The sequence below is a fragment of the Gymnoscopelus braueri genome (genome assembly GCF_963280865.1).
Source record: "Gymnoscopelus braueri genome assembly, chromosome: 19".
NCBI classification, from domain to species: Eukaryota; Metazoa; Chordata; class Actinopteri; order Myctophiformes; family Myctophidae; genus Gymnoscopelus; species Gymnoscopelus braueri.
In genome coordinates this window covers 19,648,617-19,720,705 of record NC_137621.1, presented here as the reverse complement: position 1 = coordinate 19,720,705, position 72,089 = coordinate 19,648,617, and the positions used below count along the sequence as shown (strand labels likewise).

The 72,089-nt window shown below is 39.9% G+C and overlaps 5 protein-coding genes across 11 annotated transcripts in view; 2 read left to right on the top strand and 3 right to left on the bottom strand.

The window, feature by feature from the left end:
- atxn3 (ataxin 3) overlaps positions 1-1,223 on the bottom strand; it is a 7,000-nt gene extending 5,777 nt beyond the window's left edge. For both annotated transcript variants that reach the window (XM_080413623.1, XM_080413622.1), the window contains exon 1: positions 1,193-1,223. In XM_080413623.1, coding sequence (XP_080269749.1) covers positions 1,193-1,216 — 24 coding nt within the window. In that variant the 5' untranslated portion in view covers positions 1,217-1,223. The remainder of the gene's footprint in view (positions 1-1,192) is intronic.
- Positions 1,224-1,850: 627 nt separating this feature from the next.
- ubr1 (ubiquitin protein ligase E3 component n-recognin 1) lies at positions 1,851-37,865 on the top strand. Of its 2 annotated transcripts, none has more exons than XM_080415046.1 (47): positions 1,851-1,923; positions 11,339-11,598; positions 12,738-12,816; positions 13,026-13,136; positions 14,933-15,060; positions 16,129-16,267; positions 16,364-16,426; positions 16,892-17,015; positions 17,265-17,372; positions 17,479-17,567; positions 17,698-17,796; positions 18,855-19,012; positions 19,113-19,212; positions 19,911-20,039; positions 20,208-20,388; positions 21,133-21,194; positions 21,388-21,498; positions 21,593-21,658; positions 21,759-21,860; positions 21,957-22,020; positions 22,135-22,259; positions 22,346-22,398; positions 22,482-22,584; positions 22,672-22,720; positions 22,860-23,014; positions 23,303-23,402; positions 24,843-24,946; positions 25,585-25,665; positions 25,929-26,113; positions 26,485-26,693; positions 27,730-27,829; positions 27,962-28,114; positions 28,581-28,681; positions 29,437-29,524; positions 29,632-29,780; positions 30,609-30,664; positions 30,810-30,906; positions 30,991-31,058; positions 31,389-31,536; positions 32,117-32,204; positions 33,730-33,866; positions 33,954-34,062; positions 34,222-34,278; positions 34,807-34,884; positions 34,982-35,152; positions 35,491-35,592; positions 35,970-37,865. In XM_080415046.1, the coding sequence occupies exons 1-47, from the start codon at positions 1,879-1,881 to the stop codon at positions 36,109-36,111; spliced, it is 5,226 nt and encodes a 1,741-aa protein (XP_080271172.1). In that variant the 5' UTR covers positions 1,851-1,878; the 3' UTR covers positions 36,112-37,865. The 2 variants fall into 2 exon arrangements, with proteins under 2 accessions (XP_080271172.1, XP_080271171.1); XM_080415045.1 differs by having other exon boundaries at positions 21,590-21,658.
- A 4,259-nt stretch (positions 37,866-42,124) lies between these two features.
- On the top strand, positions 42,125-45,470 carry LOC308074699 (uncharacterized protein; the record flags this gene model as incomplete). Its single annotated transcript, XM_080414204.1, has 7 exons — positions 42,125-42,134; positions 42,336-42,482; positions 42,797-42,984; positions 43,553-43,755; positions 43,835-44,062; positions 44,621-44,718; positions 45,343-45,470. 7 exons carry the CDS (start codon positions 42,125-42,127, stop codon positions 45,468-45,470), a joined length of 1,002 nt encoding a protein of 333 aa, XP_080270330.1.
- A 1,447-nt stretch (positions 45,471-46,917) lies between these two features.
- gstz1 (glutathione S-transferase zeta 1) lies at positions 46,918-51,621 on the bottom strand. 5 transcript variants are annotated; one of them, XM_080414517.1, is made up of 10 exons: positions 51,505-51,605; positions 50,753-50,829; positions 50,613-50,664; positions 50,436-50,503; positions 50,060-50,140; positions 49,773-49,898; positions 49,183-49,258; positions 49,016-49,068; positions 47,637-47,686; positions 46,918-47,387 (listed from the first exon to the last, which is right to left on the bottom strand). In XM_080414517.1, the coding sequence occupies exons 2-10, from the start codon at positions 50,768-50,770 to the stop codon at positions 47,267-47,269; spliced, it is 645 nt and encodes a 214-aa protein (XP_080270643.1). In that variant the 5' UTR covers positions 50,771-50,829; positions 51,505-51,605; the 3' UTR covers positions 46,918-47,266. The 5 variants fall into 5 exon arrangements, with proteins under 5 accessions (XP_080270643.1, XP_080270641.1, XP_080270644.1 ...); XM_080414515.1 differs by lacking the exon at positions 50,753-50,829 and having other exon boundaries at positions 51,505-51,621; XM_080414518.1 differs by lacking the exon at positions 50,753-50,829 and having other exon boundaries at positions 50,436-50,488; positions 51,505-51,621.
- A 3,710-nt stretch (positions 51,622-55,331) lies between these two features.
- LOC308074475 (photoreceptor outer segment membrane glycoprotein 2-like) lies at positions 55,332-57,225 on the bottom strand (the record flags this gene model as incomplete). Its single annotated transcript, XM_080413921.1, has 3 exons — positions 55,332-55,604; positions 56,009-56,255; positions 56,645-57,225. 3 exons carry the CDS (start codon positions 57,223-57,225, stop codon positions 55,332-55,334), a joined length of 1,101 nt encoding a protein of 366 aa, XP_080270047.1.
- Between the last annotated feature and the right edge of the window lie 14,864 nt (positions 57,226-72,089).

The following is a 72,089-nucleotide window of genomic DNA, read 5'->3' as shown; positions in this document are numbered from 1 at the left end:
AGGGGGAAATTGAAATGTAATCTTAAAGTACACTATAGGCGCACGACCGGAAAACTTTTTTGTATTTCCAATTCTGGGGTGAGTCTATGGAATGATTGTACTGTGGAGTTAAAGTGCGGAACATGAAACAGTTTAAAAAGAAGCATAAAGAAATGATACTCATGAGGTACAGGGATGAAGAAGGTTCTGGATATCACTAGGTGTAGGGGTACAGTTTTTTTTGTTATTCTTTTAAGGTTTCTTTTCTTTCTTTCTTTTATTGTAGAAATTGTATTGAATGTACTTGTGTTGGTATAAATATATGTATGGTGTGCGTATGAATGGATATATGCATGTACATGTATGTATGTATGTATGTATGTATGTATGTATATATATAGTAAGTGTATGTGTAGGTATATAATATATGTATAAATATCACAGATTGATAAGTATTTATTAGGTAGAAATGAACCAGCACGGAAGCTTGTTGTGATATTTATTATTGATGGAGAAGGGGTGGGAGCAATAAGTTATGCTTCTTCTCACTGCTTTTCGGATACGCATTTTTTAAGTGTTACTGTTATTCTGAATGATTTGCTTTCATTTGTTATATTGTTTTAAAAATTGCCTTATCCGAAATAAACTTTTCAATTCAAATAACAAGCCCCATGCCCACCTACAACTAGGCAATTGTTACTTAAAGGAGTAATCTTATAATTTTATCTGATTTTTATTTCATATATATATAAAATATAAAATATAAAATACACACACACACACAACTGGAAAATGTAATTCCACTACGTGCCAACTGCAACATCTTGCAAGATGTTAGACTTTTTTTTCTCGTTACCTGTCATATTCCAATTCCAGTACCATAACATTCCCTTATTTAATATTATAATAACCTGCACAGCACCGTCTTTGGCATATTGTTACATCGTAAAATTACATCGTAGAAGCCTTTGTGCGGGACGTGTATATGATAAGTTTCCATATTTTACGGAATAACAGGTGCATTTAGCATTAGCCATGTGGCTAACAACAACATTAGCAGAATGCCACGGCCAGACTTCCCTCGACATTGACTGGAAGAAGACCGACTGAAGTGCATCTAAACGCTCTGCCGGCACGAGCCGTAAAGCTGCCACGATACGCGATAAACCGTCTCGTAACGGTTGAAATCTGTCAAATAACCACATCAACTTACTTTCTCGTGAAATATGGACTCCATGTTTAATTTGTGTCAAGACGTTTCACCCCTGAACTTCAACCCCGCCGGGTTCATCTACGAAAATAGCAGATCCACAAGCTCACAACGCGTCGCTCCGCGACGCCTTGTGAGCTTGTAGATCTGCTATTTTCGTGACGCGACGCCGTCGTACGGACGGAGTATAAAGCGAAGCCTATCAGCAGCGCGCAGATGTTTGTTGTTGTTTACAAAGCGTTTGGAGACACAGCGCCGTGGGAAGCTAAAACGGTTGACATTATTCCATTAATGTAAAACATTTCATAATTGTAAAAAAAAATACAAAAATAGTGTTATTCCAATACAGGTATGAAAAAAAAACTCAGATTTTAAACATTACTAACTCCAATCCATTGATCACCACCACGACAACACTATCTTTTCCCCCTTTTTTATTGACAAAATATCAACATTACAATTACAAATAACAGGACAAAATGCAGTTACTATACTGGAAAAATAAAATTAAGAAATAAAAAATAAAATAAATAAGCTCGAGGTTACAGACTTTAGTCAATATATTAATCACAGATTCTTCTGTTTTTTTTTTTTTACAGCTTTAGTACAATGTTTTAAGGTGTCTAAGTATGACAAACCACGACAACACTCCTGGCGACAGTGCGACACTTCTTTACGGCAGATGGAATATGGCGGAAGGTGAAAAACCGTTTAACGGGCTGGAGCTCAGCAAGGTATGTTTTTTTGTGCTATAATAAACGTGGCAGTATGTTGTTATTTAATACGGACACATACGGATGAATAATATGCGTTTGTACAAGCGATACGACGTAGTTTGACGTTACGCAGGGAACACGACTGGTACTTGCTACTTGCTAAGCTAGCAACGGCAGCTAGTTTTGTATGCCCAGTGGTTTAGAATGTCCAGTGTACACAAGGCAGGCTACAGTTTTATCTAATGCGTGTGCGACAACATAGTCATGGTCGGTGTGATAAAGGCCATGGAATCGGCAAGATGTTCTGCCAACAATGTTCGCTGCAAGATTGTCAATCAAAAATCAATGTGCTTCGGTGTATTTTTATTTGTATTACATCACACGCGCTCGCATACACGTATACATCTTATTTTTTTGGTGCCAATAAGGACCCTCATCTGTGAATATTTTGTGCCAGGGACCCCCTGAATAGAGGATTTGTGTTAAATGCAAAATTATTTGAAATTATTCATACACTTTCAGGTTTTTTTTAAAATGTTAAAAAATATCAGATGTTTCGTGCCGTGCTGCGAGCTTGTAGATCTGCTATTTTTAAATATCCAACACATAAAATATGGATAAAGGGCTTAAAATGTATTAACTCATTTAGCTGGGGACTCCCTGGAACTCCCTCAAGGACCCCTGGGGATCCCCGGACCCCACTTTGAGAACCAATGCATTATATGACTCAATTATGCTGGGCTATTGGGGACAGACAATAGGACAGAAACAGTTTGCCAGACCTTTTTAAAACCCATTTTACCCGTGGATGGTATACTGTTATAAGATACTCTAGTCCAGTTTAAGGGATGAGTTGTCACACACGTAAGAAAATGTGCCAAACACACATGACCATAATTGTTAGACAGTTTGGTATATCCTTAAAGCGGATGGGTCTCAATTACACATGAGGCAAGTTTGATGGCCTAATCCTGGGTAGGCTTAGGCCATATTCTGGAAGTCTACATTTTGGATGAATGAAGTCTGTGGAGCACTTTAAATTCCAACAGTACATGTCTGATGCACATCGATGACATGTAATTAGTGCTGACTGGCAAGCTGTTTAGTACATATTGAATCCGCATTCCACCACCTCTAGTCTTTATGTGCTCATGAGAGGGGGAAGCTGGCTGCTCTTTGAACATTTCACATATATAATGGACTACTGGACTACTGATCCTGTGATATCAAACGTTGTCTAGCTACTCAATAAAGTGATCCTTGAAGACGGTGTGCGGGCTACCTCTCTTAACAGAGATAACCTACAAACAGACAACATATCTTAGAAAAATGGTCTATGTTAGCATTCACCAATCCAAATTAGACTATTCTGTGGAGGGTTCAAGGATGGTGAGAACTGACCCTATAACCAACAGCTCACCCAACTTGTTTGGCTTTGTGCCAAGTCTGTGACTTCCACAACAGGAACAGTCAATGTAGCAAGGGTGGTGATATCTGATATGATTGATGGCAAAACAAAACTACATCCATTTGTAACTCTGAGAGTTAAATGAACACTGGTAAATTAACCCCAGGGGAGTCCCTGTCCACATTTTCTGCCTGTTTTATGTGCCTGCAAACAAAACAAACCCCTGAGTTGCTATTTAGTCAACAATCTGCTTTCTGTTTACTCCTGACGCCACGTCTCACCAATCCAGTAGCCGGAGCTCTACAATCAGTTGTCCGAGGCAGGAGAGCTGTCAGTGGGGGGAGAAAAACAAACATTCGGCAGGCGTCTTTGACAGCTTCACTGTAAACGTTTTTAATCAAGAAATGGCTGTGTTATTAGTATTCTGTACAGTGTCCATAATAGTACAGTGATTGACACCGGCGAACAAGCAAATTAACACATTTGTCCCAGAGGCCAAAATCATGCAAATGAAACAATGCGAAAAATATCCTTTGTGAAGGAAAAGGGCAAAAATTGGGACTGTAAGAAGGGCTTGTTTGCTGTTGAAATGTATTGTGAGGCCATATCTTAAAATGAGACACTAATAACTGGGTTGTTTGTTGTCAAATAGCATTTACTCCTCATAGTTCGGTGGATTGAGACGAAAATCGTTCACTTTTTCATAAAAGCGTGAAACTGGGTAGACTTGTACAGTTTGGGCCCTGAACATTTTCAGATATGGAGCCATTGCAAATTTTTGCCATTGCCATGAGCCATTTTACTTTCCACCATTACCAAATAATGTATTTTGCATTATAACTCCTGAACCAAACATGATAATACAGAATTGGTGATGTCTACACCTATATTTTGATGGTCAATGCTTACAATGATATCATGTACAATATCATAAACTATTAAGGTGAATATGTAATGGTCAATTCAGTGATGTTGTGAGGTAGTCCGGTGGTTTTGTCAGAAAATAGTTAACTTTTTCATGGAAGTATGAAACTTCAGGTGAATAAGTAATGGTCAATTCAATGACGTTGTTTATGTCCAGGTAGCTCAGTTAGTAGAGCACTCGCCTTAGGAGTCCTAGGACCACAAGGTTCTGGGTTCGATCCCAAGGAACCTCTGTGTATGAGTAGCATGGCTTGGGTAACTAAGACGTGCATTAAGTACTGAGAGATGATGGCAGGTGTTGCACTCCACATCAGCAATCCAGGGGTCTAGCGCATTGAATTGGGAATAGACACCCTCATTCTCAGCCAAAATCGATACTCTTACTTAGTCAGTGAGGTTGAAAAAAGGAAATCACAATATCTGAGAAGGGTCATTCCTATGTTCCCGGAGTCCTACTGTATGTTCCACGGCTTTCTATTCTGTTAACTCTCCAAGGGCCCTGTGTTCAACTGCGTGCTATGTTCCTGGAACATTCCCAAACATATAAACATCCTTTCTTATTTTCTGAAGTTAATATTATGTACAATTATGTTTGGACAGAATTTGGTTGAAATTACATGTGCTTGTTAACATACATTAATTATCTGGTGCGCTATATCATAGAGGGGTGGCTCTGACCCTGGACAGAGCCCAGGCAGAGGGGGGGGATTGGTGGGGTAGGTGAGTGAGGTGTGGTGTGATAGAGGTGCACTGCATTGGTACCCCAGGAGCAGGGATGTGTGAGTGGGGGGTGGAGGTACTGTATGGAGTTTAGTACAGTAGAAGTCTAGAGGTTCCCGCTTTTGGAATGAATGGAGGGCAATTTCTGAGAGACATTGAGAAAAACCCTTTAACAAGTTACCACAATAGCCCGTGTCATATGAGAGCTCGGTAACATATTTCTCATGTGCTACTGTATATAGAGCTGGGCATAGCAGCCAGGAAACATAGAACTTGGGAAACATAGGGAACAGATGGGCTGTATCTTTGTCCCATCTTGGGCCCATCTGCCTTACCTCTTATCCCTAAACTTTTTTTCCCTTTTTTTACTATGTGCCGATCGGCTAGTTGAACTATTTGAAAATGTTTTTCAAAATGGTAAAATATGGCTAATTCGTTTAGGCATAATAAGGGGTAAGGCAAGATAGGGCCCAGAGCATGCATGACACAACTGGTCCCTTATGTTTCAAGGCAGCCAAATATCTCTAAAACACTGAATGTCCCGGTTTTCAACATTCACTACCAAATTGTCCCATTAAAATAATACTTGCTTGTTCTAATCTATTCTGTTGAAAGGTGCAGTCACACTAAGTGCTAAAATAATTGTCCCCCATCCTGATGAAACACCAGGTATAAAAAAAGTCAAAGAAATTGTCATTGTAGTGAAAACAGCCGATCTGCAAGCTCACGGGTCACATCAAGATACATTGTGAACTTATAGATCACTGTAGAATTATCCAGGGCCTTCCAGCGCCTGAAGTTTGTGGTTATTATTGTGATTATTATTATGTGTGTATTTCCTGCTTATTTAGGATCTTATACCGGAGTGATAGGCCGAGTTATTATTCTAGGAGTTGATACATGCTTATTTGAAGGTTAATACTGCTTATTTGGAGTTATAAACTGAAGTTGTAATCTGAAGGTACAAATATATACAAATTCTAAAAGCCACAGCACAGCAGTGGACTTTACACATGTCGACCTGAGTGTCACATGAGAGCATGTTGATTGTTTAGGTCAGATGAGGAGCTGGCATACAGTGGCTACTGTTTAGAACAGTACTAAAGCCTGTGTTTCCACATTTAAGTCAATACATAAGTCACATGATTAATCAACAGAAGGTTACACCCACATGGGTTGACCAAACTGATATAAATGGAGTGGATGCTCACTATCAGGACGAAGTGTTCTTCTACACATGCACCAGTGTTACTAGTTAGTTACCAGGGTGTTATTGCTGCATTCATAATTTTCCATTGCAAGCTTCGAGAGACTGATGGTAAGAAGAATTGAGAGTGTGTTTACACGACAATAAATATATATATTTCTGATATGGTTTACAGTTTTGTGTGTGACTCTACTGGCCTACTGGCTTACTGGCCTACTGTCCTAAAAGTGTTAGAGTGTGTTTGTATTGTGTGTTAAAACCATCAAAGACAGGTCTGAGTTGTGTCCGCTAACTCGGTTGCTCAAATACCCTTTACAAGGGGAGATCTAATTAGTTGCATTGCTTGTGTGACTGGCTAGATAATTGTACAATCACAATGTATTCATTTTTGTGTTATTGTCTCCGCCAGGCCGAAAGGCATGGCGAGAGAGTATGTTTTGCCCCCTGTCCGTCCGTCCGTGTGTGTGTCCGTCCGTCATTCTGTCTGTGGACAGCTAGCCTGAGGCTACGAGCTCAATCCATGGTCTTGAAGGGCGGACCCAAACACAGCCGCCTGGATTTGTGCGTGGCTTCCTATTGCTTCACCAATCTATGTCCCCGCCTCCCCTCCACTCCCCCCCTCGGCCTGTGCACGTAGCACGCTGACGTCACCAAATTTAGAGCGACGCCCCTCTGCACTCTGATTGGTTAGGAGATAACAAGGTCCAAGACCATCGTTCCTGCATCGCTCCCCCAGGCTTTTTTTCTTTTGTAACAAAAAAAAAGCCTGGGTTTCCGAGGCTAGTGGACAGCTAATCTCCGGCACCGTTGGCTTGCTCGCAGTGAAACTGTGCACACACACTCCCTGGATGCCACAGCAGAACCTCTGCCCCAAATTTTTCACATGGGCCTTTTATAGCGCCACCAGGAGGCCGATTTGTTCTAAACATATTTTTTGACAGTACTCCTACAGATTTTGTCCAAAAATCCCGTAAATCGGTACACAGTATCTCTATAGTCATTAAACGAAACGGGTCTTTCAGATTTTTCATATACCATCCTGATTGGCTAAAAATGGCTGCCTCCGTTTTGAACAAAATGCCTCAAATCATGAACACAGCATGCAATTTCCTTGAAATTTTGCATGCATATTCCCACTATGCCGGGGAAGAAATGCCACTTGAAAATGTTCAAATCAGCCTCATGGTGGCGCTATAACAGGCCCATTCGTGTTTTTACCTATAACTGCACCGATCTGTGTAAAACTTTGTAAGCGCACTCCCTAGAGGTCAAGGAAAAACCCTTGCCCTGCATTTTTCACATCTGCCTTTTAGAGCGCCACCAGGAGGCCGACTTATGTAAAACACATTTTTGTATATTACTTTGATCCAAATGTCACGCAAATCGGTACACATGATCTCTATAGTCATGTGATCAAGACGGATGTGTTTGATTTTTCACATTCCATCCTGATTGGCTAAGATTGACATCTAAAGTTTGCAGTAATGGCTTGTTTTGAACAAAATGCCGCAAATCATGAATGCAGCATCCGATTGCGGTCAAACGTGTGTGTTCACACTATTCACACTATGTTGAGGAGCAAATGCCACCCTTTTAACATTGGCCTGTTATAGCGCCACCAGCAGGTCTAATTTAGCAAAACAAATGTTTTGAACAAAATGCCTCAAATCATGAATGCAGTGTCCAATTGCCGTGCAAGGCCTAAGAAGAAATGGCACCCTTTTCACATTGGCCTATTATAGCGCCACCAGGAGGCCACAATAACCTACCTGACCTGGCGGAGACCTCTAGTTCCATTGTAATTTTGGTGTTGATACATTATTTTATATACTGATTTTATATTCTAGACATCACCTATTCTGTATTATCATGTTTGGTTCAGGAGTTATGAACCAAACATTACGCAAAATACATGATTTGGTAATGGCGGAAAGTAAAATGGCCACCATGGCCACCAGGGGGCGTTTTTGCAATGGCTCCATATCTGAAAATGTTCAGGGCCCCAAACTATACAAGTGTACCAAATTTCTTGCTTTTATAAAAAAGTGAACGATTCACCTACAATTTCGTACCAATCCACAGGACTATCAGAAGTAGTGGAGCACATACTAGAGAGAGTGCAGTGAAACTAGATTACTACAGTGTAATCTTCATCAGGCACATCCAAAATCCAGAATGTCAGTTTGTTTATATTGGCTGCCCAACAATACTAGTGTATAATCCTGCAGTTTGCAAAGCTAGCCCTCCAAGCTCTTTTTGGCTTTCCAAATATTCAATGTGAGTTGAATTGTGGTCTGTTTGTTGGAGAGCATGCCAATTTTCAATGCCAACATGACTATTGTGAAATGTTAAGCACTCTCTCAAACACCCTTTACAACACACTCAAGCTAATTGTTAATATTACTTTCTAAAAGTCAGAATGCAGTAGCTAGAATATTATGTCTATGTTTTGGCTTGTTGTCCAGCCCTGTAGGTGTGCAGTGATTTCTTTGTTCTCTGTCTGTAAATCTATGCATGCATGTAACAATCAATGTCTATAAATTGTCTTCAAAAACTCAGTTATGAAAGAGCATTTCAAATACTGCTTTAGTATTTTGTTACTAATATATATATATATATATATATATATATATATAGATATATATATATATATATATATATATATATATATATATATATATCTCGACATAGTGTTGCCAATGCCATTGTCTCACTCCATTTCATACATTTACATGTTTAACAGAATTTCACCATTCACCGCTATTTGTCATACAATGGAAGTATAAAGCGCTTAAGTGGTTAAATGCACATACTCACAGGCGCGCACCTGTGAAATTTATTACAGTTGTATCCCTATGCTAAAATAAGAGATCACGGGACTCATACATGCCAGTAAAGGAAGCAAAGCGATGTTTATTCACTTTCAATCTGCACAGTCATGTTGGACAGGGGTGGACTGGCACATCAATCAGCGGATCAGTTAGTCTCTCAAATAAATACAAACTAACGTGCCCCAGCATTATAGTCTTACTCCTACGGTCTGATTTGTAAACCACAATAGTATTGGACTGCACAAGCTTTAATCTCATATTTTTTAGACTTTGAGTATTTTGATTGGGTAAAAAAAGTCTATTAACTGAAATGTCTGAAGTTCACATTGATAAGTGGTAAAATAATCATTCAAAGTAATACAAAAAATGTAACTAAAGTGCATAATAACTTAATGTGTGCAATAATTCAAGTGCTGCTTGTTATTGTAAATGGAAACCTTAAAAAGTCATTAGATTTATTAACAAGACAAAATAATTCATGTCATGATTTAGAATGACATGAAACAAACGCAAAAGTGTAATCTCATAATAACATCTTTGAGCTTTTATTTGATTCCTGTGATAGCTAGTGTTACGCCAACATTGGTGACCTATCCTTGACTCCAGCGGTTGCTGTTTCACGTTTCTATTTAATTTGATTATCCCAGACGGGTAGCCGGAACGGCTGAAGGCAAGGGACTATGTTTTCGCTCCTGTGAGTCCGTTCGTCAGCTAATTTCTGGCACCGTTTGACCGATTGGCATGAAACTTTGCACACACACTTCCAGTAGGCCATGGAAGCCCCAACATTTTCAAATTGGCCTCATGGTTGCATTATAACATGCCAATTCAAGTTAACATTTGTATTAAAAAAACTAACGGTACTGGGTTTTGTGATGATCTATATGGTCTCAAGCAACTTTGTTTGCTTTCGTTTACGTGCGAAAAGAGTGACTTTGAGAGCTGTTTCACCATATAATGTAAGTCAATGCGGAGCATATCTTGAATCTTCAATTTCTAATCAATGGAGCAATTATTTTTGATTTCTTGTCCACCTTTAGAGTTACATCATGCCAAGGTAACTAGACAACCCAAAAATCTACCAAAGTGTTCTTGCCCTTTAAGTAGGTCACCAATTTCGGCTCAACTAAAAACCAATACAGCACTGGAAAATTGTAACTTTCGTTACATAGGTGTTACCTCACTATGCTAGGATAGTTCAGTTAGGGAGGGGGGGGGTCATGTCACATTGTGTGAGTCTCTGTGTGAGAGAGATGCACCATATATAATTCAATGTTGGCAGCAGAAAAACAAACAAACAAAGGAGACAGCCCGTCTTTTTTGTTTTTGTTTATTTGTTTTTGTGTCAGCCAGAATAATCCAGAACTTTCCGATGGCCAGTCCAGGCCTGATGTTGGATATTTTAAAGCTCTTGATGAACGTCCAGAGGGACCAAAACGTTAGTGTGTGAATACAATTATTGCTGCTGTGCAATAGCAGTGTGCAAGATTTCTTCATAAATGGTCATTCCTTTGCAAAGCTGCAATCAAAACTTTTATGTCCTATTCCAGGAGAGATATAAGCTTATAAGCTTAAGACAGGCAGTACTACTTGTTATAAGTTGTCAAACAGTAGGTGTCTTTAAAGCTTTTCTTGTCTTTATTTATAGTCCACAGTGTAGAGAGACAGGAAACGGGTAGAGAGAGTTGGGGAGTGACATACGATTCAGATATACCGGCAAAGAAAGGTCTACCGGGCCTGGGAATTTAACCCTGGACTCGCTGTCCAGGCATTAGAGCCTATGGGCCCTATCTTGCGCGCCGCCTTACACCTTATGTCTAGACGTTTCATAAATGTTTTACTATTTGAAAAACATTTTGGCTATTTGAACTATTTTAAAATGTTCAAAATAGTATAAAATGCCAAAAGGTTTAGGCATATGGGCCCTAAATGTGGTACATGTACATAGGGGCCCCTGCAGGTGTGATAGTTACATTGTATTAACACACTCTACCATACAGATTTTTTTTGTTATTATTAAAATAATTTCATAATTTGAAAAGTGAGGTTATTCTAAATTGAATTAACCCATTAAGACCTGAGGCGATTCTTTAAAATGTTTTCTAAATCCTAACAGTTTTTTGAAAAAAATCAAAAAAGAAATGTTCAAGATTTTTCAAAAATAGCAGATCTACAAGCTCGGTGCCGCGCTATGAGCTTGTATATCTGCTATTTTTGAATAGCCAAAGAAATCTAAAGTGACACAGATGCGTTCCAGGTCTTAATGGGTTAAGAGATGGCACATCTTCATATTACAGTACTTGCTTATTAGTTCGGCTTTGACTTTCCTTTTCTTCCCCATAGGGGTGGCAGGATGCTGCAGACAGTGGGGCAGAGCTGCTCCGCTACCTCAAGGAGCAGGTGCCACGTATCTACTGTCTGGATACAGAGCCCAACCCAGGAGATGAAGAAGCGATGGTACAGAGTCGTCTCCTCCACCCATTGGAGTGTTTCCTGTTTGGAGAGAATCCTCAGGACGGCCTAGAGAAGCTCAAGCAGGACAGCACCTCCTCCCAGCTCTGTGGTCGTGTCTTCAAGGAAGGGGAGACGGTCTACTCCTGCAGGTCAGAACAGGCTCTGTGCATAACTGTAGTCCTGGTTTGCCAGAGGTGCCATACTCGTTTCCGGTTCGGGGTTAGTTCCCCACAGCTTCGCTTCATTCGTGCAGAAGCAGATTTAAAAGAATTGCCATCCCTTCTAGGTGATGACTTGAAGTACGGTCATAGCCTTAGTCGTCATAATCTTCCCGCAAACCAAGATAACCAAGTAACCTTGGGTTACTAGGTGAGATAAAAAAAATACCATAGTAATTAGATCATGTAAGGAGGCACAGTACGTCAGCTTTTTGACATGTTGACCGTAAGTGGGAACAGTTTGGCCTCTGAAAGGTTTTCTTCTGACTATGACCTCACCTCATCACACTATAACAACAACACAGTATTTAGGCTAAGTGATAAAAATGAATAGTTAATGAGTAGAATGTGTGAGGTTTCAGTGTGTGTTGTACTAGGATGGAGGTTCACTGTGAGCAGAGCTGAGGGAAGCATCTACGAGGTTGTGTACATGCTCCTCTTCATCAGTTCTATCCTTCACCTTCATTCATGTGACAATTAATGGCCTGCCCTATTCTTTTTGCTCCAACGTGTGTTACTTTTTGTATTTGAGAAGATATTTGCTGCTTAGTGACTTTGATGTTATAACCACCATCTTATTTAGGCATAGAAAACACTATTAAAAACAATATTCTACATAATTAATAAAATTGTGTGCACAACATTGTTAACTCAAAATTAATTTAAAAGCCTAATCATCATACTATGTTCAGCACAAAAGGATAAGTGACTGCAAATGCATTCCTTGTCCAGTCATGTTTGCTTGCATAATCCACTTAACTTATGGGAAGTGGGCAGTTTTCACTTCAAGTACAGGATTTAGGAGAGTATTGAGATCCATGCAAAATTCTGTCCAGCCACAGTAAAAATCTGATTAACCTTTACAGATATCAGATTGTGCTCAGGAAGGGATGTGTATGTAAGCACAGTGACTTTGACAGTTTCTGTCAAACTAAAATTATTACCTAGCCAAATGTTATGCCCTAAATTTGTATTCAGTGGTAGGGACTGGCAGAGGGTGCATGAAGTGCTTGGGCCAGCTGATATACTGTATGTGTGATCAAATAACAAACCTTTTTTATGGATTACAGGGACTGTGCAATAGATCCAACATGTGTGCTGTGCATGGACTGCTTCCAGGACAGTGTCCACAAAGGCCATCGTTACAAGGTGGCTAGAGTTAAAACTTGATTTGTGATTGATTTGAAATAATATTGACACATTAGGCTACATGATGTTGATTATGAATAAATATCTAATTTTCATATAGACTAATTGTGAGTTTGCTATCGCTTAATTAACTCTAATGCTATTATGTATCATTGCTATTTATGTTTGTTTGATTCTTATCTTTAATGACATGTATGCCTTTTTCCCAGATGCATGCATCATCAGGCGGGGGGTTCTGTGATTGTGGGGATGTTGAGGCCTGGAAGATTGGCCCCTGTTGCTCTAAACACGACCCAGGGTTAGCCACTGCCATGGTAACGGTGAGTTACATAATAGCCGGAAAGAAGGAGTTGGGAGGGGCATATTTTTTCCATTCTTGTGTCAATGAACCCCAGAATACTTATTTTCCTTTCTTAAGCTGTATGCTGCTCTGGTGGCCATTGCTTTGGCTCCGGAAACAAGAAAGTGTCTGGGAAAGTGACACTTAGTTGACCTGGTTGCACCACTGAGAACATTCTAGAATTGGTTTTGAGAGACTGTTAGGCTGCTTGAGTGTGAAACACGCAGCCTTTCTGTTGTGGCCTACAGTAAAATCTCAGCAAATTGTGCTTAAGCTGTAGATTTTCTCACTAATGTCTACAGTTTGCCGTAAATCTTGCTGATAATTATGTAACTGTTAGCCGTGCCATATTGGTGCTGTGACTAGGGTACAGTTTTGTAGCATATCTCCTCTGATAACATCATACCCAGGGGCCCCAAACAAACACATGCAGCTTGATGCCTCTGCCACCTGTTTCCATAAACAGCAGGTGCCTCTATTGAAACTGCTGGCCCCTGCCTGGTGGCCTGCTTTGTGTCATCTGATCTAGACATCAATGTGTCTTTAACAAGCAATTACACACCAACAAACGCACACACACACACACATGACAGCACCCTGTCAGGACTGAACGTCAAATCTGTTAGATCGGCCATAGTACAGACTTTGTTTTTACACTTGGTGATAGATTCCATCCCTTCCTCCCACATATGTGTGACATGGTGTCCGGTGTAATTACTCAGATTTACTCCATGTGTTGTTGGTTTGGCTCATGTGTTAAATGTCAGATGTTCGTATGAAATGCTTTGTTGCTGTGGTTGATGTGTTCTGCTCACAAGGGATTCAATATTAACTTAACCAGGGCAGCTGCTTGTTTTGGTCTTATAAGGTAAAGTATTTAGTCCGGTTCCCTTTAACAGTGAGGCTGTTAGTGAAAAATAGACCATACAGTCCACAGATGATCTTGTTTGGATAGATTAAACTTTCTGAGAATGGAGGAAATAGGGAATGTTGATAAGCTTATTGCAACAAATTTGTTTGTGTCAGATCATCTTGAGTGTATGCCAAATTAAGCATGTTATATGTGGGGTGATGTTTCTTTTTCTCTGTGCTTCATTATTGTCAGGAAGTTAGATGTTAGAATAGTTTTGATTGATTGAACTTTTCAATCAATTTCGAATAAAGCTATAATACAGCATAGCATAAAAGCTTAATAAACACAATCCAATAAATGATACCAAGCTTCAGTGCTGGTCTATACCTATCTATTACACTAATATCAAATATCTTTTGTCAAACAATTTCATTACTGACATGTAACAAACATAAATAAAATGTTTACACTGTACATGTATTATGTACATAGTATATACATAATATAGTAACATATGATCCGTATTGCTCTTTTTTGAAGGATAGTTAGTGGACATAATGAGGATTTGTAGTTGTTGCCCCAAACCACAGCACAGTACTGCAAATAAGGTAAGACTAGGGAACAATATAGTGTGGAGTGATTTCATTTATTACTGCAATGTTTCATGTGATATACAATTCTGCCATCGACGTATGGTTACCCCCAGACATTTTATTTAATCTATTTTTATATTAGTAATGGTACAATGATTTGAATAAACTGGATTTACCAAAAAGAGGAGATCAATATTTTGATACATTTTTATGTGTGTGCGTGTGTGTGTGAGAGAGAGAGAGAAAAAGGCACAGAGAGAGAGGGAGGAGGGGTGGTATAGTACAGTATATACAGCTATGATTCATGTGTGACTTCCACTTCCTTTGCAGGATGAGTGTGTTTTGGAGCCAGGCCTGAGTGACTGTGCTGAGAAACTGTTCCGGGTGCTTCTGCGCTATGCAACCAATCTCTTAGTTTGGGAAGAGAACTTTGAACTATCAGCTGAACTCCAGCCAAGGTACCGTACCGCAAGTGGTCTACACACTCATGCGCGCACGCGCACACACACACGCACACGCACACACACAGGACATTTTTAACCCGAAACATAACCCGTAAATGTCTAACCCTCATGGCGGCCTCAGAAAATGTCCCCAAAAAGTCAGGTTTGTCTGCTTTTACTATCCTTGTGGAAATGTTTGGTCCCCATGCCATGGATAGTTAAGGCCCATTTATCTTCTTGTTCAGAACAGATGCGTATGTGCCCATATGTTCTGAGCGCAAGTTTTCAATTTCTATCTGTGGAAACTGCACCTGTGAAAAAGATGGTGGTGACTGCTATGCATTTCATCCACCAGAGGGCAGGGTGGGCTAAATATGATTGAGTAATTTCTCACAACTAAATATACCACACAAAAAACTTCACTGTTATCTCAGACTTGTTATAACTACTAAGATATATGCAGGGGAAAAAATTCACAGATTTAGCTACTATGTCAGCAGATTTTACATGCAAAGCTGCTGCGCTAGCCTAGCCACTAGCGCAGAGCCATCGAGAGATCATGATTTCTCAAAAGTGAATAAATGCCACACATAGAAAAACAAATCTTTACTGTTAACTCATTCTTGTGATAACTAAGATATCTGCTGAAAGTTTTTTGTCAGATTTGGACAGATTTATCTAATACGTCTACAAACGTCACATGCATTTTTATACTGGTAGTGCCGAGTGCTGTTATCTCCCTTCTATCTTCTTTATTCTACGGTGTGTACTGTTCAAAGTGTCCGTTTTACAGAGGAACACAAGTGTCACGTACAGTTTCCTCCTGTATTGCTCTGCGTACATTTTGATCTGTCGGCCAATCAGTCTGGAAGCTTACGTACGAAGCTTCCAGACGTTGTGCGGCCGACAGATCAAAATGTACATGTACACACGGAGAGGCCCCATCGGTATCTGTACTTAACATTGAGTATAAATGGGCCTTTAACAATCAAACAAAGAAGCTAACACACACACACAGCATATCAAAATCAGATAGACCAGGCTGGCGATGTGTTTAAAAATATATTTTATCCCACTATCAAGGGTGAAAGACAACACATACTACTGTGTGCTCTACAATGATGAGCACCACTCGTATGAGCATGTGATCTACACCCTGCAGCGCGCCGTCCACTGTGACCCTGCCGAGGCACAGACACACACTGCACTCATTGACAAAGAGGTATTGTTCGGCTTCATTCACTGATGTCTCTTAAGATACTAAATGATTTTAACAATCCCCACAATAACAGCTCTTTCATATGTGACATTGAAACAGGGTCGGCGGGCAGTAAAGAGAGGAACTCTTCGTTCCTGCCAACAAGCGAAAGATCTCATCCGGGTAAATTCTATTCTCTATTTATGTACTGTATACAGACAAGTATGTTGTTAAATACAGTATACAATATAATGTACAAAAACAAAACATATTATATATATTAGAGAGAGGCCAAAATGTATATTGAACAGTGCTGTCTTAATGAGCTCTAACTAAACCTGAGTCCATGATTCAGTGCTCTGTCTATTTGAGCTCTAAATAAACCTCAGAACATCATGATTGTATCTTATTGAGATCTTAACCACTTAAATCCTTTAGACTTAGTAAACTGGACCTGAGTTGTCTGTGTACTTTTTTTCCATTGACACAAACCTCTTTGCCAAAAATAACTGTGAGCTTGAAGATCTGCTATTTTTGGCCAATGTTCCCCCCCAGAATATGGATGCTGGGGTTCAAGTGGTTAACTAAACCGGGGACAATCATGATCTAGTGTTCTGGCTCTAACTAAACCTCTGCCATGTGTTGCAGTCCAACTCGGAGCACATTTCCCTGCAGCCACTGCGTGTGGAGATCCTCCACTCTGCAGTAATGGCTCATCAGAGCTTTGCCATGCGTCTAGGCTCCTGGTTCCAGCAGATCATCGGCTACTCGGGTACTGTACAGCAACCACCGCCACCCCGATGCTGGCAGCAATATGCTAGATATTCAATTCAATCAATGAACTTGAACATTAGATTTCTTAGAAGTGCTTTAGAAAGCTATACCATTTTGTTTTGTCACCAATCCACAATTTACACCAGGAAATCTGTGGAGACTTCACAAAGTGTTACATAGCATTCCTAGTTTTGAAAAAGGCAGCTGTACGAATTTGATGCATGTTGTCTGATGTGCGTTTGTTTAGTGGGGTTCAGGCAGATCTTCTGCCAGGTGGCTCTGGAGACTGTCGCAGAGAGTGAACAGCCCTGCCTCATCAGCAAACTGATGCTTCATGACGCCAGGATGTACAAAGGCAAGTACATCTGGGATTTGTCAAGACAGACTATTGGCTTGATCTTGCCAACTCTGTCGCGTGGACTGACACCAGACTGTTTTTATTTTTTCTGAACTTGCTATAGGTGCTCGCAAGATAGTGCATGAATTAATTTTCTGTAGCTTGCTGATGGAGACGGAGTACAAGAGGCTGTTTGCAATTGAGTTCACTAAGGTAAAAAATTACAAAAGGAAAAGTGATTCTAATTTATTATTATGATATTATTTATATTATTTTCATTTCTTATCAAACTATCTGTGCTTTGGTCTACATACATGAGTATGACACGCTTCTCATCTTGCAGCACTATAAGCAGCTGCAGAAGGATTTCATCAGTGACGATCATGAGAGGAGTATATCCATCACTGCTCTGTCTGTTCAGATCTTCACTGTACCCACATTGGTGAGCACCACTCATTATAGTACAATTTACATATCACCTCTGTCAGGCAGAAACCTATCTCTATAGGGCATAGCAGTGGAGGCCATTTTGTGGTGCCACAGATCAAAAGACCATTAACTTTTCTCATAGAGATTTCCGAAAATGATTTTAAGCCTGGAACCAAGCCATCCAGGCTCCTGGTGAATCACCATAAAACATTTGATTCTGTGTCAAAAAATATTTGAAAACCGCAAACAAGGGTATTTATTAATTATAGTATGTAATGTAATTAAATATCAAATGTCTTTTTGCCAGAGTTGCATCTGTCCATCCAGATAGATTCAGTGTTATTTGCAGAGGTTTGCAATGAAATTCATTGGCATTTTGTTTGCGGCACTCAATAACAAAGTATTTTTCTAGAAATCATGACATGGTTACTCAGTGTAATGGATCCTCTATGGAGATATACCGTACGTGCAGTTGGTGGGCGTTCTTGGGTAGAAAATAGTTCTCCATTAACACATTGAATGCCAATCGCGTAGATCTACGCAAACCGCCGGTTCGCGTAGATCCCCCCCCAGGTGCACTTTCGGAATTTTTTGATCAATTTCCGGTTCCGGTTTGAAGACCGGAAACAGAATTATTTGGGATCCGGTTTTGCCGATCACGTCGGCCCTCGTTCTAATGACGAAACTGAAACTCAATTCTCTTCCTGTAGTTTTTTCTCCTCGCATATCACTGTTTAACGTAATCCGCTCTAACTACAACCATGGAGCTCCGTTTGACACGTGGTTTTCACTGGTAGATTCAGTGAGAAGTCGCCGATGTAAACAGACAGTGCACAGCTCTATCTTTTCTCTTTGTTTTGAGCACCATAAACCAAATGCCTGCAAATCACATCGGCACTATCTGAATGTATATAGCACTCCGGTTAAGTGGAAAATGTTTTTTTGAGTACATTTCTGAGGCTATATATAAATCCTGTACATGGTCATATTGTGCCTCAGTGTGAAGACAACATGTGGTCATGGTTTCACTCATCAGCTGTGATCATTCTCATGTCCTTCTCCCGCCGCCAGGCCAGGCAGTTAATCGAGGAGGGCAATGTGATTAAAGTGATAGTTGACACCGTCATGGAGTTGCTGCGTGAACATCTGGACAACAATAATCGCTTCCACTTCCAGGGCTACAACTCGGACAAGTTCTTCCGCATCCAGGTCATCTTCCATGACCTCAGGTGATTTGGACGGGCTCCTGCTTTTTTCTTATCCTACGAAGGTTTCATGCCATGAACCCTCACGGTACTCATGCAAGATGTAACGTTTTCTCTTGTTCAGGTACATTCTGATCAGTAAGCCCTCTGTGTGGACTGACAAGCTGAGGAGACAGTTCCTGCAAGGTGTCATAGTGTTTCTAGGGCTCCTGAACTGCATGCAGGTACATGTGATAAAACGTCTCATCTGTTTTGTAATTGCTTGTGATAGCAGAACAATCACACTAATTGGCCTGTCACAGTTATTACTGTACATAATCGTCTAATCGCAATTATTTGAGATAATGGCAATTATTTCATAATAATAATAGTTATGATCGTTTCCATGTTCAAGAAATTTTCATACACATTTCTGAGGCTATATGTAAATCCTGTACATGGTCATACAACGTACAACGCATCACGTAGATCAGCTATTTTTGCTATTTTATGTATGAAAATGAATAAATGTCAGTAATTTCTTTGTATATTTCTGCCCTGTGCACTTTTTTGATTACGAGGCAAACAGAAATGTATCTTTTATTCATATGTTCCAATGTTCAATGCCAAAAACACAATTAAATAGTTTATTATTATGCATATGCAATAATTAGTGTGACCATTAATCGTCAACTTAAATTTGTAATGGTGACAGCCCTACACACTATGGTCTTTGGTAACTTGCCACATACGTGACGACGAGTCTTGAATTGTCCGTATTCTTATATATTCTATGCTCTGTTGATGAATTGAATACATAGGACCACCATGGAAACACATCCCCATGCAGGACTTTTTCGTGTTATCCCTTTTTAGCTTGAATATTTTCCTGTACCTCCGTGCCGTTTGCATTTTGTGACTAATAAAGTGTTCAATCAATCAGGGTATGGAGGAAGTGAAGCGCCAGTTTGGTCAACACGTTGAGTTGGAGCCCGAGTGGGAAGCTGGCTTCTCCATCCAGATCCAGCTCCGCCACATCCTCGCCATGTTTCAGGACTGGTGCTCATCTGATGTGAGTCCTTATGTAAAGCCGTCAGACACATGCAAAGACTGGCACCAAGATATTCTTGAACCCTTGCCCCAGTAAAATGGAAACGTTCCTGCTTGGCTGCAAAAGAAAGCCTCCATAATTTACATATGTACGTACATAAATGTATGCTTTTGTACCTGACTTTCACAGGACAAGGTGTTGCTGCTAGCGTTCAAGGAGTGCCACAAGGCATTAATGCGCTGCAATAACCAGCAGTTCCACAGTGAGCCCTCTGACTACTATATGTGTAAGCACATCCTCCACGTCCGACCGTACAAAGTGTCTCAGGAGCCTGTCAGCATACATTTGCCCATCTCCAGGTTGCTTGCTGGTAAGCGAAATCTGATGTGGGATTATTTTGTTACACAATAACATCCACAGTGTTAATTTAACTCTTGAGAGTGTACAAAATTGACTGAGGATTGTTACATGTGGCTCTTGCACACAGAGTCTGCATTTTTCCTAGCCATTTATTTTAATCCGTCATCTGATCAAAATTGTTACACAGAGAACCTTGCACACTGAGTCCAATGCGTTTTATTCTATTATTCTATGATATTGTGTTCCTCTCACTTATTGAAATCAGAAAAATAAAAAGGAAATATTGGGTCCATCCAATCCTGAGATTGCGTAAAGTTTAAGAGCAAGGAGAGTTTCACCTGCTGATCAAGGAGCTGCGGAATTACCCTGATCGTTTATTTCAGTGGCCCAGTTTGAGGCTTTGCTAGCAGCACTGGAGCCACATTAAAAATAAAACCAATCTCTGTGACCCAAATTAGTAGTAGGGACACACACGCACACACACACACACACACACACTCAAAGAGTTTAATTGGAATTCCAAATTGTATCATCGCAGTAGAAAAGTGCGTGCTAGGCAATGTGCCCTTTCCTGAATCCACAGATAGGCTATTCAGGGTACAGCCTCAAAACACTGCAAAAAAAAAAAAAAGTGCTCGGTGTGCAAGAGCTTTTTGAGATTTTTACTGTGTACTCAACACTGGAAATGTGTCAACTTTTCATATTCTCTGTGTTAACTGTGTATTTTAAATACCCTGTTCCTTCTCATCACTAGGGTTGTATGTACACTTGTGTAGAACCGGATCAATTGAACAGCTACACGAATATGTTGATCCTGTAAGTGACACTTATAATTATCACTTTTTCCATTGTCATTCGGTAATCTCCAGTAAGAAAGTGTGCGCTTGCAAAAAGTGAAAGCTTGCATTTGCCAGTAAGTTGGCGAGATAGTTGGCATGTGCTGTGTTTTGTAGAAACCATTTTCCTGTCACTGCTAGCACTAAAGAACAGGGGTTTGTCCTTGTTCCAGGAGACCTGTGACTTCACCCAGTTTGCAGAGCATCCTCTTCGCTGTGTGGTGCTGGCTGCCCAAGTATCAGCTGAAATGTGGCGCAGGAATGGCCTCTCGCTGGTCAGCCAGGTGTGGGACTATACTGATTACTAGTGCTATTCTCAGTTCAGTGTCTGTAATTATTATAATGATAACGATTCCGTTTTTTGTTTCTCACAAGCAGGTGTACTACTACCAAGATGTGAAATGCAGGGACGAGATGTACGATAAGGACATTCTCATGTTGCAGGTTAGTGTTCCCTCAGTTACTGCATTTGTAATGCTCACATTTATTTTATTTATTTATTTTTAGTACGTGGCCGTAATATGTCCCTCCAATCTGTTAATAGATAGCTGCTTCCAAAATGGACCCCAACCACTTTGTCATGCTGATCTTGTTGAGATTTGAGCTCTTTGATATCTTTAATGGAAGTGGCTTGAGCAAAGACCTAGTAAGGAAAACTTTGATTCTCTTTCAGAAAAACAATCACTGCAGTACATACTTTATATTTTATATTCCATGAAATGCAACTTATTTTTTCGTGCAGGAACTCTTGAAACAATGGAACCGACTGACGGAAGAGATGTTGTACCTTTTAATCGTCATCATCGGTAAACTCCTCTCTTATTTCCAAAGTGGGGTGTTATAGTCCGTTTTGTGTAGTTGACAGGTCAAATATGGATAATGGACAAAACAAATTTGACTGATCTTTCTTGTGTGTCCAGGGGAACGCTATGTCCCTGGGATCAGTTACGTGTCCAAAGAGGACGTGACGATGAGGGAGGTTATCCACCTGCTGTGCATTGAGCCCATGGCACACAGTAGCCTGGTCAAGGGCCTTCCAGAAAATGTGAGAAAACAACCCTGGCACACACTCGTCTCCACACACGCTCCCATGACACCATTTACAATGTGAGAATTGTGCTTTCTTTGTAGGAAAGCCATGAAACAGGCCTGGAGGCTGTCATTCCTAAGGTTTCCACCTTTAAGTAAGTAAAGTCTGAAGGCATAGCTCTAGAGGTTAATCTTGAGAATGATTTGTGAACTGATTTAATCTCACCTCCCATTTTAGGAAACCAGGCATATCAGGTCATGGATTATATGAGGTGAAGAAAGAGTTTATGGTTGAATTCAACCCTTTCTTCTATCATTATTCCAAATCCCAGCATAGCAAGGTATGCCAAATGCCGAACGCAACTATAGATCGCATCATACGCATGTCTGCTTGCTTATTCATGGCTTACACTTGAACCTCGTTCCAGGCTGAAGACTCTCAGAAGAAGAGGCGAGTTCAGGAGAGCAATGATAAAGGTGAGTGTTAACACTTCCTTCTGCTCAGAGCTCTGTCTTGTTCCAGGATATAACCATCTTGTTTTTGCTGTTTTCTAATGACTGTGTGTGTGTGTGTGTGTGTGCGCGCTCGCTCGCGCCTGTCTGTCTCTCTCTTTAGCTCTGCGTCCTCCGGTGCCGCCAGCCTTCTGCCCAGCCTTCTCCAGCCTAGTGCACCTTCTCTGCTGCGATGTCTTCATCCACATCCTGAGACGGGTCCTGCAGAGAGCCGTGGAAGACCAGGCCACTCAGTGGACAGAGGCCATGATTCAGAGGGTGGGTATATACATTATATAAATATGTTTGCATAATTTAGGCTAATAGAGAGTCAGGAAACTGAGGGTAGAGCAAGGGAAGGACATGCCACACAGGTCTGAAGGCGTAATCAAACCGGGGACGTGGCAGTTAAGTGATTGACGCACCATCTATTCAGCCATCAGTATGACTTTACTTTTTCTGCAACTACAGTAGTTTCCCGGTTAATTTGTGGTCTTCATCGCTGCCCTCCTTTGGGCCTGCATTTTCTCACTCCCCAATAAGTGAAATTGTGCTTTCCTTCAACAGGCCCTGCACCTGATAGGCCAGGCACTGCTGGAGGAGAAGATGCAGCTTGAGGCCAGCACAGTGGAGGAGGTGACCTTTGACTTCAGCCTCAAGGCTCGCAGTGAGTGGGAACCAGGTTTCTCCATATTTGTAATTCAATTTTTTGTTTTCTCGTATCAGCTGGTCACCTCATCATTAGCCTCGATCTCCAGGCTTTTATTGTTTAGTTTTGCTAAAAAATAAAAGCCTGGACCAGCGCGTCGGTGTACCCGGTATCAAGGAAATTAGAAAAGAAGGAAGGGACGGCCTAGGGGGCGGGCCGACGCCATTGCTTGCATGGCAGACGCCATTGATGCTGATGATGATCAATTCGGATTTTTTTAGCACACTGTATGATTTTATTGAGGCATCTAAACAGCGGCATGTATCGTCCATAGACTGTATAATAATCGTCTCTGGCAGTGTTGCCAGATTGTGTGAGAGAAATAAGCAACCAGGTCTAGGAAAACAAGCCCAAAAGAAGCACCAAAAGCACCAAAAGAAGCAGGGGTCTTCAACGTTTTCCCAAACTGATGGGGAGATGGAGGGGGGGGGGGAAACATATATTGTATAATTATGTATACAATTGTGTTTCATAAACATACATATTATTGTGCATCAATACTAAGCTATTAAAAATAATAGACAGATTAATATATTCATGCTTTTATTTTAAACATACATGTACAGGGTACAGTGAGTAGGGTGGCCGCACTGCCATTTATAAACATACCTTATTAACTGAGAACAACAATCTGTCAATTGCACAATAATCATGTATACAAGCTATTCAAAATGGACAGAATCATTTATAGATATCATTTATTTAATACCGTACATAAATGTGGAAAATGTTTTCAAAATATATGAAGACAAATGGACATTTAAAAAAATATATATATAAAAAATATTTGTATATATATATATATATATAGATATAGATATAGATATAGATATAGATATAGATAGATAGATAGATAGATAGATATTTTTTATTGTCTAATCAAGCAACAACCCTACAAGCTCACAATGCGTTGTGAGCTTGTAGATCTGCTATTTTAAAAAAATTCTTGAAGTAAAATGTGAAATATTGAGGATTTTATTAGAAAATATATTTTGTTCATGAGCTGATCCACCGGGCTCTCATTAACTCCAATGCATTCCACTGAACTCACGGCTGCAGTCTGTCTCCCATGGTGCGACGAATCTGCCGGCTGGAATTGCATGATAGCGAAAATGACGTAGATGACCCTACCTTCTTTAAATATATCTTGCCCGGTATGAGGAAGTGTTCATTTCCCCAACCAACCAGAGTGCAGTGGGCGTCGCTCGTAATGTTGTGTTAACGGGCGGGGGTTGACGGACAGATCGGTGAACCAATGGGATCAGGCGCAGTCTCTCTGCGCCTCTATACACCCGCCCCTCTATACACGAAATCAGGAGCGTTGGTGCAGCCTACCTCATCATTAGCCAGGGGTTCTCTGTGTGTGACACGGCTGGGTCTTTTATTTTGTTCTTTTAGGAATCGGCTCTGAACATGGAAAATCTGTGTTCCACTTGTTATCCAAGGTCAAGACACTTCCTTCCCTTGAAACCCAGAAAGACATGATCAAGTGGATTCAGCAGGTGCACTGGATCAACTATTAGTATACATTTCAATCTAAATGCTGTGTATTTTATGATTTAATATTTTTCTTATTGTCTGCATAACCTACAAAAGTTGAAGAAAATGCATCTCACTTACTTGCAAGTGTGGTCCTTCTTGCCAGAACAAATGTAGCTCATATCCCAGAATTCAAAGAACTACATTGTTGTCCAAAAACCTGCTTAAAGTCCCAGCTGTATTGCTGCTTTGGTCAGCATAATTAATCATTGCGATGAATTTGGACATTGTAATTTTTCCTGCAACAACTATATGAAGCGTCAGCAAGAGCTTTCAGAATGTAAACACGGCAGTGCATGTGAGGTCGAAAAAGCATGTGCCGTCACTTGATAAAGTTGTGCCAGGAAAAATAACAACGCCCAGAGTCATTGCAAGGATGAATTATGCTGACCAGTGTAGCATTACAGCTCTGAGACTTGTTTTAACACATTTTTGAATAACAATGGAGTTCTGTGTCTTCCGGGGTATGAGATATTTTTGCTTTGACAAGACTGACCATACTTACAGATATGGGAAATGTATTTTCTTCGTAGGCTCTATTGACAATAAGACGAAACAAAAATCAAACCAGCCTTATCCTTTAATATCTTTAATTTGACAGATGTTTGAGATGGTGAAGTGCCATAGGGAGAAGTCAAGTCCAACAGCCTCCATGAGCATGGATACCAGCAAACCAGAGGAGGTAAAACACCAAAGATTATGACTTTTAAATGTTTTTACAGCGTGGCTCTGCAGGAGGCTAGCTGTCTATACAAGGGTCAGTGTGTGTGTGTGTGTGTGTGTGTGTGTGTGTGTGTGTCCGCCCGCCTGCCCGGAGCCAATCTTGCAAACCGCTGGACTTGAGATCTACATGATATGAATTTCCAGAGATCGACATGATTCCATTTTTTAATATTGTGTGCACTGAAAAGTCTCACCCTCTGATGTTTTCATTGGTTTCTCCAGAATGTCCAGGACAAGGATAAAGCTGAGCGGAAGAGGAAGGCGGAGGCAGCCAAACTCCACCGACAGAAGATCATGGCCCAGATGTCAGCGATGCAGAAGAACTTCATCGAGTCCAACAAGATGCTGTATGAGAACATGCCAGAGAGTGGGATCCAAGGAGGAGAACCCATTGCATCTGTCGAGAGGTGAGGAGAAAAGCCCCAATTCTATTTTAATTTAACCCATTTAGCCCTGAGGCCTAAAAACGCCTTCTAAATCCTGATATTTATTCAAACATTACAAAACATTTATGTTGCTATATACTGTACATAGCAACAACCACCCCAAAAGGGGTTCCAGGATTGAAAGGAATAGTTACATATAGGGGTTCCGGTCTAAATGGGTTAATCCCTGATTGAATCAAACTTGTATTCATATCAGTGTGTCTTAATGCATATGAATTCCACGTGGGATTGTGTCTTTATTGTACAAGTGACTTAAACTTCTGCCACAGCAGTACATAAATCCAATGGTTTGTCATTGGCTGTGTGAATAATATTTGGTCTCTGGTTTGTAGCTGTCCTATGATGCAGATAGAGTTGTGCGTTGCAGTGGGGCCTCACCGAGGCTCCACTCCATTGGAGAGGGAGGTGCTGACCTGCATCCTGTGCCAGGAGGAGCAGGAGGTGACGGCCCTCTCCCAAGCCATGGTACTGACCGCCTGTGTCCAGAGGTCCACGGTGCTGACACAGTGCAGGGGAAAGACGCTGTCCAATAAAACTGACGGTCAGTCTCCATTCAGTGGTCAATTCATTGCACAATTCAAACACAAAATGTTTGCCTCGCCCACCATCGAATGAGCAACCGAAAAAGCTGATCGCACAAATGTCACCTTTCCGATTAATTATGCTGACCCGAATGGTTAGGGCGTATACCACATGGGCCGCGGCGCAATGCTCTGAATCAGAGGGTAGAAGGCTGCTGGCTACACTATGTCATTATTACATCATAGACTATCTTCCTGTATATCGATTTTGTAATGTGCCGGAAAAGCAGGGTTGACCTCGTTTGCATAGGTTATTTCGTTGTGGCAGAGAATGTACCTTGCCTGACCTTTTTGTATGTATTTTCTTGAAAGCATCCCATAGAGAGAGAGAGATGGTATGCTCTAGTAGTTCTTTAACCTCAGTTTCAACCTCCAATTTCAGCCATGACCAGCTAATCCCTGCATCCACCTGCTTCATCATTTCCACCAAAATCATTCGCTCTGTATACTATAGGACCCACTTTTGTTAACAGTCAAATCACACTTATCCAAACACGCATCACTCTTTCTCTCTGAGTAGCCAGCAGCCTTCTGGACACGTCTAGGCACTCTAAGACACTCTAGTTAGTTGTTTTCTCTTTGAGTAGGCATGCAAATTTCATCAAAAGGTGACAAGTTTGCGTGCCTGTTTCTTGCATTCTGCATATCTTTTAAGCATTCATTTAGAGTTTTACAACTAAAATATCGTCAGACTAGCACTCATTGAAAACGGGTTTGATTCAATACAGAAGAAGTGTGACGTCACACTCTGAGCGGTGATTAGACCCTCTCTAAATGAATGAGGTAAGTATGCAGGGACGTTGATTGAATCAAAATAAGTGCTCCCGTAAATTGTCAGTGCCGTGCATCCCATCAACGAGGGAAGTGACTACCTTGTTGTTGCTATTGATGAGAGATGATAATTTGGATGATTTTAACCACACCATGGTACATGTGGACAGGGACCTTAAGCGAAACGCCATCCATATGTATACTCACAGTGATAATCTCTTAAAGGTGCAGAAAAGTCATATCCACTCTTCATGCCACCTGACCTGGCAGTGGGGACGCACACTGGCAGCTGTGGCCACGTCATGCATGCCACCTGCTGGCAGAAGTGAGTCACTACACAAACAACATTCATTCTCTTATTGCTGCTCATGTTGAGGCCAATAGTCAAAGTAGTCTTCCACAGTAAAAGAACACTTCAATCACTTCAGGTAATCACTTTATGTTGTATTTTTTGCAGGTATTTTGAAGCGATACAGAACACCACCAGGAACCGTCTTCATGCCGAGCTCATTATCGACCTGGAAAATGGAGAGTACCTGTGTCCACTCTGCAAGTCTCTGTGCAACACTGTGGTTCCCCTCATCCCACTGGAACCGCTCACGCTCAATTAGTAGGTTACTCACTCCTTCTTAGGCGTGCAACAGTTAATTGAACTGAATCCATTTACTCGATTTATAAAAGATAATTGATAATTTAAGAAAATAATTGATTGATAATTGATACCTGTCATTATCAGCAGGGGAAAAATCTAAAACATCCTAAAATAGTGAAAATTGCTGGTCTACAAGCTCACACCATCACTCACTTTTGTGAGCTTGTAGATCTGCTATTTTCACAATTTTTGCATGACACCATTGAGCGATGAAGCATAACATGGGGTTTAAGCGACTCATTGATGCAGTATATCAAAAATAAAACACAAATAAAAAAACACTTCTTGATTATTCAATTAATCGAAAACGTAATGGATAGAATAATCAGTACGAAAATAATTGACTCTTGCAGCCCTACTCCGACAAGGTAGCGTGTGCTCAGTTGTGTAGCAACTCATTATTTATGTTGTGTCCTGTGTGTAGTGAGAATGCAGAGCTGGTGGGTCAGCTCCTGACCCTGCGCTACTGGATTCAGATCATCACGGCCAGAATCAAAGGGCTCAAGTCTATCGCCCAGGATCCCGGTAGGAACAGCTACGAATGCCCGACTGTAATACTGTACCACATCACAAAACCTCAACTGATTCCTGTTTAACCCATTCAATCTGGGAACGCATCTCTGTCATTTTAGATTTCTTCTGGCTATTCAAAAAATAGCAGATATACAAGCTCATAAAATCAGGAAACTTTTTGCAAATATTTGAAAACGTGTTTTTTAAGCGGACATTTGTAACTCTAATCTTTGCTTCTGGGAGTCCCTGGAACTAAATATTTTACAAATGTTCGCTTTGAAAAATATATATTCCAAGATTTGCACAAGTTTTCACGATTTTTCAAAAAATAGCAGATCTACAAGCTCAAGCGGCACTTGGTGCCGTGCTATGAGCTTGTTTATCTGCCATTTTTGAATAGCCAAAGAAATCTTAAAATGACACAAATGATGCTTTCCCGGTCTTAAAGGGTTAATCACTTGATTTTATTTCAGTGACTCCACCTAATTAAATGAGTGATCACTTAAAGCCACTTTCAACCTGGCGTCCCTAATTTTCAAATGTTGAGAAAATGGCACATCGGCAAGTTCACAACGCATTGCATCGCGTTGTGAGCTTGTAGATCGGTTATTTTCGCTATTCGTCATAATGACCAAGTATAATTACACTTCAAGTGCTTAACCGATTAATCAGACAAGCCATTGTGGTGTCGAATACTTGTGTTGTATTGAGAACCTAGTTGCCCTTCAGTGTGTATGATCCACTCTTTCTCTTGGTGACCGTGTCAGAGAGCATGGAGGATGACACAGACACCGGGTTCTGCAGAGAGGGCCAGCCAGAGTTTAGATCCATCCTCAGCTTTGGAGTGCAAGAGCCGTGAGTTATATGTTGTCTGCTGGTCTGCAATAATGTATCAACAATAGTGCCTTTTCCTTCAGCGTGTGTGTGTGCCTGACCGCAGCTCTAATGTTGGCTGATTTCAGGAGGAAATACTCGGACAGCATCGCAGAGATGTTAGTGGTGTGTGCCACTACTGTGCACAGGGTGGGACTGCAGACTGCACCCAACGAGGTGTGCCCATGTGTTCCTATTATGGCCTGGAATACCTGTGCCTTCACTATCCAGGCCATTGGTAAGACCCTACGTTATTGTGTGTTTCTGGTCCATTATCACAGTGGTTCTCAAACATTTTCATGTCAAGGACATCCAAATGTATATGTATTTGGCTGCAGACCCCCCCTCTGAAAATGTTTTGTGCCAGGGACCCCCAGAAGAGATTTGTTTTTTTTTGTAAATCAAAATTAATTTGGAAAAAATAATTTTTTTTTCAAAAATAGAAGATATATAAGCTTGAAATGCGGCACGAAGTGAGATGCTATGAGCTTGTAGATCTGCTCATTTTTGAATAACCAACATATAAATGGATAAAGTTGGTAAAATGATTGGGATGCTATGTTGGACCCCACTTTGTTATCAAACCCTAACCACAGTATATTGTCTGTATTTTAGGTGTGCAAAAGCTTATCAATTTAATTGATAAAAAAACAAACAAAAAAACATTTTAATACAGTAGCAAAAATAGCAGATGCATGTTGCAGGACACCTTTGTATGACAAAGTATAAAATAGGGCTTAAGTAGTCAATCATAGTAATTGATTTAGATATTTTTCTTGTTGATTTAATCAATTCATTAAATAATCAATACGAGAAGAAAATAAGCAGCCCTACTCCACATTCTTTCCCCTCTTACTTTGCTACTTGATTCATTGTTACTTCATGCTATGTCAAGTTTCATAATAATGATGATACGCAGTTATACTAGTCTGACAACACAGATGTACGTGTACTTGAATATAGTGCGATATTTGTAATTTTTGTTGATAAAAAGTATTGTTTTGCATTATGTATCCTTACCCCCAGTTATTGTTTGTCATCATAATCATAATGTATGTTTTCACAGAAAGCATGTTGCAGGATGAGGACAAGCCACTCATTGGGTCTATGCAAAACAGACAGGTTAGACATATTATGCTGAATAGTTAAGGGCTAAATAATGCTCACATACACGTACGTGTATGCAGGTATCACTTATACAATATAAAGTTATTTTTATTTTATCTCTGGGGTTAGCCTAAAATGTCTCGATTGTTCCATGTCCTAGCTGGCAGGTCTGAGGGCAGTTATTCAGTTTTCCACGACCCAGAGGATTAAGAGCTCCCAAGCAGTGGTCCAAAGGCACTTCATGGACATGTTAGGAGGTATACAGTGCAACCAAACATACATCTAAATACTTCTAGATCTAGGATTATTGTATTTGATATTGTGGTCTGATCTCTCCCCAGTCTTGTTACCGGCCATGGGCAGAGAGATTACACCTTCTCTGCTGGAGGTAGACTTTTTTCATCTTCTGGTAAGTCTCTCATAATGGTAACAACTGTCCTGTACACTCGTTTATTATGAGGATACAGCACATTATCATGTGATCAATTGAAATTCAACAAATTACTCAAACTTGTACCTTTGTCACTGTAATGTAAACTCAATTCATGTTTTGATGTTCTGAGAAATTTTACATTTTGGCATTAGAATTGGCTTATCACCAATCCATGAATTAATTTAATCTATTGTGTGTGTGTGTGTGTGTGTGTGTGTGTGTGTGTGTGTGTGTGTGTGTGTGTGTGTGTGTGTGTGTGTGTGTGTGTGTGTGTGTGTGTGTGTGTGTGTGTGTGTGTGTGGTCAGGTGGGACTGGTGCTGTCTATTCCAGCCCTGTACCAGGAAGAGGCAGTAGACCTGCATCCATCTGCTGTCAGCTCTGCCTACAACAATCTCCATATCTTACACCTGGTCACCATGGCTCACATGGTCCAGATCCTCCTCTCTGCTACAGGTAGCACTAGTAACAATGACCCAGATAGTTTACTGAGTGAACTTTCACTTTTTTCCCCAAATTTGCACAGGGATTTAGTGGTAGTTACTGGCAGTAGAACTGTGCAATGTTTTTTCAAAGCATCTCAATCTTGCATTCCTCTGGCTAATAAATTTCTTCTATCATGGTAACTACCATACGTTCTTTTGTTATTTAATTAGTGTTTGTTACCAACAACATTAAAGTGTCTTCACACATTATTAGCTGAAAGATACTATGTTTAAAATATATATATATATAAATTGTTGATGTTGTTAAAATTATTGTAAATATTAATACTACTGCTGTAAACATGTCGCTTCTTGTGTGTCATTCAAATTTGGATCAGGAAATGCGAGTAGCCTCATGTTAAGCTGTTTGTTTAACTGGGGCTTTGGGAAACCATCTCCAACACTGGTGGAGGTGGATATTTAAAGCTAATATGTTATTACAAGATAGTCATCAATCATTTAGCTTCAACCGTCCACTCAGTTTAACCTCAAAGTGTAATATCAACATTGCAGCTTGTGATTAACAAATGATTTCCCATCTGTGCGTCCAGATTTCCCAGCAGTAGCAGGTGGAGAGGAGGGAGACGAGGCCAGGGCCGCAGCGGAATTCTATGCTACAGTGTCGCAACACATTCATGGGTACGGTGCCTCCATTTTGCTCTAAGGAAATGGTGGCAAGGGGAGTGGCATGCAGAGGCAACAATGTTCAACAAAGATGAACTCCACATGGCGGCACATTACGTGACAATGTTTCGCAGCAGGAAGCTCTATCCCTTCCCTTGCATAAAATGGAAGTAAACGGGGCGCAACTGTTTCAGTCGCATGTGTGACCATACCCTATTTTGTCAAAATAAGGATCAGAGCCTTGCTATGGATCCTTTTGTCAGCAGACATTTTTATGGGTAGATGCAGCTGAATGTAATAACGTTAACCACTTTCAAATAGTGAACATAGCAGTTCTACAAGCTCGCGTAGCAACGTGTTGTGAGCTTGTATGATCTGCTATTTACGCTACTTTTATTCAACACCTTCATACAAAGTATAAAACGGCTTAAATGGTTAACTCTTCCAGTGCCATGCTTATTTATGGAATTTTGGCTCTGAGTGCCACAACCAAAATTAATTGTAAAAAAAAAGTGCTTAGGAGCCGAGATACAGCCTTTTTCAGTAAGAAGTTAAACAAAGAATGAATGGAGCAGCAAATCTTCAAATCATCATAGCTTGGGTTCTGAACATGTTTTAAAAAAAATGACTTTTCATGACGTCTTGGTGCTCAGGGCGTCAGGCCTCGTGACGTCTTAGACGTCATGTGGCACTGGAATGAGTTAATTGTGGATGCATTTCATTTAGTTGTCAACTCTACAGGAGCTGTCCATGCTGGCACACAGTAACACCTGCTGTAAATTAAACACATCCACCTTCAGCTTCAGCTGTGTTTACCTGTCAAAATGTCCACTGAAAAGGGTCTATTAAGGTCGCCAATTTTGGATGACAAAGTTCACAAAAAATGAATTGCTTATTAAAAAAAGATAAGTAAAAATGTAGATCAAAGTCCCTTTTTAGTTTTCAATAAATAAATAAATCAGTTCGACACCCTTTTACTTGCTGAATGACTGCACACTCTAAGCTGTCAGAGGCATGGAATCATTTCTTGATTTGATCTCTTGTAATGATATTTTGTAAAACAAAAAGTTTTTTGTTAAAAGGTTAAAGCACTATATTCTGATAGTAATCATTGCTATAGAGTGTTTGTTCAGTAACAGGAGTCTCCCCATCTCTCCAGCTCTTCAATAAACAGAAAATGCATTTTCTAGTGGGTTGCAAAATGTCTGCCAAACAGGAGAGAGTACCCATTTATCAGCTTCATTTTGTAAAGCGTTACAGTTCCAATTTTGTCTGCTCATTTCTTTGTGTCATCACTTCCCATTTCGTTTGTTTAATCTGTATTCTGTCTGAGTTCTCTATCCAGATTGGATAAAATGGAGACTCCTGTTACTGAACTATCAGAATAGAGCTATTTAACACTTATTTTAACCAAAGAAAATCACTCGCCCTACCTTTTAACCAAGGCCTTTCCATGTCTTGTAGTCAGTTGTGTGTAGTATAACTTTAACTGTAATCACTTTTGTTTGACGTTTTGTTCTGCTGTTCTCTCGTTTGTCAGACTGAACTCGGATGTTTCCGGCAGCTCTGTGGCAGAAAGGGTGAGGCGAGGGATTGTGCCTTTCCTGCGATGTGCTGCTCTCTTTTTCAATGGCCTTACAGGAGTGCCCCCACCAGAGGAGCTCTCCAGCGCTGCAGGTAGATAATTCCTTGTTATTGCTATCTATTACAAGGACCGTTCCAGTGTCAGTTTAAGTCAGATGTTAATGGGTCTCCCTTTTACAGTTACCTCTTCAGGACAGATGGAGGCACTGTGCAATTACCTGGCACTACCCTCCAATATGTTCCAGCTCTTCCAAGTGCACAGAGAGAGTGTTAATCCACTGCTACAGAGGTAACATCAATGATCAGTTATAGCTGTATGGCCTTCAGTAAGCCTTCAGCTTAATGACGAATGTATAGCAGAGGTTTAGGTATTTGATGTTTCATGGTTAATATTTGTTGCACAAAAGAAAGACATTGCTATATTATAATGAGGGTTTCTGTTCTTTAGGTGGTGTGGGAGCCCAGCTGTAACCAAAGCCCTGAAAGGGGAAATCCTGACAATCAGGTAGGCTTGCACCTTATTCAAACCGCACACATATAAATCCTATCTTTTCCACTTAACCACATTCACCCTGGCATCCCTATTTTGAGCATGTCATTATAGGCAAATATTCAACAACAAAAAAGCCTAGGACTATTTTAATTCATACTCCGTTGATGAAACGCTTTGTGAGCTTATAGAGGGTATTTTCACACTGTCATATGACAAAGCATAGATCAGGCTGAAGTGGTTAAACAACCAAATGCTTGGCTATGACACTTGCTTCCACCTGACATTGATGGGCACACCTGTCCTATTTTTGATGCAACATGCTGGAAATAAAAGCTTTTTGATTGGAGCCATTGTGCAAGAGAGAATGCATTTGTGTTGTTTCAACAGTTCTTTGCTTTGACATGCTGCCTTGATGACCTTGATTGTGTGTGAACAGCACAAGTGAAACAAACAGGGTGTCAGCTCAGCACAGCGTTTGATCTGCTGTTTAATTTCCCACAGTAAATCAATAGGCTTGATTTACCATTTCTTTTTGTCCAGTTACCCCAGGAGAAGGAATCACTTAATTGAGCTTCCTGAGGATTATAGCGCCCTCCTCAATCGAGCCAGTCACTTTCAGTAAGTGATAATTAACTAATTAATTTTAACTTGTATTTACCGTTGTTACATAATAGTCTGTGGTAGATGTTCACTGTCTTCTGTTCGTCGTCCTCAGGTGTCCCAAATCTACTGATGATGAGAGGAAGCATCCCACACTGTGCCTGTTCTGTGGGGCCATGCTGTGTTCTCAGAGCACGTGCTGTCAGAGCCAGCTGGATGGGGAGGATGTGGGAGCGTGCACAGCCCATGCTGCCACCTGTGGTGCCGGAGTGGGAATTTTCCTCAGGTAGGTCAAGGAACCAAGATTTTGAACCTCAGAGGTCAGGAATGTTTTAGTTGTGCTGTGCAGTGAATCGATTAGGAAATTATTTTAATGAGGCTATGTTTTGTGTATTTGTGTGTGTGTGTGGGGGGGGGGGGGTTACTGTATGTATGTCGCTCTGTCTGCTTTGAATCTTTGCTTTGAACACATTGTTATACATTTCTGAAGTTCATCAAAGAAGGATGAGACTGATAACATTTGAAGGCTTGCCTCTAGTTTTTTCCTATGGACCTTATTACTAAAGCCTTATTGTCCTGTTTTTTGTTTAATTTATTAATTTGTTAATTTCTGCATGTTTACAGGATAAGAGAGTGTGAGGTTGTACTGATGTCAAGTAAGACACGAAGAAGCACTTACCCTGCTCCTTACCTTGATGACTATGGGGAGACGGACCCTCAGCTTGTGTAAGATGTTGTTTTCATTACGGTTGTTGCATTGTTATTGTAGTTCTGTTTTGACTGATAAGATGTTGTTTTCATTACGGTTGTTGCATTGTTATTGTAGTTCTGTTTTGACTGAGGCCAGAGCTCTGCTGACAGACTAAAGCATTCAGAAATAAAGTCAAATGTTATTTTGGTCATTTCTCAGGTATAGTCTTTTAGTCTGTCTATGTGCCATAAAAAACCCTTAACCCTAATTTATACCGTGTTGCAAAAATTACAAATTTCAGAAGAAAATACATTTTTAGCTTTTCTTCTTATCTTTTTTTTCTATAAAAAAATGCTAAGTGACACTTTAGTACTCAGGGCCTGAGTGTGTTTCTGTCATTTTGATTCCACAGAAGGGGCAACCCGCTGCACCTTTGCCCAGAACGCTACAGGAAGCTCCACCAGTTGTGGCAACAGCACTGCATCCTGGAGGAAATCGCACGCAGCTTGGAGGTGGTCAACGTTATGTTTGCCTTCGAGTGGCAGATGTTTTGAGGATCAGCCCTGTTGTGTTGGGTAGCGCCAAGGCAAGAAGGGCATCGCCATAGAGCACAGTCTGTTGCAATGCTCCTTATACACACATACACACGCAAGCATGCTCACCCACATAAACGGTCCTCTATTCTGAGATCGTTGGAGCCTGAACAGACGTCCTCTGCACCTGACAAATCCTCAGAAAGGAGCCAGGTAGCTGGGGGCTGAGCATAAAGGAGGAGTACGACGACGACGAAGAGTGAAGAAACGAACCCAAGTCGCCTTGTTTTATTTTGATTGTCTGCTGTGAGAATGAGTTTCTCCTACAATATTGCTCTTTCCAAAGAGGCTCATTCAAATAAAGACAAAATCTGTTACACACCCAATATGTCGCTTATGTATGTGAATCAATTTCTGTCTGATATCAATCACTCATTCACTACTCCCTGCTTACTACTATATAGGGAGTTCTAGAGGACTATTTGTGATCTCATCTGCAACATGAAGACACTTTCGGACACTAAATTAAATCGCAATTAAAACGTGCCAGCTCAATTTAGGCATTTAGGCATTTGTCTTTCAGGACAATGCATGATGGTATATATTGCTTAGTTACTGACCATTGGTTGTACGCTACTTTTCATGATGCATTGTGGGATACGATGAGTTCACTATGTATGACATAAGTATATACATTCAGACAGCACTACAAATTGGCAAACTTACTATATAGTGAGTAGTGAGTGATTTCGGACACAGCCTCTCTACCTTACTCTCTCATAATGCTGTGAATTTTGTGTTGAAACTTATTAGACATAAGTTAATATGGAATTCTGCTGTTTTACGGTCTTGAGGGATGAGCAGAGACCATTTCAGAATTAGTATTGTGAAGGATCTGGATTATGCTTCCTGTTTTTATTTTTGTGACTTTTTTCAGGTTTGATGGTCCAAATGGCAGAGCCACATCTTATTGACCATCACCATTAACACACACACGCATATATATATATACATTATATATACTGTATATAGGGTGGGCTATGCTCGCAAATCACCCTGCACTCACATGCAACATATACAGTATACACACAAGACGTTTATAGATAAACAGTAGATAGAACAACAAGTTCATATTGCAATACTGTAGGTTTGGTTCAGCTTAAGTAAAATTATTCAGAGAACCACTTGGTGTATTAAAGATGTATTGCTATTTTGGCACCAGAGGTTTTGTGAACATCCCAGTCCATTTTCTGTAATGTCTCAGTTATGGTTACAATTTACAAGTACTCGATCTGAAGTTGAAAGGCAACCCAAAGGGTATGAGAATGTCTGTACTATGTATGGCAGTGGGAGAAAGGCCCTTTGAGAGCACCCAGATGACCAATCCCTGACCATTCACTCATCAGATGTCCACCAATATTAGATCTTTAAAACGTTATTTAAGGGAACACTACTTTACCATGCAAATAGATAATGTGCTACACTTGGACACAACTAGCGGAAACTGCTTCCTGTCAACATAACTACAATAAATATACACTATGACTATGTAATTGAATTTAATAAGAAAATTACCTCATATATTCTATTTAAGACAAATACATATGATTTGTTGAACATATGACATAGTATATTATTTCAATTACTGACTCCACAAATGTACATCACCTTTTTCAAGACAACGAATTTGTGTGCATATTTTAATTTCTTTTTGCGTTGCTTAACAGTGCTATATGACTGACTCTGTTGAAATAAAAGCATTAGCTATTACCTTCTGTTACTTTGTGTCTGTACTCTGTATTAAATTGAGCAGCCTACATCATCATGGTACCAGCTCCGTGGCCTTGTGGTTAAGAGTGTCCACCCTGAGATTGGGAGGTCGCCAGTTCAGCGTTCGATTCCCTGGCTGGGTCATACCAAAGTCTATAAAAATGAGTTCATAGGTCCAAAAATGTAAAAATAAATACCACAATGAAATAAATAAAAAACGTAATGATATTAATAAAAAATACAATTAAATAAATACATGTATTTATTGCATTATGTTTTTTATTTCATTGCGTTTTCTATTAATTTCTTAGTGTTTTTAATTTATTTATTATTTCATTGTGACTTAATTTCATAAAGGGTCAGCACTTTCTATGTTTTTTTTTGTGCATGTACGGAGAAGTACGAGCTTTGCGTATAAAGAGCGTAGGCAACAACTCCATTCACTCAGTCAGAATAAAGGTTCATTCCGATGGAGACCTTTTTTTTTCAGATATCACATCTGTAATCTGAGGCACCTGTGATGTGAACCATCATCAACCATGTGACAATCAAGTATAAATGGACTTCTGGTGTTTTAACTCAACTACCTATCCTATTGGTTGTTTAGAATGATTAGTGCAGGTGGTGCAATTAAAGCCCTCCTACAAATAGCCCTGGGGAACTTCAAATTAGGTTGAACATACATTTCATTGAGCCAAGAGCACAGTCTGTACCCTCACTTCGGAACTCAATATGGGATTAGATTTCTTCGCTCTTTGGTCCATCACTGGAGCTCCTCGCCAGTTTGTTGGGTAGGCAACAACAGTGAATTAATGCATGTCGCTTTCGTCATTTCAAATAGTGGTGGTAGGTAGTTAAACCTTTTCTTTAAATGTTTGTTCATGTCTCTCCCTGCAGTAATTCCAAAATGAGTTTAAAAGTATTCCTTCCACTGCCTCTCCCCAAATATTTGGTTGTGTTTGGTCTTGGAGAGTGGACCTCCATATCCTCCGTACCCGTGGAGGTTCAGGTCGGCGAGAAGACCCAACATATTGGGACACTGTCACTGCAAAACAGGTAAGGTTGGCCAGTGGTTCTCAAAGTGGAGTTTTGGGGGGCCCCAGATGTCCTTGAGCGGGTTACAGGGGGTCCCCAGCAGAATGAGTTAATGGCATCAAATTCAGTTAATCGTTTTAGGCTCTGGCCTATGTGAGCGCAGATGTTGCACACAGAAAATGGCTGATCTACAAAGCAGACACTCATGTTGTGAGCTTGTAGATCTGCTATTTTCAAAAAATATTGTAATTATGTGAAAACATTTAACAAGACTAATCTTGGGGGTCTCCAAAATATTTTCTGGTGGAACATTTTGAGAACCACTGCAGTAGGCCATGTTTGCATTTAAATTTGTTTCAAATGAAGTACAGTAGGCCTATACATGCACTGTAAAAATCCTCAGTGTTAATGGACCGACATGGGTGCATTTGGTTCCATTTTGTACACTAGAAATCATGAGTAGGTGTCTTATTTGGTTCCATCAGTTGCCTGAAGCTTTTACTGTTTAGTGTACGGCTGCCCATCAGTCATTAAAGTGGTATGTTTGACTCCCAATAAAGCTGGTCTCTCACTTGGGCTGGGGAGTGGGACCCCGAAGTTGTGGCAGCGGCGCTGGTCCAAGAGGGCGGAGGAGTTTATGGGAAGATCAAGCTTAAAGTTTGCCGAGAGGTAATATGGATTCCTTTCGCCTGTATTGAAGCCTAGAGCAGTGTTCCCAATCTGTGGGCTGTGAGAATATTGAAGTTGGGCCCCCAAATAATTGGCTAAACGCTTGGCACAACATTTTGGATCTGGGGGAAAAAAGTAATGTAAAACTTTGTATGGTATTTCTTTAAAACCTTAAAATTGTGATGCCAATAAATGGTAACTTAAAGTATACTATTAGTTCAATCGATTCATATGATCATTAAAATAAACATGCTCTGGAAATGCACAAGTGTGGGCTGCGACGGTTTTCGAGATATTCAAGTGGGCCCTGATCCAGAAAAGATTGGGGAACCCCCCCCCTGGCTGTGCTTGCTCTTGGACACAATGTGTAATATTCTCTCGACGATTGTATTTCTTACACTGAATTCTCACCAACCACAGGATAAAACTGCCTTCATAAGCAGTACACCCATGGTACAAGGCAAAAAACGGAGGAAACCTAGTCTATTCCCAGAGCAGCAACTAGTAGATCTTTCCCAAACACTGCACTATGGTGAGCGACAATATTTGTTCTTATTGTATTCAAATGGCCTTTTAATATTTCTCTTGCACTTAATTGCAACTTAATGTTTTGTGTAAAGCGCTAAGTTCTCAATGTGGGGTCCTTGAGGGGTTTCCAGGGGTCCCAAGCTAAGTGACTAGGTGGTACCAAATGGACCCAGGTCTGTAACTGAGAGTGTGCAAATGGACCATTTGGTTCCATTTGTACAGTCTCTTAAATTAACATTGCGGGGTTTACAAAAACATTTTATAAAATGTGGGTCTGTGGCCTGATCCCTAATAATGCATATGGGGGTAATTGAATAAAGAAGGTTGAACGCAATTATTTGCGACTATGGCAATTATTTTTGGTATAATAGTCGTATTGTAATTTTATATTTTCAAAAATGGTGGAAATGGCAGATCTACAAGCTCAAAACTTGTCACAATGCGACTTGTTTTGAGCTTGTAGATTTGCCATTTCCACTTTCACTTTTTTTTGTAAAGTTGTTATGCAAATTGTCATATCTGCCCTGTGCACCTTGTTTATGAAGCCAAACAGATGTATCTTAAATCATTAATCGTCATGTAAAAGTTCATTGGTGTGACAGCCCTAATTGAGAATCACTTTCAAATGCTTTGTTGTTGAAATATGCTTTTGTAATGATATGCAGTATTGTATCATATGACTTATTTTTTTGCGTTGAATATATATACTGTACCTTGTAGAACACTCCCTTCTCCTTGGATTTGGGAGACAGTGTTTCCTATTCTGAGCATCAAGCTGACGGAACAACTCAAAACCATGACTCTACTTTGGCAAGTGATCAGCGTCTCACTTGGCCACAGGTAAGGAAGGACTCCTGGTAAAAAACACTAATATTACTGTGGGCTGAATAACTGATTCTTAGTTTTTGTCCTTCAAACTATTTAAAGGGTATGACTGCCGGAATTCCATGGAGAGGCCAGCCCATGCAGAGTTTAATTGAAGGCATAGGACGAGGTCCAAGCCCCAAGAGAATTAAGATCTTGGGAGCGAAAGGAGGAGCAGAGAACTCGGAGCAGCAAGAAGATTCTGCAGCAGGTGAGCACTCAAATGGTCATATTCAGTTTATAAAGTTGACTTAAGATGGTGGGTCTCAAAGTGGGGTCTAGGGGCCCTTGTTCCAGGTGGTCCTCAGCTAATTGATTGAGTTACAGACCTGTAAGGGTCCATTTGGTTCCCAACTATCAGAGTGTACAAATGGACCTGTAAGCGTCCATTTGGTTTGAATATTTTATTTAGACGTTTGAAGAAAAAAGTACAGTTCAAATACAAGGTCAACTAAATGGGATTAAAAAAGCCTATGGCTTGTTTCAATTGGAGTCCTGTCATTTAATGTCACTATGAATTGAGTACAGACAGATATACACTACTATGCAGAACATCATATAAACGGTTTAAAAATAAGAAGAAAGTACAGTAACTGTTCGGGGTGGGGGCTAGGTTAAGACTTTTACAGGGGCCAGTTTTGAATTGCAGCCTCCTGAAGGTACTCTTTTAGGGCAGCTTTGGAGGAGAGTAGGGTTTTACACTCCTTCACCACTTTTGGTAGGGAATTCCACATTTTTGTTGCATAGCAGGAGAACAAATTCAACCCCTCGTTTGTGCCAAATCTGGGTTGGACGTGATCAGTGGAGCTACCTCTGGTGTTGTATTTCTTTTGTAACAAAAAAAAAAGCCTGGGTTTCCGAGGCTACTGGTGTTGTGATTGTGGACTTAATTTACATTTTTTATGTACTTTGACAGGTACATGGGTATCTTAACGTTGTGGTGTATCTTGTAGACCATGCCCGTTGCTGTACTCTGTCCTCGACCCTGAGCCATCTGACCCTAGCAAAGTGAGCAGGGGTTGTAGGTGTAAGGCCAAGGAGTAGCCTTACCAGTTTGTTTTTGGTTGTCTGGAGCCTTGTTTTTAAGGCCTTAGTAGTGTTGTGGTACATTAAAATCTATTTCAGTAAGTATTCTTACTGACTAGAGAGGAAATCCAATACAAAAAGCATGTTCTTTGGTTGACTTTTTGGTTGAAAATGGAACTTAGGTAATTGACTGTTCTTCGGTAAAGGTAAAAACTCTTGCGATAACATTATCACCCACTTTGATTGTGATGCTGTCGGCCTTGGTACCATTTGTACACTGTTAGGGGGGCTCTGTGGCCAAAGCATTGCATACCAAACTGGAAATTAAAAAGTTTCAGAACCACTGTCTGAAGGAAAAACTTGTCTTTCAGTGTGTCCATCAGCACGCTGGAGACATGGCATGTGTTTGACTGACCAGCATACAGCCATCATGATTGGAGGGGAGACATCTGCGACCGGTCAAGCACACTGCAAGGATTCTCTGTGGAAGCTTGACACAGGTCAGTTAATTCTTTCTTCAATTCTATACATTTTCCTTGACAGTAATGTGTTTCCCATTGGAATATATATATACACAGCTGCACAATATACACAGCAGCACAACAACTGTAATTCAAAAGAGACAAACATTTATTACAGAAAATGAATGCATTCAATGTACAAGGCAACTAAAATGCCAAATAAGTGTTAAATAGATCTATATTTCTATAGAGTGTTCAGTAAAAGGTCACTCCAAAGATCATATATTGTAAGATGACTAAATGTATATCTTTAGTTATAGTGAATTCATGCATAGCTTTTGTATCTTCCTCAGACAATGACTGCTGGTTCCCCATGAACTCCTCTGCCTCTGGACCCATACCACCTCCTGCCACTGGTCACTCGGCAACGTATGACCCTGAATCCAACTTGGTCTATGTGTATGGTGGCTTTGGTGAGGGACATCGATACAGTGACCTCTACATTCTCAATACTCTGAGCTGGAAATGGGAGCTCGTCACTGTGAGTTTGTCACAAAAGCTACATTGTGGTTTCTTAACTTTTCAGTATTGGTGTGCATATCGATACTGATATCGATCACTAGAGTATCGATACTGTTGAAAATATTGACTTTTTTGAAAAATATATCTTTTATATATATATTTTTTTTTTTCTTTTTATAATTTTTTTTCATATATGCACTATAATAGCTGCAATAGATTATTTATATATAATTGTATATACTATAATGGCTGCATTATATATACTATAATAGCTGCATTATATATATTATTTATAAAAATATATTTATTTTTTGAAAATTACATACAAAAAAATATAATATATACTATCAGAAGATCGACCCCAAAAGTGGTATCGGCACTTCACTACTTTTCAGTACTTGAGTAATAGCTAGCAAATGCTTGTATTCACCACATGAGCCTGATTTGCACTTGGTCTCACAACATGTTGATCATTGTGAGCTTGTAGGTCGGCTATACATTTTTGGGGAAATATTCACCTATAATATGCACAACATGGGGAAACCAGTGAAAGTGGTTAAAGACCTTATGTGCATATTCACTCTTAGGCAGCTGGACAAATTCCTCGTTTGGCTCATCACTCGGCAGTCGTTTACAAGAAAGAACTGTATGTCTTTGGTGGTGGTGTCCTGCCAAAACGTGGTGCTAGGACGGGCTTGATCCCCAGTGGCGAGCTGTACATCTTTAACCCAGACTTTAAACTCTGGTACAAGCCCATCATAGAGGGGAAGCCACCGCTGTCTAGGCTTGGGTAAGTTGACTCATGTCATGAGGAGATGTTGCCAAAATGTTAACGATAATTTGATAAACAATTGTCATGTATTGAGCAGGCACTCGATGACCCTACTGTCAAAGAAGCTGTTCATCTTTGGTGGCCGGAAGACTTCAACCTACCTCAATGATCTCCACATTCTAGACCTTGGTAAGGTAGAGAGGCCTGTCGGGTGTTTTTCACAGCATCCCTTCAGTTTTCCACTAATCCTTCTCTTTATTTTTATTAAAGGTTTTATGGAGTACACTGCTGTTAAATATGAGAACATGCCACCATTGCCTCGGGGGTGAGTATGTAATTATTCAACCTTGGCAAATGCCTTTGCAATGCCTGTTTTTTTTTTTTACATATCTAGGACAGACTTTCTTGCAATACGTGGCATGCATCACAACACGAGATGTTCAGTGACAAATGCGCTTTGTTTTGGAAATTGTGTGGATTTTATTTTTTTTACGACGTGGCTCCTAGGGGGCGAGCTGTCTTGTGTCCAGGGTTAATCTTGCAAATGATTGGCCGGATCAATGCCAAATATCTTGTGCGCTGCCAGTAGGCCAAGAAAGTAAATCCCAGTTTTCACACCCTTTTTTTTTTTTGTAATCGCAGATTTCACTTTTCTCACTTTTTTTTGGTAATGTTTTTAATTAACATTTTAAAACTTTCATTCTATATAAGTCAATGGCGAGGCATGTGACTCTATATTCAGAGGTCAATATGATGTCATTCACAACATGTCTGAGATCCACATGGTAGCCAAGCTGTTATTAGACCCAGTCTTGGTGATTGATATAATTTTAGACTGGTGTTGGAAGAATAATTATACTAATCCAGATTACGTATTTGACAGGTTCCATGCAGCACTTCCAGTGTCAGACAACAGGCTGCTGATCAGTGGAGGGTTCAGTTCTATTGGAACTCTACAGGATGTTCATGTCTTCAATATAGGTGAGGATTGTTGCTTATTATTAAACCCACACAGACTTAACCACTTTAACCTGGCCTCCATTTTCCCCAAAACTTCTAAATACTGAAACTGGCCTATTTACTGTACTACGCCAGTGGTTCTCAAACTTTCACGTTAAGGACCCCTAAATTGATAAGTAAATGGCCGTGGACCCCCATCTGAAAATGCATGTGACGGGACCACAGAAGAGAAGATTGATGTAAAAGAACATCTAAATGTACATTTTCGATAATAAAAAAAAAGTGAAGCTGTGGTTAAAATTGTTGTGATGCTATATTAACTCATTTTGCTGGGAACCCCCAAAGACCCCTGGGGGTCCCTGGACCCCACTGAGAACCACTGTACTACGCGATGTTAGATTGTAGATCGGCTATTTTTACACGCATTGTCAAAATGAAATGGGGCAGTCATATATGAAAATCTTTTTACACAACAGCAACAAAATATTACATAAAAGTCTTTAACTAAACGGTTAGGTCCAGTTAGTTAGGCTTTTAATTGTGGTTTTATTGACATTTAGAATCACAAAACATGATTCTTAATGTCGCTGATGTAAGTTTGGTAGAAAGTAACGTATCTCTATTTTTATTTATTTTTTACCTTAGACACCAACATGTGGACTTCATTAGTCTCATCACCTCTTAGCGCCAAACCACGTGCTGGACACAGTATCATACATCTGGGCACATCCACCCTTACAGATGATGAGAAGCAGAGGCACAATGAGAAGTAGAGTAAGAACAAGCTTGTGGATGTCCAGTGCAGTGTCTTGGTGTTTGGTGGAGCAGATGGCTGTGGACTAGGCCCATACAATGATGCCGTAAAGTGTCAAATAGAGATTCCTCTATGATACTTATGTATTTTATTTTTGTGTTTTTATTGCAGTGTTTTACATGATTTTATTTGTATGAAATAAAATGTACTCTATTTTTAACCTGGATTGATGGATGATTATTAAGAATGGAAACCGAAAGCGGGACACACATCCTCGACACGTAAAGGTGTATTTTTTTTTCACTTTAAAGCACTTCTGTGGTCATTTTAACATCTACTGAGGCTTGTGTGCACGACTGTTTTTGGTTTTAATATTTAGTACATTAATTTGATCAGACCTGCACCTGTAAGCCCGTTTAAACTCATTGAAAACACTTCTGCTTTTGGTGGTGACATTGTCCTAATGCAGAGGGGATAATTCTTCATGCATTAGGACAATATCGGGAACCAGGGACGTATGTTTTCAATGATCTAACATGGCGTTGACTGTGCATATATGGGGGGGGTGTCTGATCCATATTGACTCAAGCAACTTAAAACTATCTGGGGTGCACAGACCCCGGCTGTTTTAAAGTGTAATGCCTAACTCAAGAGGGCTAGTATGATCTTTTGGGTGGATGCAATAAGTGCATGTTTGGCTGTAATAGTGGTTCTCTCATTAGGCCTGCCTGCATTACTAGTTTATTGTGGCCTTGAAAGGGCATTTTGTTCAGTCGAGCTTACTTTGCCTCTCCCTGGAGGAAGGCTAAATGTCAGTCATTATATAAGTGGTGTTAGTACAGTATCTCTTAATATGGGGCCAATTCTATTTGTACAATCTTCACTCTTGAAAACCCACTTGACGAGGCTCACCAGTATTGTTTTTATACTACTCATTCATGTATCTATTTGAGCTTCTGTTCTATAATTGGCACATCTAGGTGTGCAAAGGAACGCCATATTTGGCCAAGACAAGGTCATATTGATATCAGTTTGGAACTCCATATTTGGGTGTACTCTGATCGAATCCTACAGCCATACTACGACATATTTGGGCACTGTTCAGCCTGAATGACCAGTCCCCCCACTTTCTCAATGACATCTGCCGCCGGATGGCAATTTAATTGCTCAAAAACAATGACGGTAAAGATGTACAGCTCTTTCAAAATTAAAGTAATTAAATATATATAGCCTACATTATATGAAAATAAGAAATTTGGCGTTCAGTCAAGTGGTTTGCGAAAAGAGTCCGGGGACACACAAATGGGTGACAATCTCCCCTTAACTTTGCCTTCGTGGCAGAGCTATTTAATTAATTTATAACAAAAGGTAAATATTTTTTATGTTGACCAAGTATAAAAAAAACAAACAACTTATTTGAACCCAAAACACCTTTTTGTCATGGAGACACTGAAACAGGATTACTATCAAAGGACTTTATTCTACAATGTACATTGTACGCAATACGCATAGCCATACTTTCAGAGATCTCTGTCTACTGATAAGTCTGGTGACAATTTTGTGTGGTCTAGAGATGGGTGGTAACAATTTGGAGAATAAAAAAAAACTGCATTGCAAACCAGGATGGAGGGCGGTCCTTCCTAATCTGGGTGATTGGCATTTGGTCGGTGAAAAAAATAAACAGTGGCCGTAGCATAGTCACCAGTTGCCTTCACCGACCACCCAAGCCCATACAATGATTTTAAAATGTATCCAGACTATTGGTAGGCAGAGATATCCGATTGTCTGGCTATGCAAGACTAATGACACACTATCTTAAGTATCAGCAGGTGTGTCTGGTTGGCAAGATGGATGGCTCACTTTGAAAGCTTCGACTTCCACCAAGGTCTCATTAAGCCTTTTGATTGTTGGAAATTGCCCGACATTCACTTTGAACCTGTTAGAGACATGGATTTCATGAAAAAGTTGTTTTTGTTTTGTTTTAGTTTTTTTTAGAGAGTGAAATCATGTATAAAATAGTGTTTTGCGTAATAAATTCCATTGTTGCAGCTAAATGGTCACAAAATAATGTAAACATCATCACAAAATGACAAAAATAAATTGACATGAAAGCAAAAAAAAATGATTTCAATGAAATGTGAGGCATATGCAACAATGTTTATATTCTCATTGAATAACGGGTTACCTTTCAGCATTGTACACTTGTGGGACTAGACAGATGTCAGCCATGGATATCTGAGAAGGAAGCACTTTGTTAATAGACCAAACTAAAGCCATACATTGAACTATATATCGTCACTGTTGGGCAGAAACTTGTATCTCCGTATTTCATCTTTTATTTTTTCATACATTTATGCCCAAATGTTTGCGTATTATGACATGCCCAGAATAGGGATGCTAGGGTTCATGTGGTTAATTGCAACATTTCAGTCAAGGACTTTGTTCAGGCATCTCAAGCGTCTCAAATGCGTGAAGAAGGTCCTTGACCAAAACGTTAGCATTAAAAAAGTGAAGTCAAGTGTGTGTTTTTGTGTTTTTCTTCTTTGATCTGTCTGTATACATCATCGTATGACAGTCTACAAAAGTAATATAGCTGATCTTGTAGATCTGCTAGTGGTCAAAGGACCACTTCACCCATTTTCAACTATCTTCACATAAATGGTCCTGACTCCTCACTAATGCTCATTATGAGATGGTACCATGTCTGTGTCTCGAGGAGGGCTGTGGATAATTCAGAAACCTGCCTACCAGTGACATCATCGGTAGGCAGGTTTGCTCATTTCAAGCAATATTCAAAACTTTTTTTAAATGAATGCAAGAACGATGGTTATATTTCAGCATGCTAACTTTCCAGGGAGAGAAAGGCTGTAGTTTATGTTAGCTTGGAATCTCCATCGATGATTGGTAGTCATTGGTAGGCAGGTTTCGGAACTGTGCATGGCCCATGTCTGCTTGTGGTTAACGGTCCACCATTGAGATGCAAAGTCAGTAGAAGGACATCGTAAATGGTGCATTTATATAGTGCCTTTATCCAAGGCACTTTACAATGTGCATTACATTCACACACCGATGGTGGAGGGAACCATGCAAGGCACCAACCTGCTCATCGGGAGCAATTAGGGTTTCAGTGTTTTGCTCAAAGACACTTCAACACTAACTCTGGGGGAGCCCGGGATTGAACTTCCGGAACCTTCCGTTTCCCAAGAGGCCACTCTACTTTCTGAGCCACTGCTGCCCCTATAAATTGTGCCATCTTATAATGAGCGTTAGTAACAAACCAATTATATGAAGATTCAAGATACGGTTAAAAATACGTGAAGTCTGTGTTGTTTTTTTATTTTATTTTAATGAATGAATTAATTTATTTATTTATTTATTTATATACACCAATGAAAAGTATTAAAAACAACTTGTGACTAATTTGATCCATTGGAACACAGTTGTTTATTTTTTATTTTTTTCATTCCCTGGAAAAGTAACAAAGTTTTGGACATACAAGGTTTTCACCCGACAGCAACGGTATGGTACATACGTATTATTGTAACTCTGATATCATCCCCTCACCTCATCCCCTACGCAGTATGTCCCCGCTGTCTCTTTCAGAATGGGCTCTAAAGCTGAGAATGTACACCAGGGTATAGAGGTTAGCCAAGTAGTAAACGCCTCATGAGCAGACTGTGTAAAGTGATTTTTAAAGTAACGTCGTAAAGGCAGTTCTACCCTCTACCCACCTTGAAAACCACGATCGATGAAATGCTGTGCCCACTGCATCTTCTCTGCTCCTATCTTCTGGATAACATAAAGATTCTGAAACACAACCAGACAATGAACCCTGTAGGATGTCAACCAAAAAGTGCTCATGTAAAAAAATATAAAAATAAATAAACATCATCCATATTTAACCACTTAAAGCACTATTTTATACTTTTGAAAATATGAAAATACTTTAAATGTGTCCTGAGACAAGTCGTTGACATCATTGATCCCACCAAGACTAAATAAATACATAATGAATGAATTAACTTTTCTCCCTCTACAACAAATCTCATTGCCGAAAATAGCCCAACTCCAAGCTCATAACGCGGTGCGTTACGACCGCGTTATTAGCTTGTAGATTGAATGTTCCCCCCAGAATAGTTACACTAGGGTTTAAGTGGTTAAGTGCAATTTATTGGCACATCCACCAGTGATGTAGAGCTAATGCTCTACATAGAACTAATAGAGCTAATGCTCTACATCAGTCTGATGCTGAAGAGCATTAAAATGGTGGAACTGTCTGCTTTGGTTTGATTGGGAATCCATTTTACCACAGTGCACTCACCTGCAGAGGCTGTATTCCAGAGGCAATGATGTCACAGATCATTCGGACCTGTGCACGTTTCTTGGGGTCTGTGGGCAGCAGCCTGGGTCCTGGTCTGGTCTCCTCAATGTACTGGATCACAGCCAGCTGGGACAGCAGAGAAAACGTTTAAAAGTCGAATCACACAGACAAATACTGAGTTTTAATTAAACTCTTCAGATTGTAGAAATGGACCTGCTCAGAGTTAAATTAACACTGAGGAATGTGTTGTGCTTTAAGTTGAATTGTTAAGTATTTTGAAAACTCACAGACTGAGACAGGGTGATGCCATCTATTTGCACAGCAGGCACTTGTTGCATCGGGTTTAATGCCTTATACTGATCCATAAGCTTGAGTAGACAGAGAACATGAATATGACTACTACAGTTATTGCTATTATACTTGAGTACTAATTTAAGGTATGAGTTAATAACAACACAAAATCACATATTCCTATGTAAATATTGTTACCTATTTATATGGTATGACACTTTAAATGAAGAATAGCACCGTTATAAATGTGTGTGCGTGCGTGCGTGCGTGCGTGCGCGCGTGTGTGTGTGTGTGTGTGTGTGTGTGTGTGTGTGTGTGTGTGTGTGTGTGTGTGTGTGTGTGTGTCGGATTAGTACATTTTATCAACTGTACCTGTTGACCTCCATCTTTGATTAGATTGACTGGAACTTGGTCATAATCAATACCTTTGAGGGCAAAAGCTGGCACACATGACATTAAACATGTTTTTGTGTTAACTAAAAGGTGCATATAGAGGCTATAGCTTAAATTAATAATAAGAGGGAAAAAATACATATTACAAATACTTACCGATTCGAACCCTCCAGGAACAGGAGCTCCTGAAGTATCCATGAAGGACAGGCTAAAGCACAAAGCAAATGTTAAAACAAAGAAAATAGCACATTTTGAAAAACATAAATAGTTTAAATCAAAGTTATCCAGACGTTCACCTTGTTTTTGGTCGCCATAGTTCTCACTCACAACTTTCTGTGAATCAACTACCCTTACAGCCCTTCTTACTGGAGAGCTGAAAAATAAAACCATCATCTATCTGCCGACCAATAGCAGTGTTCCTCTAAAATCCCTCCTCCCTAGTTATTTGGTCAATGACTAAGCAATGTCTGGGGTTCATATGTTTCACATTAGCAACAGTGGTGGGAAAAGTGCTCTTTTTTTTTTACTTAAGTAAAAGTATCAATACTGCAATGTAGAAACACTGTTACAAGTACAAGTCCGGTAATGAAAAAAAATACTTGAGTAAAAGTACAAAAGTATTGGCATCAAAATGTACTTAAAGTACCAGAAGTAGAACGTTTTCAAATGTATAAAGATCTTTTGAAAATCTATTTTCAAATGGCCGAAATGTATAGTGGGCTGAAGTGGGTAATGTATGTTTTGTAGTAATAATCAAAATCTACAGTAGTAAAGTTTTGAAATAATTGTAGTGGTGTAAAAGTATATCATTTGCCTCTGAGATGTAGTGGAGTAGAAGTAAAAGTATTGAACATTGGAAATACTCCAGTCTCAAGTAAAGTAAAAGTACCTCAAAAAATTGTACTTAAGTGCAGTACTTGAGTAAATGTACTTAGTTACTTTACACTGATTCGCAGATGAGTGAAGGCTGGGAACGAGGCTAGCAAGGCATACATACAGTAAAACACAGAGCACACACTGACTGAGCAAGGCATAGACGAGCAGTCACCTTAGTGAGGCAAGCAAAAGACACATGCATTGTAGACAGTGGTTGTAGTTGACTTATTTTTAACTCTATATTGTAGACCTGCCCACGTTCCTTAATGTCTGTTGGTCGCCAAAAGAGTTGAGACCATAGAGTTAAAAATAATAGAGAGGGCACCGGATATCGCCTCCCATCCACTTGCATTGAGTTGCTCACCCAGCGCATGGGCCGAAATCACCCCTTCTTCCGGGTTGGAAACGTATTGGAAAATGTGATGGGCGCGGCCTATTTGGGGCTCCTGTGACGCACTGGAGCCCCATGGGCTAGTTCATATACACTGGCCACACCTGCAATACCTCAAATGGCCAGCATGTCCATTTGGCTTCAATGAAACCACTGGGTTCTGGGGGCTTGGTTGAGACAGATCTGCTGCAAGAAAGTCGCAGATCAGTGACGTGTGGTAAATATTTCGTCATACGGCGGTGTCGTGCGCGAAAATAGCCGATCTACAAGCGCACAACATGTTGCTGAAGCAAATCGTTGTGAGCTTGTAGATCTGCTATTTTCGGCACGGGACCTTTAGCCTCTGTGTTAGCCATGGTTCACATGACGCTCGTCTGTCACAAGCGTCATGACATTTACAACTCTCACATGTACATAAACGTTCAGATTTCAAATTTAAAGTGCTGACCCCCATGCCACGGATGTAACAAGTTGAGCCGGCAAAGGTCTAAGTACCTGTATATTCCGTATTGTTCAATAAAAAGCTTTTTAATCCGATTGCCGGCCATTTTCTCCGATTTTTTTCCTATGCTTTCAACTATGCGACACTACTGGTTGGGAGGTGTATTGCACTCTGATACATTACAAAATAATAATAATAATTATAGAAGGACATTAAAATGCTTTTTATTGAACAATACGGCAGATATAGGTACTTAGACATTTGCCGGCTCAATTTAATACATCCGTGGCATGGGGGTCAGCACTTTATATTTGAAATCTGAACGTTTATGTACATGTGAGAGTTGTAAATGTCAAAATAATCAAAAACCAGGGACAAGTGGGCCCATGACTGTCATGGTATGACAGTCATGTTTCAGGGCTATCTCTGTGTTTACTTTAATCATGTTCTCAGTGTCAAAACAGACCTCTAACTGCACAATAGCAACAATGTAGTATGGAAGTCCATACCTTCGCACTCATTACATTACATTACAGTCATTTAGCAGATGCTTTTATCCAAAGCGACTTACAATAAGTGCATTCAACATAGGTAGGCAAGGAAAGCCAGCACCACCCCACACTAAGTTCAAACTTAGCCTAGTTATAGATTAAATAGCTTTTTAAAAGCCATTTCAGCTATAGGCTAAGTTTGAACTTGAACTTGAACTTAGTGTGAGGTGGTGCAATTGGCAGAAGTCTTAAAGGGATAATTCACTTTCAAAATAAATTTGGGTCATTTTATCTACTCAGTCTACTCAGGCTTGTGTGAGCCCCCCAGACAGTTTTTAAGTTGCTTGATTCAGTATTTAGATATTTGATATTCATTTTATCAGACAAGCCCCCTTCCCATACAAACCCATTGTAACTTCAAACTCCATTTTAACCATGTTAGATTAATCGGAAACACCCTTGGTTCTGGTGACTGATATTGTCCTTCTTCTTTGGGTCCTATAGTGAGTGAACTACCTATTTTTGTAAAAGAAAAAAAAGAGAAGAAGAACAAAAAGGGTGATATTCTGACAGCATTTTAAATCACAAACAGGATTTTGTGTTCTTTCTCCATTCCCTGAAGGTGGAACACCATTAAGCTGCACTCCCAAGTGAAACAGAAGGAGACTGTTAGAGGGCCTCTGGGATGTACCAGGTTTTCCAACAAAACTCATGCTCATTGAATTTTAAAACATTTATTACAGCATACAGTAGTTCACATTTCACTGCCAGGGCTTTAAAGCTACAATCCGGGACATATTTTAATGAATACATTTTTAAATAATCTGCATGGTAGACTATTTTAATACAATATAAATAACATCTGCAGTGGGTGGAGGTGGTCTCTCTACACTTCACTTGAGAACCGTGAGAACAACTTTAGACTGTGGTGTCAGGTAGGACACCTACTGATTGACAATGTCAATAAAGTTATTTGAAGCAGATGGCGCAGATTATACACTAGATGCGTCGCTTTCTCTAGTGTGTAATTACAATGTTCAGACATTGTAATTACCTCTCTCCGTTGGGAGAGTCACAAACTGTTCGGATTGTAATTTTAAGTGCCATTTCATACAGATGCATCTTTCAGTTTAACAATTTATTACCACAATACAACAATAATTTGCAAACCCATACTCTCACTTTTTATTTTTTGTAAGGAGAAACTAGAAATTAATTCCCTGAGTTCTCCTTACCAGTATCCAAGACCCAGGCACAGTACAGCTTGTTGAAGGCTTTGTCATATTTGAAGAATTATAGAACTGCTAGTGCACTGGTTTGCAATGCACTGGTCTATATACAGTAATCCTCACAAAACAAAGTTAATACGGTCATAGCCATTGAATCAGCAGACACTTGCACAGAAAGTTTGCAATCAAAATGTTAATATGCAGTAGTTCATCCCATCAGAGAAACAAACATTCTGCTAATTAGACCATAGGATATACCATTGCTGAGGCACATGAGATATAATGTTGACCAGTAAATTGGGTATAATAAAGGATATTGTGTCTAATTTACCTGTTTTAATTAGTATTTTAAAATGCTACCCATATTAACTAAATCATACATTGTAAAAGTGTGTTCATTTAACTCTGAGAACATAAAAATGGACTGTCCTTTTTTACACTCAACACTCAGGATTTTGCTGTAGATCTGGGAAATCTTACATTGTGGCTACTAATTCAGACCTTTTACAGTCCGATGCCTTTATTTGAAATAAAGAATATAGAGGATATAGAAAGGTCTGGTCAGCGAGAGCTTGTGCATAATTATAGCTTTACTATTTCTAGGGTGTTGACAGCATGCCGTTTAATGTTCATGGTATTTTAAGGCATGTGGAAATGGAGAGAAACGGGTCTTAAGATCTTGAGAATAAAATACCTACAGTAATGACCTTCAAGACAATCAGTGAAAATACAATTCATCTCCGTCCTTCAAGGCCCCACAAGGACTTCTTAACTAGACGTTACATGGAGAAATGATCCCATGCCTGAATCTGTATGATGCACTCTATAAATGCTGGAACTTTCCAGTGGCTAGGCAAATTATCTACTCTTTCAGATTACATTTTAATATAAGGTCATTATGGTCAAGTGAAAATAGGCAACACATTGTACGAGACCAATTTCAGACCCTCCTACGTACTACCAACTGTCTTTTCAACATACAGGTATAAACTCAGTCCATGATACTTAGAAGCATCTGCTCTGAAATTCCAATACTTATAGGCAGTAAGATGACATTTGTAAACAAGACATTAGAGCACAACAAACCAGCCAATGAAATGTTGACTGAGAGATGCTGCCCTTATGTGGTTGAAGGCTAATACTTCATAGATTATGCTAGAATATTTTATCTTCAACTGTGATCAATGGAATTCCCTTGTAGAAATATGTACACCTCATTCATTCATACACCGTATTTAAATTTCTAAGTACTTACAGTATGTTCTGGATGGATATCACTTAGGTTTATCTCTTGACAAGACCATTATACTTCCACAAATGCACAACAAACAGGTCTTCTTGGTAAAGAATGAACCATGGCTATTTGGGGGCCTTGGCAGGGAAAAGTTTGGGAACCGCTACTGTAGGGTAAAGTCTTTGGGTGGGGTTTAGTTCTCTGAGTAGCGGTCAACTGGCTACAGGTATTTGCTTTGGTGGCACATTGTCTGGACCATAGTGAGCTGTAGAAGTGCAAGGGACATTAATGTTTGGATCTCCGTTGTTGGCTGTGTCTATCTGGTTGCACTTGCCAAGACTCTTGATGATGTTGAAGTTTGAGCGGGCCGTTTCTGCAAAGCTGTTCTCCAGAAGCCAGCCATCTGACTCCGAGTTGGGATCTCCTTGTCTCAGCACGTTTTCCAGGGATGTCTGGAGATAGCGCACTCCTGTCAACACTGAAAGCTGAAGGCAGAGACAGAGACACAAAATTGACAGGATTGCCTGAAAATTGGGACACAAAAATCTGTAGTGCTCGTTTATTAAACACTATTTCTTTGGTGTTGATTAATTAACACTCGTGCATACATGCTGTGTATGCAACTCAATAGAGGACATGGGGACTTTCCACACAGAGTGCTATGGATAACGAAGGAGTTAATTTGCAGGTGTTAATATGACAAGTTGACAACTGAGGTTTAATCAGGGATTAGTCATTATTCAAACTCTCCCCACAGTGAGAGTGACGGCACGGACCTGAATACAAATCTTTGTAAGATTTAAGCCAAATGTATACTTTGCACTATTAGTCATTCACATTATATTCTGTAATCCACAGCTTGTTTCTATGTTTCCCTGTGTGCACTCACCTCAAAAAGCCAGATCATGAGCACTGTGAGGCCGATGGACTGCATGATGTGAGTGTAGTAGTCAAGCAAAGCGTGGCGACAGCCTCTCATCCACAGGTTCAGCTCTTCTGTTTGGAACTCGTAGTTGAAGTGGGCCGAATTGTTGGCGATCTGTAGCTGAATGCAGGGTCGGGGGGAGTTGATGTTACAGCAACTAAAGGGCACCCCGTCCAATAGGTACTTCCCCTCCACGTTACTTCTTAAACGGCTACAGACCAGGAGGATGAAGATAAGAAAGAGATGTTTTAAGAAGAGGCTAAAGTATGTATTAGACATTCATGTGAAATTAGGAATTTGTATGTGCTGGTTATTATATAGCCTACTGTATATAACCATAATTAGCTTTCTGAATTTAACCCTTTCTAAATATTTAGAGCAGTGGTCAATGACAACCATTTGTAAGGCCAGTGCCTTGCCTTGCTCAAGGGCACGTTCATGAGTCTGTCCCTAACAAACAGCACATGTCGTTTAACAGTTAATGTCTTTTGAAAAGGCACCAGAAGGGTTCGAACCCATGACCTTGTTGTGACTGCACTATCCACTGAGCCACTGTCCACCTCTATCAGCTGAAGTCATTATGTAGACTACTGTACTTACTCCACCACCTCCTTGCGGGACGTGTCCAGATAGCGATTGCTGACCCACTGAATCTGGAACCAGTCTTTGAAGCCGTTGTTGCCACAGCACTGGAACTCTATCTGCAGCAGGTCCACGGTGCGCTTCACGAAGCAGCGGCCTGGCGTGTCAGTGTCCTTATAGTACCGCATGGCCTCTGTCAGCCCGATGGTCAGAGACTTATCCAGCTCACCGCGCATGCCGTAACACATCAGTGCCCCCACCAGCACGCAGAACGTGAAGAAGAAGGTGCATATGATGTAAGGTAGCATGATCAGTTTCCAGCGCAAGAACATTGTGGTGTCCACGCAGTCGTAGCAGATCTTCCCTCCCAGGAAGTTGATGCCACAGGCAATGAGGCCTACGGCAATCAGCATGTTGGGGACGTAGTGGATGTCCCTCTCGGCCATCAGCTCCCAGCGCTTGTCGATCTCCACCTTCAGAAAGAGCCCCAGGCTGAACAGGATGACACCTGTGACCACCGAGATCCAATTCAGTATCCACAACACCTGGGCCAGCTTGTCCCTCTTGGTCTTGGTAAACTTCACTCTCAAGACCGCCATCTTAGCTTTCTTCCCTTACGTACAATACTTTCATTCAGCATCCATGGCAGATTAGGAATGGGACATACAGTAGGCAGGTTAATGGTACAGGTTACCCTACAGGGGGTATGGGGGGGCCCGGTAAAGGGGGGTGGGTTATGCGGCTCTCTGAAGGTCTTCTCATAAGCAGCTTAGTACTATGGAGATGATTGATATCTTGTGGACACAGCATTATGGCAATAGGTGTTGGTGGTTCTGTAAAACCATGGTGGGAAATCAGTACCACACTGTGTAACACAAACTGAGGTAATAACACAATCTACTGCATCAGCTACAGACTATGGAAACTACAGGCTGCACAAAACACAGACATATACAGTTGATCAATAGAGAAACGATAAGTGATCAATGAGTGAAATGATTCCAGCCTTGGGACAGGAGATCACTATGGCAGTTGTTGGTCTACAAAACAAATCAAGTTTCCCTCTAATAATGTAGCGAGCTGTAAGCATCTCTGTCTGTATAAAGCGCATGGAGAAGAACCTCACTCACAGCAAACCCACCAACACTTAAATTAACAGTACAGGAGCATCCCTCTGTCCTTACCTCAGTCCTGGGCACCATTCACACGGTCAATCTGAGGTCACTCTCTCCTTTCTGTTGTTTCTGTTTCTTCCCTGACATCCTCAGATTTAGTCTGGACATGAGGCACATCTTTGTGACACAGATAGCGTGTAGACAGCCACCCTTCCATCTAATCCCCATTAATCTTTAATCAGCCCTGGGCCCAGAGGGATTTTGGTCCCACCTTCTGCCACCGGTGCAAATCTGATTGACTAGCACTGGAGTTGTAATGACCAATAGGATACACAGGACCACAATGGACCACAATGTGTTATCCTTTTAGCATCATTGTAAAATGAAATCGTACCACTGTACTATTAATAAAGTATTCAATCAATCAATCAATCAATCAATCAAAGCGCGTGCGTGTGTGTGTGTGTGTGTGTGTGTGTGTGTGTGTGTGTGTGTGTGTGTGTGTGTGTGTGTGTGTGTGTGTGTGTGTGTGTGTGTGTGTGTGTGTGTGTGTGTGTGTGTGTGTGTGTCCTTAGAATCTTCGGACAGGGACATGAGGCTTCCATATACTATGCCATGCTCCTGGAGGTCTCCGACTCTAACATGATGGTGTCTAAGACGCCATGGAAAAGGGACCTTGGAGTTTCAATTTCGGACGAGGAATGGGCTAAAATCCTTAGGAACGGCAAGAAAATGTCTAGAGAACTGCGTACGAGATTGATTCAATTTAAAATTATAAATAGGATATATTGGACCCCGTCAAGACTATTTAGGGTGGGCCTGACCGAGAGCCCGGAGTGTTGGAGGTGTCAGGATAGAGATGGTACCTTAATGCATATTCTGTGGAGTTGTCCAAAAATCCAGGTCTATTGGGCTGCTATACATGTGAAGCTAGAGAGGATGACAGGGCTAGTTATCCCCTTCTCTCCCAGGCTCCTTATTCTGGGCGACCCTTCCACTCTACGAACTGTCTCTCCCTCCTTAGCTGAGTGGATTCAAACTGCCCTTATGTTAGGCAGGAGATTGGTGGTCAGGGCCTGGAAGGACCCATCTGCACCGGTTCCTTCTCTGTGGTTTACTTCCTTGGGTCAACTGGCCGCATATGAAAGATTGTCTTACAGATTGCTCAACAGGATGGATAAATATGATTTAAAATGGGGACATTATCATCTACATGCTACGGGTCTTGGATGACGTCTCCGGCTCACTGTGAGCTTCAATAACCATAAAGTGTCTTGGGTTAGATTTGTCTGGGGTAGGGCTGAGGTAGACTGCGGGCGGTATGCTTCTGTGCACTGTATTTTTGATTTTTCCTTTTGTTGATGTCTTGTCTCGTTATAATGGTCAGTAATGTCGTTATTTGAAAAAGAATGTTCTTGTGATGTTTATTGTATGTCTTGTCTAAAATATGCTTGCATCAATGCTGAAAGTAAATTTTCTGTATGTTTGTCTAAAAAAGAAAATAAAGTACAAATCATAAAAATAGAAATAAATCTCCATGAATTCAAGGCTTCATGGAGTGTGTAATTGATAGAAAATAAGTATTTTTGGGGTGAATTATTCTTTTAAGTGTCTTAATCAGGGACACTTTGACACATTGCTGAGGCCTGGGATCGAGCCTGGATTCAATCGCTTGACAGGCAGGCTCTCTAACCATTCAGCTATGGCCACATCATCAGCCACAGAGATTCTAAGGCATTTCTACTCTGTAACAGTAAAGGAATAAAATGAGGAATAATATAATAAAACACTGTCTTGCTAATAAAGCGTCATGTCTCTCATTTTTTACAATGTATTTGATATTACCTTTATATTATTTAATAAATTATGCATTTCATCCACTATATATTGTCCAGCAACCTTTATGATAAAGGCTAAAAAAGATAGTTGACCCGTGGGAGCCAGATTGCTCAGATGCCAAGGTTCCTGTGCTGGGTTCGAACCCGTGATCTTGTGGTCTGAAGTCAAGAGCTCTACCGACTGAGCTATGGATAGAGCAGCCGCGTAAGAAACAGAAATCACAGTTTCAACTCCCACCCACCCTCAAAAACGTTATATTTGAAATCCGAACGTTTATGTAGATGAATGAACGGCCCGGGTCAAAAATGGAGAAATGTAAACACCAGGGCCCTATTTCACGAAAGGTGAATTAGAGCTAAAGCCTGGCTTTAACACCTATCCTGGCTTAATTTAGCCAGGATTAGGGATGAATCGGTTTCATGAAAGCTGAATTATCTTGAAGATTAGTTTAGCCAGTTCACCCTGGCTAAGTGTAGCCATGACTAGATTTCACGAAAGAGAATTGAAGCAAGCCTACCTTAGTTACCATGGCAATTTAGCTGTGAAGTTAGCCTGGTCAGGAGCAGGCTAACAGCCAAGCTTACTTAATCCAGTGCCTTATTCTTCAAGTTTTTCCACAGTTAATTCAACACATATGTTTGTATATGGACTCATTTGAATGACCCTGCATTCAAATAAAATGAAATCAATACAATAAGATATAATCAATGTAATTATATTACTGAAATAGTGTGTGACCATGAATCATAATTGTTTCACAATGACTCATGTGATATGTCATTGTCACTCTGTTAACACTATAGTTCATATTGTAGATGTTTGATAATATATTCGTTTTTTTTTTATTTTTTTATTATAAAAATGTCTTACATACATACATACTTACATACATACATATATATACACACACATATATACATATACACACACATATACATATACACACACATATATATATATATATATATACATATATACATATATACATATATATATATATATATATATATATATATACATATATACATACGGCACACACCATACGGGAGACATGGACGGCACTGCAGATATATAAATAGATGGATTCCATGTAATCTCAACATTGCATGCATGGCGCATTTAATAGCATTGTAGAGTAGGCGATATCGCCGATATTCACTTAAACTCCTCATGTTTAAGCCTAACAGAATAATATATTTATGGACTATATATTTATGGACTTTTTGACTTAAGGCCAGGCTTATTTAATTCACCTTTCGTGAAATAGGGCCCTGGGCTGCGGCGTGGCGGTCCAGGCAGGCACCCTAGGCTACAATGCCAGCGTGACAGCGTGTTCGAGTCCCGAATCCCGATGACATTTACTGCATGTCCATATACTATTATTATAATTATTATTATTACAAGGAGTGGAGCAGTCCAAATGTCCTTAGCCTGTATGTCCCAGCCACCCCGCCCTTACCTGCCAACCTAATTATAGAATAGCAGATCTACAAGGTCACAACACCTAGCAATCCATTGCGACTTGCGGGTGATGGTGTAATGGTCTAATTGTCAGGCTTTCAGCTTGGAGATTCCATGTTCAAATCCCAGTCCTCCAACAGTTGATGGAGTGCTTTACATTTTCGAAGGCTAAAATACAAAAGAACAACTCAAAAGCACTAGAAGTCAAATCTGGGGTTGAACAGGAAAGTTACAATATTATGCAGCTTTAAATGCTGAAGTATTCAACTTTACTAACTGAAGGCTAACATACAACAAAATGTTTCAATAATACTTGGAGACATCTGCCGTGAGTCACTGAGCAATGGTGTAATGGTCTAATGCTCAGACTCTCAGCACAGAGATTCCATGTTCAAATCACAGTTATTTTACACAAAGAAATTCAAAACCATCTAATTCAATTATCTCTCCCTGCTGTAAAGTAGGCCACAGGGCTCTACTCTTGTACAAAAGCCAATGGATGGTTTCTTTTGATTGACCAACTATTGACTTGATTGTTTTGATTTTGTAAAATGTCAGGCATAGGGTTATCCCCCTCAAGGATCCCTGGGGTCCCCGGACCCCACTTTGAGAACCACTGGCCACCACAGAATACAATTTCTCACTAAATCTATTTACTAAACCAATAACCAGCATATATGTTGCGTGCTTTCTTGGGTTGCTTATTTGGCATTTGAATCATACTCTGTTAATACTGGGCTCACTAGCTCAGTCAGTGTATGATTACACAATGTCAAAAGATAAGATAAATAATCAACTAAGAGTTCTTTATAATTTGTTGTATAACTGTTGTGTTGGCATTGATTACATTTTTTCAGGGCTGGATTTTGTCACCTCACTGTAATGACCTTATTTTTGGCATCACAGATACAGAAGATAATAGACTTAGAGTTACTTAGGCTACAGGTTGGGAAAAGCCATGTAAACACTTAAAAGTTCAATCAGCCCATAATTCAACGTTGCACAAATTTAAAAAAGGGTAAACAGCGCCCCCTGCGACGTCGTATGGACGTCCAAAACGGACGTCCAAACGACGTCTGAGTCAGGACCTCAGTCAGTAAGTCAGTAAGCTGACTGAGTGAGGTCCGTGAGGTCGTATGGACGTCCGTTTTGGACGTCCATACGACGTCGCAGGGGGCGCTGTTTCCCCCTTTTTTTTTTACATGGGTTCCCAGATTGCCGTATTTGTGCAACATTGAATTATGGGTTTCGTATGGACGTAACGTTGTATGGACGTCATATGGTTGTGCGCACAGTGGGGGTAGTGCGTTGCAAAATGTATAAAGAAATAGTTGAATATATTCCTTCACTTCAATAAATCAAATATGATTGTTATTAACTAACTACCATAAAGAACATAATGTAAAGCAGGCTAAAATAATTATGTCAACAAGGCAGGGATGTTAGCTGGTATTATTATTATTATTATTATTATTATTATTATTATTATTATTATTATTATTATTATTATTATTATTATTATTATTATTATTATTCATGAGTCACATGACTATATTAGTCTCATGTTGTATATTGGTCTCATGTTGGTCTCATGTTGACATTTGCTCAATTAGTGCATTCCCCCCCACTGATATAATAATAGAATTCTGTATTTTTTGTGATATAGTGTAGTGTAGTACAGTGGTTCTCAAACTTTTTATTTTTTAATATATATTATCAAGGACCCCCGAATTAATGTATTTGGCTGTGGACCTCTTAATCCAGTGCCTTGTTCTTCAAGTTTTTCCACAGTTAATTCAACACATGTGTTTGTAAATGGACTCATTTGAATGACCCTGCATTCAAATACAATGAAATCAATACAATAAGATATAATCAATGTAATTATATTACTGAAATAGTGTGTGACCATGAATCGTAATTGTTTCACAATGACTCATGTGATATGTCATTGTCACTCTGTTAACACTATAGTTCATATTGTAGATGTTTGATAATAAATTAGTTTTTTTTAGATTATAAAAAATGTCTGACATACATATATATATACATACATATATATATATACATACATACATACATACATACATACATACATACATACATACATACATACATACATACATACATACATACATACATACATCTTTTACAACTAATGTGTTTTTTATACGTATTATATTATATTATATTATATTATATTATATTATATTATATTATATTATATTATATTATATTATATTATATTATTATAAATAATATAATATACAAATCATAAAAATTTAAATGTATTATTAATTAACGGGAGCAGTTAGGGGTTGGGTGTCTTGCTCAGGGACACTTTTAAATTACAATTACCCTGTGTGTCTGCTTTAATTAGCTGATAAAGCTAATACTAATTAAACCTTAGCTGGGAAGAGTTATTTCAGTTATAACCCCCCACCTTTAACTACCATCAAACAGGGGAGGGACGCAGTCCCCCGTGTACATTGATGGAATGAGACTTGAACCTGCAAACTGTCTAACAAAGGCAACTGGTCAAGCGCATCGCACCACTGCGCCAACGCACCTTTGGGCCTTCAACAAGTGTCTTCTAGTGGTTTTGTCTTGCTTTTTTGTATTTTGGCTTTGAAAATTTCAAAGTGCTACATTGATATGTGGGATGGCTGGGATTTGAACATGGAACCTCTGTGCTGAGAGTCTGATCACTATCCCATTACACCATGTGTCACTGCTTCTCAATAGGTGTCTTTTAGTAAATTTGACTTGCTTTTTTGTATTTTGGCCTTGAACATTTAAAAGTTCTACAACATTGAAATATGGGACAACTGGGATTTGAACATTGAAACTCTGTGCTGAGAGTCTGATCACTATCCCATTAGACCATCTTTCACTGTCTCTCAGCAGATGTCTCTTAGTACTCTTGAAGTGTTTATATGTCAGCCTTCAGTTAGTAAAATTGAAAAGCAATGAACCAAAGAAGAACTGGGATTTGAACATGGAATCTCAATGCGGAGAGTCTGATCTTTAGACCACGACACCATCTCTCAGCCACTCACATTATGTCTCTTAATACTCTTGAAGCGTTATTTTGTGTTAGCCTTCAGTTAGTTAAGTTGAAATACTCCAGCATTTAAAGCTTCATTATGTAACTTTCCTGCGTGACCCTGCTTTTGCCTTTGAATGCTCTTTAGTTGTTCTTTTGTAGTTTAGCTTCAAAACTTGACAATGGAAAGTATTACTACACCATTACTCAGTCAATGACTTAGTATTTTTTTAATGTTAACAAATTCACAGCAATTTCATAATCAACTACCGTAGGTCTGGGACTTGAACATGGAAACCTGGTGCTGAGAGTTAGAGCATTAGTCTGCTACACCATCACACATGTTTAATGTATAGAAGTTGTCTTCTAGTGCTTTGAAGTGTTCTTTTGGACTGACCAGCAAAGCCCAGCTTCATTTTTTACATATATATATATATATATATATATATATATATATATATATATATATATATATATATATATATATATATGTATATATATATATGTATATATATATATATATATATATATATATATATATATATATATGTATATATGTATGTATATATGTATATATGTATATATATATCCCACAGGTCAACCATCTTTTTCGCCTTTATCATAAAGGTTGCTGGACAACATATAGAGGATGAAATGTATAATTTATTAAATAATATAAAGGTAATATCATATATATATATATGTATATATGTATATATGTATATATGTATATATGTATATATATGTATGTATATATATGTCATATGTCTGTCAGACATTTTTTATAATATAAAAACAAATCTGTAATATATTATCAAACATCTAACAACAATATGAACTATAGTGTTAACAGAGTGACAATGACATATCACATGAGTCATTGTGAAACAATTATGATTCATGGTCACACTCTATTTCAGTAATATAATTAAATTGATTATATCTTATTGTATTTATTTCATTTTATTTGAATGCAGGGTCATTACAATGAGTCCACATACAAACACATGTGTTGAATTAACTGTGGAAAAACTTGAAGAACAAGGCACTGGATTAAGTAAGCTTGGCTGTTAGCCTGGTCCCTACCAGGCTAACTTCACAGCTAAATTTCCATGGTAACTAAAGTAGGATTGCGTACATTTTCTTTCGTGAAATCGAGTCATAGATAAACTTATCCAGGGTGCTCTGGCTAAAATAATCTGGCAAGATAATTCAGCTTTCATGAAACCGATTCATCGCTAATCCTAGCTAAATTAAGCCAGGATAGGTGTTAAATCCAGGCTTAACCCCTAATTCTGCTTTCGTGAAATAGGCCCCTGGTTCCAGACTGGACTTCTCTCCCTCCAAAGTTGTGAGGGACCACAGAGATTCCAGACTAATAATATCACAGCATTTTTAGATATTAGGGATTATCATTCCATCTAAATGAATTAAATAATTGTACAATTGTAAAAATAATGTTCCTACATTTCAAGGTTTCAAGCCAGGATGACGTGCATTCAATAATGACATCAAAGTGCATGAGTGAGCATTACTTTCTGTGGGACATAATTTACAGTGTAATGTACACAATGAAAACCCTATCTAATTCAAAGTATTTTATAAATCGCCATCATTTTGGTCTGCTGCCACGGATAGGAGGTTATTATTCCATCAAGAAATAAAACTATGTAATAAACAAAGCATGCACACCCAGATCCAAGCGATCACATGCACAGCAACATCCTATGCCTATGCTTGAACCACAATGAAATTAAAACATGCAGTCAGCATGTGGTGAATATTCTGTGTTGCTCAGTATGCAACCATCTTTCACATGAACAGCTTTGTCTCTGTCTATATCAGTTCAAAGCCCATTACAGTGTCAAAGACAGTCCAAAGTACTACTACATCTTCAAATATCTCCCCTGTTCAAGGGAGAGGCTATATAATAGTGGTTTGGCCTTAGGTGTCCCTTACCATGCGGGAGACTGGGGTTCGAATCCCGACCGGTACATTCAGAAATTTCCTAAAAGAGCCGATCTACAATCTGCACTGTATGACATAATTCTCATACTCCATTCATTATAACACAGAGATGTTATTAGACACTAAGCTATCCATGTCAACATGTCTTTAAGCTCTAGGAGTCTCAACAGTTATAAGTGACTACCGTTTGATCTAGCTGAAGAGGCAATTCATTGACCACAGTTTTTCACAATCTTAACATCCCAGATCGATCGAAATATGAATCCACTGTGCCGACTAATACACCATGACATAGGAGTATGTGCTAAAGATGTAATCACAGGGATATCTGCTTAATATATTATAATAAAAGTGCATTCAGGTATTATGAATCAATGACTTGAGTGCTAACATTTTACGCAAACATACACAACAGGACAAAGGTGAAACAGTAAGCACAGCGCTGCAGGGAATCGAACCCTGTTCCCAGCAGAAACCAGGAGTACCGACTACCAGTGCTTTTTTGCCATGTTTAACCGTGAGCTCAAAGCCGAAAAATAGCAGATCCACAAGCTCACAACAAGCTTACAGATCTAAGTGTAAACCATGCTGCATAACTCTAATTCCAACCCCTACACCTGGTCACTTCCTGTAGCATATCAGCTGCAGCTCAACAACATAAACAGCACCCCCTGGAGACAGGGAGGTACTACTTAAACTTAAACTTAACTTAAAGAAAAAGGAGGAACTATGCCCGCTAGAGGCAGTAAAGCAAAATAAGGAAGATGTTCCATTACAAGTACCATGCATGTTGTACTTGACATCATGAAGTAAGTGAACACAGCAAATGTTTTGGACACAGACAGCTGTATGTATGTATGCATGTTAAACTTACATAGCCTTCTGTCCAACATTGTAAACAAAAACTAATTAAGTCATTGCATTATGAAGGAAACAGCTGTCTCAATATAGCTTTTCTAATTGACATGTTACTGTGGTTACATAAAAGGTCAGGTGGGTGTTATTTTTGTTGCCATGACCCCCCAACGTTACTGTGTGGAAACAAGAGGAGGAACTCTCAACCTTCAAACCACGTTGTCGATATATAACTCGACAACGTGTGTCTACCAAATATCATTTATTATGGTGCCATAGTAACGTGTTGTAGGCCTACCTATATTTATAGCTGAAGGTAATCAAACGTATATTGGCCAGCAGTTCATTGTTAATAAATGACAACTGTGGCCAAAAACCTTTGTGAACAACAATACAGCTACAAATGTTACAAGAAAATTGGTAGATATAGCATACTTTAACTTTATTTCACACTGAGTGTCAAAATATATTTGGCTAAAACAAGGACAATTATATTTCATAACCACTGGACAGACATTAAGCTAATTAAGCAAGTTCACTTAGTAAACATGGACAGCTTTAACCATTCCTGCAGTGATACTGAGGAAGAATTAAGTCGTGAAAAATGCTGGTCTCTGATGGAAATGTTGTGTGAAGTAACTCCAGACAAATTCTTCTTAAAGAAACTCTAAACCTCCAGGTAAGTATTGTAGAAAAAATACCCACGAAATCCAACAACATACACATCACGTGAGGGAACATTTAGTTCAATCCATGTTTAAGAAGAGATTAAAATGTGTTTTCTATATTTTTTCAGAAAAAAAAATATTCAGAATTCCTTGACATGTGCTGCCCTCTAGTGCCTTTGTTAAAATATTACAATTCTCACCAGTTATCTGGTCAGAGGGTCAAGGTGTCAAGACTCCTCAATCCAACATATCATGCATTGACTTCATTCTCTTTCACTAGGTTAGGTTGGAAGTCTATGTTAGTAGCTAATACACAGAAACACATTACGCAACATTATGCACACACAGACAAATGCTCACATGCATGCAGATATACTTGCACACAAATACACAGGCACTGCAAATTGACCAATGAGATATTGAGTGAAAGTGAGATTAGTGGATGATCATGCTTGTGTAAATTACAGACCCCCGGTATGCAAAAATGAAGAGATGTCGCAAAGCTCGTAGCCACGATGCAAACAATTATTTTAATATGAAATGAACATTTTGACCTTACACAGAGGTCTTCTTCATGGAGTAAATCTGGCCTTGGGCCAAATTTCTTCTAAGCTATTATGGTGGGCCAGAATATAATCAAAGACTTAATGAATGGTGTATAACTACTGAGAGAACTGGGTAATAAATGTTTACAGGTACAGACAGACATGCTTGTGTTATAATTTTGTACAGGCACAAAGAGAACCTAGTTGATTAAAAAGTTTAAAAAAAGAACATACTCCCTTTTGAACCCATAGGAACAAGAGCTCTTTCATTACTCAAAGGTATCTTCTTCGATACAGAGTGAAACGATTGTATTTTTAAGGCATGTGAAATAGTTTATATTTTTTATGCATTCATGATGACTGCTTATCCAGCTTGCAGATGTGCTCAGCTACTAGCTACAGTATATTCTCTCATCACATGATCAAATAGAAACTTTGGACATTGGACAACAACATAGATATTACCCAGCTATCATTGCATATCTCTGTATATTACAAAAATATCAAAGCAAATTCTTTGAAATTCTCCGAGTTAAATGAACAGTGAGAATTTTACTGTGTATGACCACAGGTGGAGATCCCTGTCCTTCTGCAAAGCGGTTGGTGAGGATGTCGAGCTGGGTAGCCAGGGTGCGGTTGAATCGCTCTACAAGCCCGTCATCCAGGTGATGTGGGGAGTGGTCCTGATTTTACTCGCCCTGAGCCACTGACAAAGACCTCCTGGAACACCTGGGCCTTGAAGTTGAGCCTCTGGTCCCTGTGAAGCTCTTCAGGGACCCCGATCCAATAGAACATTTCTGAGACCAGTTTCTCTGCTGTGTGTCTGTTCTGGGTACGCCTCTTTCCCTTGTCACCCCTATTTGTTTCCACAGTGATCCAGACATGCTGGATGACTGTAAGCTGGGCAGCTGGTGGAAACAGGCCCTGGAGATCTGCAAATCTTCTATTGTCTTCCAGCCTGACATAAAACAAATGGTAATGGCATCAGGTGAAGACCTTTGGATATTTGCTTTGAAATACAGAGATACTACAGTCCCATACAAAGATGCGGCTAGTTCGTACAGTATAAGGAGTTTGTATGTATGCATGTGCACATGCAGGATATGCCTGTGCACATGCATATCCGATGCATGCACCAAGGGCAAAGGGGTATTAGTGGCTATAGGCTTGGGTGAATGCGAGGCGTGTGCAGTGTACAGCATGGCTCTCTTAACCTTGCCACAGTCAGCCATCCATAACCCACATCCCTTGCTCTCTGTGGTGGGTCTCTACTACTGGTGCTGTCAAGCAGATGGACCTCTGCTGGGCTTGGTTGATCACCGCTGGGCCTGGGGGAACTACGGCTTATTGCCCCTCACTGATGCCCCAACCTTGTCACTGTAGGACCAGGGTGAAAGACAAAAACACACAGCAAGGGATCAGTGTTGCAGAACATTTCTCTCTTTCAATCTAGCTATTTGGGCATATTATTTATAGGCAAACAAAAACTGTGTAAAAATGTCATTTATTTATTCTAAGAATGAAGCTAACATTTCTTACTTATTTTACTGTAATGTATATTTAGTGATCTCTCTTTTTCTTCTTTCAACCTTAGATAAAAAGGGGTTCTCTCATACTCCCACAGTAGCCTCCCTTCCTGGAATCCATGTTCACGACAAAGCAGAGGGGAGATAAGAGAGACAGCAAATAGGTACAGCAGTGTCTCACACACACATTGGGTATTCAGAGACAGAGGGCAAAAGACAGTCTGCCAATGGGGGTCAGTGTTGTTCCAGTTAACAGGCCCCTCAGTATATCTGGTTTAGATGATCTCATGCTGTTCCCTGAGGAATTTGCCTCATCTCAACCAAGCAGGTGGCCTCCTTTTCCACCCCTCCTCCATCGCTCCTCTGTCCTCCACCATCAACATCACTCCTTTTAAGGTCCCCTCTTGCAATGATGTCATTCACAGCAGATGGAGAATGATATCTGTATTTTAGTGTAACTGGTACCGTATTCGTATTGTTAAAATCAAGACCACAATTGACTGTAGGCCTACATGGAATTGTATATACAGTATTTGAGAGAGAGAGACTGGATATTAATGAGGTTAAAAAAGTATTGCTAAATTGAAATGAAATCAGCCCATTGTTACCATATGGAGCTTGGCAGTGAAAATGTAATGAGGTCAAATTAATTCATGGTCATATGGTCACCTAGGGGTTGAATGGCAGTGGTTTCAACTGTACGTGTTGTTGTCCTGACTCCTGAGGGACACTGAATTTAGGTTTTATAGTGGTTTATCATTACATTCACCACCTTGGAGACAGTCTTATTGTGACTCATTTACTGTATACAGTATTACTTATAATGAAGGTAGTGTGTCAAGTGTATTCTAATTGTTCATATACATAAAGATCTGCCTGCACCAATGCAGTCTCACACTCGTTGCGTCCTTGACCATGCGTCAGACGTTTCCCCTTAATGGGATGCTCTGTCACGTCGCATGTTGATGAGGACGTGATGATTAATGATTCTCTGCCTATAGGTATGCAACTAGAACGGCGCTGAGTCAGCTGAAGCGGACGTCGCAGTGGTCGCACCGCTCTGCACGGCCACTCACTCGCGGGTGCCTCCCGGCCCGACGCTCAAGCTATGAGCTCAAGTCTGTTCAGAGGGTATGCCCATGGCGCCTGCCTTGTTTTTAGTGTTTTTAGGACTCGTCAACCTATTATAATTCGGGACTGAGAATGGTAGTTCTGCTTTCCAGTGTAGGCGATACTACCAAGAGTGTTGTAAAATGACGGGTGACCCATGGCCAGATGTTGTCACTATAGTATGTCTTGAGAGTGAGAATGGAGTAGGCGGCACCTGTAATAGAGGTGTGGGAGGAAATGGTGCTGGGTTTGCTTTGCTAAATTGGTAGATTGAGAGATATTAATGACTAATGTGTGGAATTAAATCTGATCCAAAGTGTAATAACTGATCAAATCATCACCCATTTAATGCCAGACCAGCTAAAGATAGTCGGAATGCAGGATATTAAATTGACGATGGCTGTTAATGTGAGCCATCAATTTTGATGTTTTCCCTACAGTAAATGACATCATGTATACATCTTTATGAGGACAGGTGTGGTGCAGTCATAAATGCAATATCCACATTATAGTAACAAATAAAGTAACCAAAATTGCTTCATGGAGACCACTAATGAGAGCCTGTCACTCTGTAAGGATATCACGCAATGAAATATGACTGACTTATCATATGTCTCTTTATGAAAATCCCAATATTTGTATGAAGAAAGGCAGGCCGGTTAAGGACTTGTGTGATGTTACATGTTGACACATGTAAGGAGATTCACAGGGAGATGAATGGCCTCTATTAGGAGCATTTAATCAGCGCCTGGCCTTGTGCTCTGAGTGTCCTACACCCCCTGGGGGAAGATTAATGGGCACAGGATATTTCATCAGACCCTTCGCATCACAACCTAGGATATGAGGCTCTAATTTGGTCCGTTTGCTGTTTGTTTCTTTGTGTCCATGCAGAGAAAGAGGAGCCAGCAAGAAACAGGAATTCTATGAAAACACCCCCCCTCAACAACAGGCAGAGCCAGGGGCCACTAGCCAGCGAACACAATCCAGGTACTGCAAACGACTGAATAGAGTGTGTGAACGTTCACCACGCATTTATTACACAGAGGATAGCCAATAGAAGATTATACTGGAGACTGGAGAACAGTGTTCACAGGTTGTTTAATGATTAATACTTGTTTTTCTATCTATATTTTCATTATCATTTAGAATTGGAACAATTTCCTATGACGCAGTTACGATTTTGATTACAAACAAGATGGTTGCCATGGCAGCCCCAGATACTCTGTTGACCTTGAGCTAGTCCATCTCTGTCTAGGTAGGCAAAGAGTCTGTCCAATACATTGGTTAAATTGGTTCTGACAGCAGCTGTTGGTTCTTGTTGTGACCCCAA

Excerpts from the sequence above, each read along its gene's own strand:
- ubr1 (XM_080415045.1), top strand. The coding sequence starts at position 1,879 with ATGGCGGAAGGTGAAAAACCGTTTAACGGGCTGGAGCTCAGCAAG. Across the intron at positions 1,924-11,338 it reads ACGGGCTGGAGCTCAGCAAG|GGGTGGCAGGATGCTGCAGA; the intron begins GTATGTTTTTTT and ends TCTTCCCCATAG. Across the intron at positions 28,682-29,436 it reads GTCTATCGCCCAGGATCCCG|AGAGCATGGAGGATGACACA; the intron begins GTAGGAACAGCT and ends TGACCGTGTCAG.
- gstz1 (XM_080414515.1), bottom strand. The coding sequence starts at position 51,534 with ATGCATGTGTCTTTTGCTTGCCTCACTAAG. Across the intron at positions 50,141-50,435 it reads TCAAAGATGGAGGTCAACAG|CTTATGGATCAGTATAAGGC; the intron begins GTACAGTTGATA and ends TGTCTACTCAAG. Across the intron at positions 47,687-49,015 it reads CATACTGCGTAGGGGATGAG|ATATCCATGGCTGACATCTG; the intron begins GTGAGGGGATGA and ends CTTCCTTCTCAG.